The sequence below is a fragment of the Medicago truncatula genome, chromosome 3 (assembly GCF_003473485.1).
Source record: "Medicago truncatula cultivar Jemalong A17 chromosome 3, MtrunA17r5.0-ANR, whole genome shotgun sequence".
NCBI lineage: Eukaryota > Viridiplantae > Streptophyta > Magnoliopsida > Fabales > Fabaceae > Medicago > Medicago truncatula.
This window is the reverse complement of record NC_053044.1, coordinates 11,266,531-11,328,664: the sequence shown is the minus strand read 5'-3', so window position 1 is coordinate 11,328,664 and position 62,134 is coordinate 11,266,531. Positions and strand designations below refer to the sequence as shown.

The 62,134-nt window shown below is 34.1% G+C and overlaps 3 protein-coding genes across 4 annotated transcripts in view; 1 reads left to right on the top strand and 2 right to left on the bottom strand.

Annotated features, from left to right (window-relative positions):
• Positions 1-2,686: 2,686 nt before the first annotated feature.
• Positions 2,687-37,568, bottom strand: LOC11405711 (structural maintenance of chromosomes protein 5). Of its 2 annotated transcripts, XR_003010537.2 has the most exons (32): positions 37,302-37,568; positions 36,349-36,526; positions 36,095-36,248; positions 35,360-35,433; positions 34,387-34,536; positions 34,192-34,296; positions 33,842-33,987; positions 30,795-30,906; positions 29,621-29,776; positions 27,631-27,752; positions 27,400-27,544; positions 27,256-27,321; positions 26,317-26,445; positions 26,142-26,240; positions 25,822-25,987; positions 25,568-25,713; positions 25,288-25,351; positions 25,058-25,182; positions 24,562-24,639; positions 23,030-23,102; positions 22,854-22,957; positions 22,063-22,179; positions 21,915-21,992; positions 21,484-21,583; positions 21,350-21,404; positions 21,115-21,163; positions 20,944-21,031; positions 20,790-20,862; positions 20,336-20,439; positions 20,057-20,241; positions 19,549-19,590; positions 2,687-2,959 (listed from the first exon to the last, which is right to left on the bottom strand). XR_003010537.2 is itself a non-coding variant. In XM_003599397.4 (30 exons), exons 1-30 carry the CDS (start codon positions 37,340-37,342, stop codon positions 20,180-20,182), a joined length of 3,159 nt encoding a protein of 1,052 aa, XP_003599445.2. In that variant the 5' UTR covers positions 37,343-37,568; the 3' UTR covers positions 19,940-20,179. The 2 variants fall into 2 exon arrangements, 1 of the variants encoding a protein (XP_003599445.2); XM_003599397.4 differs by lacking the exons at positions 2,687-2,959; positions 19,549-19,590 and having other exon boundaries at positions 19,940-20,241.
• A 4,275-nt stretch (positions 37,569-41,843) lies between these two features.
• On the top strand, positions 41,844-44,174 carry LOC11409298 (RNA polymerase sigma factor sigD, chloroplastic). Its single transcript, XM_003599391.3, has 5 exons — positions 41,844-42,303; positions 42,789-43,004; positions 43,079-43,219; positions 43,459-43,659; positions 43,750-44,174. Exons 1-5 carry the CDS (start codon positions 41,929-41,931, stop codon positions 44,026-44,028), a joined length of 1,212 nt encoding a protein of 403 aa, XP_003599439.1. The 5' UTR covers positions 41,844-41,928; the 3' UTR covers positions 44,029-44,174.
• A 15,061-nt stretch (positions 44,175-59,235) lies between these two features.
• Positions 59,236-62,134, bottom strand: part of LOC11410833 (putative disease resistance RPP13-like protein 1) — a 5,333-nt gene continuing 2,434 nt past the window's right edge. The window contains exons 1-2 of the mRNA XM_003599388.4: positions 60,489-62,134; positions 59,236-59,524 (exon numbers count right to left, since the gene is read on the bottom strand). The exon at positions 60,489-62,134 is cut by the window's right edge and continues 2,434 nt beyond it. Coding sequence (XP_003599436.1) covers positions 60,514-62,134 — 1,621 coding nt within the window. The 3' untranslated portion in view covers positions 59,236-59,524; positions 60,489-60,513. The remainder of the gene's footprint in view (positions 59,525-60,488) is intronic.

Sequence of the window (62,134 nt, the reverse complement as noted above, 5' to 3'; positions counted from 1 at the left end):
AAAAAAAGTCAATTTTTTATTACCTATTTAAGTCATGATTCCTCAACATATATCATGTCTCTTCAAGTAAATATTAAACAAAAAGTCATCATGATCAAAACTAATGCTAAAGAAGTAAAAATTAATTATATGCAATTTTGAGCCTCACATTCAGAAACAAACAAAATAAATACAAATTGGAAGCTCACATCACCTAAACCTAATAAATGCTTAACCTAGTTCTAGCATCTGTTTCTCTCCTCATGTAACAACTCGTTTTTCGCTAGAACTATTTTATTATTTATTATGTGTTTATATGCGCTTGTATATGATTACTTGACTTTGTATGTATTTTATTCGGATTAGTGGATTTTGGCTCAAGAAGTGTATTCTAATCATTTTAGACACATGGGTATTTTGGTCATTTTGTGAGCAAGGGTAAAATAGTCATTTTATTTAAAAGGTTATTTTTTGTGTTTTAAGTGAGAATGATTATTTTTACTAAGTTACTAGTGAATTTGAGTAATTAATTAGGGACGATAATTATTCGTTATTTTGACAGTTCAAGTGAGTAGTAACCTTGGCAAGAATATTGAGCTCATTAAGACAATTAGAGACCTAGCCCATTTATGTGGTGACTATATAAACACAACCCTTGTGAGAAAATTAGGTCATTACCTTCATTCACTCATTTCACAAACATTTTGAGAGGTAGAGAGACAAATTGAATCAAGAGGAGAAAGGAGGAGTTAGAGAGAGAGAGAGAGAGAGAGAGAGAGAGAGAGAGAGAGGAGAGAGAGAGAGAGAGAGGAGAGAGAGAGGAGAGAGAGAGAGAGAGAGAGAGAGAAGAGAGAGAGAGAGAGAGAGAGAGAGAGAGAGAGAGAGAGAGAGAGAGAGGAGAGAGAGAGAGAGAGAGAGAGAGAGAGAGAGAGAGAGGAGAGAGAGAGAGAGAGAGATTGGGATTGAAGGCTAGGAGCTAAAGTGAAGCTAGGGTTTGGATTCTTGAAGACTAGAGGTAAGGGGGTTGGTTGCTTTTCATGATTAAGTCATAATCTTTTATTTTCAATTATGGTTTTAAGTGTTTTTATGATAATTGTGACTTTTGGTGATTTTGGATGATGAAATTCGTGCTCCTAATTCATGTTAATTTGTAGGTATGATAAATTTCATAAAATTGTTATGTTAAGAGCTTAAACTTCATAGTTGTTGTTGTTGTTAAGTTGTTTTGATGATTTTTTATTAATTGAGTGTAAATCATGAATTGGTGAGTGATTGTTGTTGAAACATGTTTGAATTCACTTCATGAATGTTTGTTATGTTTGTATATTGATTGGGTTTGAATTTGTGTGGTTACTTATGAAGTTTGGATGAAAATTGAGAAAATTGTGGGTTTTGGTGGAAAATGATATAAGTGATGAATTTGAGGTGAATTGATGTTATGATTTGATGCTTGTTGTTGTTTTGAATTTGATGTTTACAAACTAATGTACAAGTTTTGGGGTTGAAATTGGGGTCAAGAGGATAAAAAATGGAATTTTGGGGTGAAAATTGAGGGTTTCTTGAAGGAAAACCCAAGAACAAGGTCACATGTTCTGGTATTGGCTTATGAAACGTATATGTATATGCTACTGCACTCATATGTGAATTGTGTATATACTCGATTGAGGTGTTTGAACTTTGTTACTTTGATTTTAAGGGAACAATCGGAAAATGCTAGTTTTTACAAAAATAGACGAACTTTGTCAAATTAATGCTTTATGGTCGTATAACTTGTAGGAGACTTTGAATTTATATTAGTATGAGTGAATGTGAATTAATTGATAAGGGTTGAGTGATTTATATGATGAATATCATGATAAGGATAAATGCCTGTCTTTGAGGTGAAATATGATTTGGAAACTTTATTGTTTTCTTTGAGATGCTAAATGTTGATGATGGTTCTTTTTGATCGTAAATTGATGAATTAATGATGACTTGTTGATTGTATGGATGGAAGTATTTGATAATGCAAATTGTTGGTGAATAACATAATTGGTGGTGATTTTTATGTTAATGTCTATGGTGGTGAGTTATGCATTGTCGAGTCCTTACTTGAAGTCCATGCATTCATAGTCATAATGAAGTAAGTTTAAGTATGTGAATTCGGGGTGTTTATCTGCAGAACATAATTGGTGGTGTTTATTATGTTAGTGGATTCGTTAACGAAGAAATTATCTTTGAAATCCTATGGTATCAAATGCATCTAGATGAGTCTAGAATATTGCATGAATTTATCTATTGGTGAGTCGAGTCGTACTTGATTACGTGAATCTGTGTATATGTGCATTGGTGAATTTTGGTGATTGTTGCGAATACTTGAAAAAGGTGAATCGTATGCATTACTCGATTGTGTTTGTATACTTGTGGACTTATGATGATGTTGAAATTATTAATCATATGGAATTGAATTATGTTGATTATTTCATTTGATTATGTTTAATTGTGAACTAACCCCAGTGGTAGTTTGGTTGACCGCCTACCTTATTCTTATGAATGTGTGGATGGCGTGCATGACTAGTCGCTTTGCTTGGTGAGTTTCTCTAGGATAGCTTGGATTCTACCTCGTTTACTGCTTTTAGAGTCTTAGTCTCTAGGGCTCTGATTAGGGGTCGGTCTTTGGATGTTTACCTTTATTTTGTCTATAAAGATAGAAGTATCGCTACAGAAAAAAGATCAACACCACTAAATTTGCAATTTATGCATATTATTTTTTTCATACATGAAAATTTCATAACAACATTCAATACTTGCAATATAGGGTATTAAACTAGCTATGTATGTTTATTAGCGGAAGATGGTGGCAAAAAACACCAACACTTCCCATCAATACAATGTGATTGTTCTCCCTTATGAATATCACAATCAGAGACAGACTGGCAATATGCATCATTATTACATTTTATCCCAAAAAGTTCTCTTCTTTCCAATGCCAAGCACGTCTCTACATATTCAACCAATACATGTAGACATGAGATTAGTATTGAATGTAAAAAAAAAAATGAAAGATTTGAAGTGTAAACTAACATGTTTGAAGTTAACCATCACAACATGATGATAGACCATGTACTCAATTAACTCAATAGTTTCAAACCTGATGCACAAATGAAGAAAGCAAATAAAAGAACCATTGTGACAACATAACTCCTTGTAGTATTCATCTTGTCCATACAACATATTGTATCCTTGATGTGTTTATCTACTTATATATGCATATTGTGAGATTGCACCTTGACCATATTAACTATTTTAAGTTGATGCATTAAATTCTGTCAAAAAAAGGTGATTCAATAAATGTAATGGAAACATTTTCTTCAACTAAGAAAAACACATATTAGTTTGGTCAAAATAAAACACAGTAATACATTAAGGCTTTGTTTGGTTGAAGAATGAAAGTATAAGGAAAGAAAGAAAAATGAAAGATTGTATGAGGAAAGAAAGAGAGGAGAAAGTGAGGGGATTATTTTAGTTGTTTGGTATAATAGAAAGTGGAATAGAAAGTTGAAGGAAAGAAAGATCTATATATAGTAATTGACATAAATACCCTTGACTCCTTGAATATATATATATAGTGTATGGAAAAATTTGTGGCCATTGCGTGAGTAGTTTAATTGCATGTGTCATACCCCAAATTTGGACCATTTGAAATCTTTTTTGTCCACTTTTTTTTAATAGTTCAGATTCCCTTTTATTCGTTTTTTTTTACCTTTTAAAACTCGTGTTTTTCGTCATTAATCATTTAAAAACTTTCATCTTGCATTTAAGTCCTCGCTTGCATTTTTTACAACATTTAAAATCACTCCATTTGCATTTTTATAAACGCATTTTATAATCCTTTTAGTCATAGCAGGCAAGTCATTTTAAAATGGCTAATCGCATTTTCAAAGGCGTGTCTTTTTAATCATTTTAACCAAAATTTCGGCAGGGAGGATACTTTGAAGTACCTCATGTCAGATTCCGAAGGGACTTTTTATTTTCTTTTTTAGGCTAAGTTGTTTATTATTATTATTCTTTTTTATTTTTTATTTTTATTTTTTTAGAAAAAAAAAAACAAACAAACAGAAGTCACTCACGTGACCTCTTTCTTTCTCTTTTCTTTTTATTCTTTTTTATTTTTTTTATTTGTTTTATTCATTTTGTTTTTTTTATTTATTTATTTATTTATCTTTTTGGTCAAATCTTTTTCTCCAAGTCTCAGCTGCAGGGGCATTTTGGTCATTGGTTTGTACCAGAGCCAACCCTAGTTTGTCACTATAAAAACACAGTCAATCATTGGGAAATGGGTCAGAGAAAAAAAACACTATTCACGTCAGAAAAAGTCAGTCAACAGCAATCACACTCACAAACAATCTCCAAACTTCTCTCTCCAAAATTTTGGATCAAAAACCCAAAATTTCATGAACTCACATGAACCATATCAAGAACACATGAACCTCAATCATTTTCAGAAACACACAATAACAACATAAACACCTCAAACCATTCATACAACCACAAATCATCATCATTCCAAACAAACCAAAACCGAACCGGAACGGAAAGAAACCGAACCGGACCGAACCGTAACAAGAGAGGGAGGAGAGAACCGGATCTGAAAAAAGCTAGGAAAGGAGGCGAACCGGAAAAGAAGCAGTACCGAACCGGAGAAGAGGGAAGGCCGGACCGGATTCAAGCTAGGAAAGGAGGAGACCGGAAAAAGAGGTAAAAATTTCACATTTTCATTTGTAGATCTAGGATTTTTGGTGTATGTTTTCGAAATTTTGAGCTTGGATTCGAGTAGAGGAAGGGAAGAGGAGTATTTTGATGTAAAAAAATTTCAAAAAAAAAAAAAGCAAAAAAAAAAAACTCCGGCGCGGCGGCGCTCCGGCCGACCACCGCGCCGGAGCAGCTCCGGCCGCCCCTCTTCTTCTTCTCCGGCCGCGTGTGTTCTTTGTGGGAGGGGAGAGCTTCTCTCTCTAAGTTTAACTTAGAGAGAGAAGTGTTTTAATTTTATGTTATTTTTTTGTTAAATTTGCTTTTATAATGTTTTCTTTTTGCCGGATCACACGCGCGCGTACTCATAACCATACAATGCTCCATCGCGTTAGTAGCCATCAGATCTGGATCGTTCCATGATCTGACGGCCACTGTTTGATCTGTTTTAAATTCTGTATGTGTTCTGCTGTGTGGACTGTGGTATGCTTTCTGTTTGAACCGTCAGATCGTTGATCTGACGGTCATTGTGCTTTCTCTTGTTATCTTCTCTATTTTTGTGGTTTTTTTAAACCCTTGGATCTTTGATCCAATGGCTGTGATGAGATTTTGGGATTCAGATCTGGACCTCTGGATTCATCCAATGGTCCAGAATTAATCCTGCTGAGCCAATGTTTTATTATTTTTTATTCTTATTTATCTTTATTTTTTTTAAATGCTGTTTTTACACTTTTTGACATTTTTGTGTTTAGAAAAATTCCAAAAAAATATATTCTCTCACTATTTTAATTTTCCCTAATTTTAAAAATCCTTTCTATTTGTTTTCTTTTTATGTTTTTTTATTTATTTCTTATATGATGACCTTAATTTTTATTTGTCTTAATTCTTGCTTATTATTTCTTATGTCTCATTCACTATAATATTTCTTGTGATTACTAACCATTTAATTTTTATCCTAAATCATAGCATGCATATTTAATTTTCTCATCATTTTATTTTGTCATTGACTTAGTATGTATAAATAGGGAATTGATGTAATTTTATTTCTTGCATTTTATTTTGGCATAAAGGCCTTAGGGTTGTATTTAGGAATTGATGTAATAATGTAGGTAACACAAGCACCGACACATGCACCGACACTACCACATTTTATTTACCGCTTTCCGTTAATTTTTTACGACGTTACGTTAGTTTTCACCGTTAGTTTAGAAAAAATCATTTTCAAAAAAAAATCAAATATGTCAAATTCAAAAAAAACTTTTTTCTTAGCAATATTTTCTCTTTATTTTCTTAATCAAATTTTTAATCAATTTTAATTCAACTTCAATCATTTTCAAAATTTAAAATCAATCAACCTCACTCATTTCTTTTATCTCATGCCTTGAGGCCTCTTTCTCTTCTTAAAACCATTTTCAAAAATCTTAAAATCAATCTAAACCACCAAAGAAATTTTTGAGGTGAACTACATTGGTTTTGATCCCTTTTCTTAAAGGGTATGTAGGCATAGGATTTTTATCCTTCCAAATCAAATAAAAATAAACCAAAAACATACTTCTTCTCCCTCCATTCTTTCACTTAGACATTAGGCAATAATTTTTCAAATGAACAAGTATTTTAGCACAAGATAATCTAGGTAAGAGGTTCCTACGGAATACCGTAGATGCTTAGGGTGCTAGCACCTTCCCTTCGCATAACCAACCCCCGAATCCAAAGTCTCGATAAGGGTTTTTACTCATTTTTTCCCTTCCCAAGAATAAAAATCGAGAGTTCAAAGATTGACGATTCAAATCAATTAATGGTTTGATATCCAAAAATCGCGAGCACAGAAATGGCGACTTCACTGGGGATTTAGATCCTACGCGGGTTAAACCATAGTCCTTACCAAATGGCGTTGTTACCATTGACTCCAACGTTGTGGAACTTACCCTCACCATGTATTCTATCCACTTAGCATAACCATGCATACATGCATTCATTCATAAACAACCTTTTCCATCAAAAAATTTTTTTTGAAGGACTTAGACAAGTTTTTGTAAACATCACGGATATGGACCTTGTAAGAATGAACACCGAGAAATACAACTTCCAAAATCTTAACTAAGCTTTTAGCTTATGTTAAAGAACTTCTTCCTTGGTTTCGTTCTTACCTTTTGAAAAAGAAACCTATTGTAAATATCTTGACAATTTTCAAATGAAACCATGTTCCTCTGCCATGTTTACATTTCACTTTAACAAGTCCTTCAAAAAAAAAAAAAAAAAAAATCTATTTTTGCATAAGCATATCATGCATCATTTTGCATTCATAGTTTCTAGTCTGTATCTCACACTGTGTCTTCTCCATAAAAGGGTCAATTCATTAGTAAAGTGGTCAGATGTCTTCATCCAAGTTCGGCTCACATATGCAGACACTCGTGCAAACACAAAAGATGGATCAACTTGAGCAAGAGGTCCACGAGCTTCGTGGAGAAGTAACAACACTTAGGGCTGAGGTAGAGAAGTTAACTAGCCTTGTATCTTCATTGATGGCTACAAACGATCCACCGCTTGTCCAACAAAGGCCTCAATCACCATATCAGCCAATGTGCCCTCAAAAGCCTCGACAACAGGCTCCTCGGCAGTCTATCCCTCAGAATCAGGTTCCTCAGAAGTTCATTCCGCAAAATCAGGTCCAAAAAGCATCTCAGTGTGATCCGATTCCTGTGAAATATGCGGATTTGCTTCCCATTTTGCTTAAGAAGAACCTTATTCAAACCCTACCACTTCCTCGGGTGCCGAATTCGCTGCCACCTTGGTATCGCCCTGACCTCAACTGTGTATTCCATCAAGGGGCACCAGGTCATGACACTGAGCAGTGCTACCCTTTGAAAGAAGAAGTTCAGAAGTTGATTGAAAATAACGTCTGGTCCTTCGATGACCAAGATATAAAAGTGCTACTTCAACAACAACATCTGGCTCCTCACTCTGTTGCCGCTGTTAGACCCATCACCAATGTTGTTCAAGATCCGGGTTATCAGCCCCAGTTTCAGCAATATCAACAACAGCCTCGACAGCAGGCTCCAAGAATTAAATTTGATCCGATTCCAATGAAATATGGGTAGTTGTTTCCCTATTTGCTTGAGAGGAACCTTGTCCAGACTAGGCCACCTCCTCCAATACCGAAGAAATTGCCGGCTCGATGGAGACCTGATCTCTTTTGTGTTTTCCATCAAGGGGCACAAGGTCATGATGTTGAGCGCTGTTTTTCTTTAAAGATTGAAGTCCAGAAACTGATCGAAGACGATCTCATACCTTTCGAAGAATTTGGATCTGAATGTGCAAGTTAACCTGCTATCGGATTTTTGGACCTTGTGTTGACATGTGGAGTGTTTAGCTACAATTGGGCCTTTGCTGATGTTTATTTCTACTACTCTTTTGTTCAATTAATATGTTTGTTTGTGGCTTTATGTTTTTTTAAAAATATAAAAAAAAAAAAAAAAAAAATCCTTTCGTCCCACCCGAGACGGAAGTGAACTTGTTTAGGGCTTTTTGCTGTATCTATTTTCATCATTAATGAAAAGGTCGTCTTGGTCCCGACCTTCTTTTATTTTGTGCTTTTTCTGGAAAAATGGTAATACAAAAAAAACCAAAAATTTCTTTTTCTTTAATCATTTCCACATATCTGCATAATCATAATATTTGTATCAATAATCAAATCATGCATTAATAAACCCATTGAACACTTAAACCCTGTACTCTCGCTCGACTTTGAGTTCCTTGTATATGAGGCTGAAGAAGAGGATGATGAAGAAACTTCCACTAAGATTTCTCTCCTACTAGGGCATCTTGGCCATAGAAGCAGCAAATATCAAGAAAGATTGCCCAAAAGTGGACTTTCATGTACAAAGACTGGCACGAGATGCTACCATTTGTCTTGCAAGGATATTATACTTCAAGTGCACACTTCAACAGGGGCAACCCCCCCTCCATCCCTCAGTCTACCACATAAAGGCAGTGCCTCACATGAAGGTCAAAGTCCTGTCAACGGGAGTTCCAATGAAAGCTAAGCTTGATTGAATTTAAAAGTGTTATTGCCGTATGGCGTGAACAATTGTATCAAAAGCATGTTTTCAACAAGAGAAGGCTCGTCCCCATGAATGTCAAGAGAGTGGCCTTGTGCTCAAAAGTTATGCTATCTGATTTAAACAAACTCCAAGAGCAATGAATGCCTAATACAAAGCATGAGGTTAAACTTGTATGTCCTGTGTATACCGATGCAGTCAAGAAATACTTTGTTAAAATGAAAAAGCTCGATAAGTCGCAAACCGGAAAAGGCGGCTTAGGCAAAAAAAAGAGCGTCTCGATGGACTGAAAACCCGAAAGGGCGGTCCATGCAAAAGTTAGAGACATATAAAAAAAAAAAAATGATTATCCTGATAGGTTGAAACCCGCAAGGGCGATCTATGCAAAAGTTAAGGATCATGACAAAGTAACTGCATCTGGTCGGACATGACTCATATGGGGCATTTCAGCCGTCAAAAGACCTCCGACTCATGGCAAGGTAATTGCATCAAATCAGATATGATTCATCTGGGGCATCTTAGCTGTTAAAGGGCTTCCGATCTGAAGCGTCTGCAAATCAAAGACTCAAAACAGTGGAATTCAAAGTTGGTAGAGGAAACAGTGGTTATTGTGTTCAACGTACCTTTTCCATATAATTACCATTTTTCCAAACTTTTAAAATCTGTGGAGCCACGCCTTGGCAGGCCACCATTCCATTTACATTAACTTGAGCTTGTGCCCATTTATTTAAAATTCTCATTTATTCTGTTTGCAAATTTTTCTTCTATTTTTGATGTTAATACCTAAAGCAAAAAAATTCAAAAAAAAAAATCTTTTAAAAAAAAAAAAAAAAATTTTTTATCATGTCTTCTGAAAAGCATAAACAACAAGTACATCTTCTTTGAACTTATGAGCAGGTGAAACATACATCAACATCCGTCTCAAGGACAGTTAAACTCTGCAAGGTTGGCATGACTAAAAGCTGTGAGATGACCTTTGTCAAAAAAAAAAAGTAAAAAGCTTGCTAAGTCGAAAACCCGAAAGGGCGGCTTAAGCCAAAAATGAGCGTCCCGGTGGACTGAAAACCCGAAAGGACGGTCCAGGCAAAAATTAGGGGCATACAAACAAAAAGAATATGTTCCCGGTGGATTGAAAACCCGAAAGGGCGGTCCAGGCAAAAGTTAGGGATTCAAAAAATATAAAAAAAAAAAAAATGAAATGAAAAAAAAAACAAAGACAGAGACATCACAGTGCAAGAGGGTCAAATGGAAGAATGCACTCGGTATTGGTTTACAAATGGCAACTTCTGCCTATGGTTTGATGAATGGCGACTTCTGCCAAAACATGGGTTGGTAGCTCTCTTGTGGGTTGATTAATGGCAACTTCTGCTTGTGGTTTGATTATGGGGCATTCTCCCTTCAAGTGGTTTGATTATGGGGCATTCTCCTTTCAGGGGCCTGATTAATGGTTTGTTTCCCCTACTTGTGGTTTGATATCGTGCTTTACCCCAACTTTAAGTTGATTCATCTCCGGTGATATTATTTCCAATGAAGATTGCTGAGTGTTTGTACTGCGATGTCGTTCAACCTCCTATCTTACCTATCCAGTCTTGTTTGTCAGTTTCACCTGTTATATACAGTCATACGGTCCTACAAGTTTCATGCGTATATTCATACATTCATTCATATACATATACATGCATATAACATTCATGCACATCTAACATGCATACAAATATCATTTATAAATTGCATTACCATCCAGTGTCTTATTTCAATGGTATCTCATTAAAAGTGTCATCACTAGTGTGGCTGATCCAGAGATGTCACCAATCCACAATATTTCAAATGGCACGTTCTTCATTGAACAGTTTGGAAATCCATTTTACCTCGCTTCCTCAGTATTTCAAACGACACGTTCTCCATCGAACAGTTTGAAAATACAGAAGTATGTGTCAACAGTTGGTCCGAAACTAGCAGGTTCAACGAAGGAGCAGTAGTCATTGCAAAAAAAAAAAAAAAAAAAAAAAAAAAAACCTCCCCGGTGGATCCAAAATCCGAAAGGACGGTCCAGGCAAAAGTTAGGGATTTCAAAAATATATACAAAAAGCAATGACTATTCAGACAGGACAGTACGACGTTGTGTTTGTGGAATGGCGACTTCTACCCCAGCTTTTGACCATTGGGTCTTACCCCAGCAGTGGCTTGATTGCATCTCCAGTGACTTTATCCCCAATGAAAGTTTCGAGTGTTCGCACAGTGATGCCGGACTATTCTCCTTGTGGACATGCCCAATCTGGTCTCAACCAATCTTACCATTACATTGTTATACAAATCTCATACATGTTTATTCATTCATGCATACATAGCACGCATATAAATATCATTCATACATAGTTGCATTTTTTACCCAATATTATGCTTCACTATCCTCAGATATCATCCCCAACGTGTCTAACTCCAAAATGTCATCAAATCAAACATGTTCCAAAGGGGCAGGTCTCACCAGTAATCAGTCTATACAATTCCCCATTGTCTTCAGACGAATTCCTTGTTCCCCTCAACTTTATCTTTATCAAGTCGCTCCCCTGGTACCAAGCTTTACATTGTCTTTACTTTCACCGGAGGCTTTGCTTTTAGAAAATGCTAATGGTCTGTCTTACCTTTATTTTTTACCGTGTGTTTGCTATCCCATAATGTTAGCAAATCCTATCGGTCTGTCTTGTCTTTACTTTCGCCACTTGTCGGCTAAATCATGTCTTTACTTTCGCCACTTGTCGGCTAATCATGTCTTTACTTTCGCCACTGGTCGGCTAATCATGTCTTTACTTTCGCCACTCGTCGGCTAAATCATGTCTTTACTTTCGCCACTCGTCGGCTAAATCATGTCTTTACTTTCGCCACTTGTCGGCGAATCATGTCTTTACTTTCGCCACTTGTCGGCCAATCATGTCTTTACTTTCGCCACTTGTCGGCCAATCATGTCTTTACTTTCGCCACTTGTCGGCTAATCATGTCTTTACTTTCGCCACTTGTCGGCTAATCATGTCTTTACTTTCGCCACTTGTCGGCTAAATCATGTCTTTACTTTCGCCACTTGTCGGCTAATCATGTCTTTACTTTCGCCACTTGTCGGCTAATCATGTCTTTACTTTCGCCACTCGTCGGCTAAATCATGTCTTTACTTTCGCCACTCGTCGGCTAAATCATGTCCTTACTTTCGCCACTCGTCGGCTAAATCATGTCTTTACATTCGCCACTCGTCGGCAAATCACGCCTTTACTTTCGCCACTCGTCGGCCAATCATGTCTTTACTTTCGCCTTGAAACAATGTCATTTATACTTACCTATCATTTCCTTCCCCAGTGTTACCTATCCATTTGTCTCCCAGTCAGTCTTTGCATCATCTTTACCTTCATGCTTACATCATATTCAGTCATATTATCACATTCATCAGCATCACATCCCTGGCATTTCAAACGGTCCAAAATTGGCGTTTTTTTATATATTTAAGTCTCCTCGACCCTTTGGTTTAAAAGGTTCCCTTTTAAACCCTTCGTGACGAAGAAACTTAAATAGGGGCATCTGTCATACCCCAAATTTGGACCATTTGAAATCTTTTTTGTCCACTTTTTTTTAATAGTTCAGATTCCCTTTTATTCGTTTTTTTTACCTTTTAAAACTCGTGTTTTTCGTCATTAATCATTTAAAAACTTTCATCTTGCATTTAAGTCCTCGCTTGCATTTTTTACAACATTTAAAATCACTCCATTTGCATTTTTATAAACGCATTTTATAATCCTTTTAGTCATAGCAGGCAAGTCATTTTAAAATGGCTAATCGCATTTTCAAAGGCGTGTCTTTTTAATCATTTTAACCAAAATTTCGGCAGGGAGGATACTTTGAAGTACCTCATGTCAGATTCCGAAGGGACTTTTTATTTTCTTTTTTAGGCTAAGTTGTTTATTATTATTATTCTTTTTTATTTTTTATTTTTATTTTTTTAGAAAAAAAAAAACAAACAAACAGAAGTCACTCACGTGACCTCTTTCTTTCTCTTTTCTTTTTATTCTTTTTTATTTTTTTTATTTGTTTTATTCATTTTGTTTTTTTTATTTATTTATTTATTTATCTTTTTGGTCAAATCTTTTTCTCCAAGTCTCAGCTGCAGGGGCATTTTGGTCATTGGTTTGTACCAGAGCCAACCCTAGTTTGTCACTATAAAAACACAGTCAATCATTGGGAAATGGGTCAGAGAAAAAAAACACTATTCACGTCAGAAAAAGTCAGTCAACAGCAATCACACTCACAAACAATCTCCAAACTTCTCTCTCCAAAATTTTGGATCAAAAACCCAAAATTTCATGAACTCACATGAACCATATCAAGAACACATGAACCTCAATCATTTTCAGAAACACACAATAACAACATAAACACCTCAAACCATTCATACAACCACAAATCATCATCATTCCAAACAAACCAAAACCGAACCGGAACGGAAAGAAACCGAACCGGACCGAACCGTAACAAGAGAGGGAGGAGAGAACCGGATCTGAAAAAAGCTAGGAAAGGAGGCGAACCGGAAAAGAAGCAGTACCGAACCGGAGAAGAGGGAAGGCCGGACCGGATTCAAGCTAGGAAAGGAGGAGACCGGAAAAAGAGGTAAAAATTTCACATTTTCATTTGTAGATCTAGGATTTTTGGTGTATGTTTTCGAAATTTTGAGCTTGGATTCGAGTAGAGGAAGGGAAGAGGAGTATTTTGATGTAAAAAAATTTCAAAAAACAAGTATTTTTCAAATGAACAAGTATTTTAGGCAATAATTTTTCAAATGAACAAGTATTTTAGCACAAGATAATCTAGGTAAGAGGTTCCTACGGAATACCGTAGATGCTTAGGGTGCTAGCACCTTCCCTTCGCATAACCAACCCCCGAATCCAAAGTCTCGATAAGGGTTTTTACTCATTTTTTCCCTTCCCAAGAATAAAAATCGAGAGTTCAAAGATTGACGATTCAAATCAATTAATGGTTTGATATCCAAAAATCGCGAGCACAGCATGCCATTGACACAGAGACAGAACAAAAAATATTAGGCAATGAATTGAGAAAATAAAAAGAGAGAGATTACAAATGAATATTGAAATAAATAAGTTAGTAAAAAAAAAAAGTGAAATAAAGAAAAGTAACAAGAGTTGGGGATGTTTTGGACTTTTCATGCAACATAGGGTGTTTCTCAACCTTTCCACAATCTTTCCGTGCATACATGAGGGGAAAGGTTTTTAATGTGGGTCCCACAAAATTCTTTCTTTCCTTAGTCTTTTAAGTAAGTTCCAAACTAAGGAAAGTGCTTCTTTCCCTTAACTTTCTTTCCCTATTACAATCTTTCTATAGAAACAAACACTCCCTAAATGTAAAGACAAAGATTTCTTTAAATAAGAAAAAACACATTAATCTCATAATCTGGTCAAAAGAAAACACACTAATATATCTAAATCTTATTAAAAAATACATCTAAATCTTCATAATAAATATATTCAAGATTTTAAGTTGATCATTAAATGTAAGGCAACATTTTCTTTAAATAATAAAAATCACATTAGTCTGGTCAAAACAAAACACTTCAATACATTAAATCATTAATATAAATATCTACTAATGTAGTCAATTATTTAAATTGATGCATTGAATGAAAGACAACAATGTTTTTAAGGGTTTGTATAACATATGCAATATTTATTGTATATGTTAAAACAACTTTGTATTAAAAATCAATAATTATTTATTTAAAAGTTATATATTTTATTACAAAATGCACAAGTGCCAATACATATATACTATTTTAAATTTCTTAGCATGTTCAAATTTGCAAATAATAGAAAAAAATTCTTTAATTAAGAAAAAAGACCTTAATCTAGTCAAAACAAAACACTAATAAATATAAATTACCAGAATAAGTATATTTAAAATTTTAAGTTGAAGCGTTGAATGTAATGAAAATATTTTATTTGAATAAGAAAAAGCACATTAGTCTGGACAAAGCAAAACATTGTAATACATCTAGATCATGAGAATGAGTATATTCAAATATAGTCAATTAAAAGTTGATTTATTTTTTTTAGTATAAAGTGTAAGACCATAAACCCCTTAATGCAACAAATCATGGAAATAATTCAAAAGAGTTTAGATGCTACTTCTTCAATTATCTCAAAACATACAAAACTATGTTTATAAAAGTTCGCACCGGAAAAACATCATACAAAATATCTCAACAACAAAATGAAATCTCAATAACCATGTCTCAATATACATCACCAAATAAAATCTCAAATCTCAAACATGAATGAGCAACAAGTCTCAGCAAGACATAAAATAAATAGCATAAGTCTGACACCCTAATCAGAGCCCTAAACTAGACCCCGAGCATAAGAAAAAGAGATAGCTCCAAAGCTAGTCCTCAAGCAACTCACAAGCAATAAGAGAAAATCAGTCATGCACGTCGTCTATCCATTTACACAAATAGGAAGGCGGTCAACCAAACAACCACTGAGGTTTAGATTATATTCCATAAAATAATCATATAATCAAATAGACGCATAACAACATATTCATTTTCCAATGTTCAAGAAATAACTCTTAATCATACCACACAACAATGAATCTTCACATCAACATTATTATTCAACTATATAAGCGATAATCAAGCAACATATACAAATTCACATATCAACATAGTCACAACATTCACCAAATTTCACCAATGCACATATTCACCAAATCATATAGTCAAGTATGACACATTTCATAAATCTCAAGTGCAAGCAATGTTGTAGGCTCTTCTACCAGCATGTGATACCAAGATTTGGATTCGAAGATAATTTTATCGAGATTCCACTAATGTCATTTCTTACGATAGCGTTCTTCGCCATTTCTAACAGCATTCCTTACAAAAGTGTTCTTGACCATTGACTCGATATGACAATGAATGCATGGACTTTCAAGTAAAGACTCGACAATGCACATATCACCAATTATATATTATACAATTCACACCATCATATAATATCTTCACCATATTCACCACTTGCATTATCAAGTATTTAGATCCACACAATCAACAAGTCATAATCGACAAAAGAGTCATCACAAAAGTCATCATCAACATATATCATCACAAGGAAACGGTCATCGTTTCATCATGATAACCAACATAGTACACACCAATCATGATAACCAACATAGTACACACCAATCAAACATTGATTCCTTCTTATTTCATCATGTTATCATGAATATAAAACCAATTGCAAGTTATTAAATCATAAACCCTCATTTTACCTAAGCTCGTCTATTTTCACAAAATCTCCTATTTCCAATTTTCCTAAACATAAGTAGGATCTCAAGTTCTTACATGTCATTAAACATCCCTACATAACATCTAACATGTAAGTTAAACAACCATAGCATTTTCGTTTCACAAAATTCCTTCATTTTCTCAAAATCTCAAGGTTCGTGTTTTTTTCATCACATTTCAAAATCAATCCTTTTTCAAAGAAAATCCATGTTAAAACAATCATAGAAGTTCAATTACGCTTCATTCCGATAAGGTTAGGTGTTTGGGACTCATAGGGATGCATTTGAATCCTTACAAATGAAAAAAATCGAGTTTTTGGGCACAGGTGGCACGGTTGTGCCTACTGGCCTCACGGTCGTGTAGACCATGTGTGAACCAGGCGCTTGGCTCGTGCCAAGGACACGCACGGTCGTGCGGCCTTGACAACAAAAATTTTCTGATTTTTCAAGTCATATTATAAAACAAAGTTTTCCTATAACAAAACAACTTTATCCAATTCACCAAAAAGACTTATTTTTCAAAAGTGCTTAAAACCACTTTTTACTCTAAAACCCAATTTTCACCAAAACGATTTCACACCCAAAGCTTTGATTTCAAAATAGAAATTCTAAACACTCAAACTTAACCTAATAACTTCATCAATCCATTCAAATTCATAAAATTCAAACTTCACCTATTTTAACTCATTTCCACAAAAATCACCAAAACACAACAACTTAACCAAACCTCACAATTATCATCATCAAATTCATGAATTCTCATCAACAAAATATACCCAACAATATTCATAGCACATAATTCATCAATTCATCAATTAATAACAACAACATCATCATTTTCACTAAGTTAAGCCAAATTCTCAAAGTAATCACTTCAACACATATCAACAATGAAAATTAAGCATCAACAAGTTTTCAACAATTTTCATATACCTAATTTTACCACATAATTACGAGCACAAAAATTAACATAAAAAATCATCAAATTCATAATTCAACAAAAGAAATCAGGACCCATTAATGAAAAACTAGATTATAGCTTCTCCAAAGAATCCTAACTCCTCTTCACTTTTCTCCAAAAGGGTCTTCCTCTTCTCTTCTATTATTCTCTTCTCTCTCAATTTTCTCTAGTCTCTCTTTCTAATTGTGAAATGCGTGAATGAATGAGTGTAACCCTAATTTCCTCTCATGAGTTATCTATATATACTCTAATAATGGGTTAGGGTAACTCTATTCTTATTGGGCCTCAAAACTCTTACTTCTTAATTATAAATAGTTACTACACACTTTACTCTTAAAACATCTCATAATTACCGTCTCAAAATATTTACCACTAGTTACTTCTAACTTGGTAAAAACAACCATTCACGCTAAAACACTAAAATAATCCTTATTCTAAAATGAATAAATTACTCTTACTCAACAAATGACCGAAATACTTAGTCCTGAAAATGACCAAAATACCTTTCGCATCTCAAAATCCACTAATCCTAAGTCAAACACACAAACAAGCAATTAAACACATATAAAACATAATAATTAAATAAAATAATCCTAACGAAAATGGACTGTTACATAGAGTGTTTATGTTATTTAATTCATATATTGGTTTGGATACAAATTTTGAAATTATTATTGAATTAATTGAAAAATAAATAATTTTTACTTGAGAAGAACCATATTTGATAATCTCGCAGTCGTAAGGAGAAGATCAGTTCATATTGGGTAAACCACAATAAATACTTAAGAAAGAACCATATGGGAAAATCTATCAATCAATTTTACTATACTTTTTACTTTAGGTATATGATAAGTCAATAATTATAGGTTTTTAAGTGTTTATTTTCATAGAATTTCTCCTACAATTTTAAATCATACTTCAATCAATTTTAATCGTACTTAGACTTTTATTTTCAAACTTTAAAATCAATCAAATCGCATATTATTCTTCTATGCCATTTCGGCCTCTTATCCTCTCAAAAAAAACATTTTCAAAATCAATTGAATCACATTTTATTCTTCTATGCCATTTCGGCCTCTAATCCTCTCAAAAACATTTTTTCAAACTTTAAAATCAACCAAAACAAATCACTCGAATTTTTATCCCGAACTACGTGATTTTGACCTCGCTCGGATACGTAGGCAAAAGACTTTGTCTTTCCAAATCAACAAAATAACAAAAACATTTTCTTTCTTCCTTCATTTACACTTAGACTTTTATTCACACTTAGGCCTTACTTACAAGCAAGTAATTAATTTAGCCCAAAATAAATAAAAACAAGAGGTTCCTATAGAGTACTATAGACGTTTAAGGTGTTAATACCTTCTCTTAACGTAAGCAACCCCCGAACCTTTGATCTCTTAATTTTTAGGGTTATTCGAACTTTTTCTCTTTTCCTTAGAAAAATAAAAGCTCGGTGCTGGACTAAAAATATGCGAGTCAACGCAAAACCAATAGCTTGCTATCCGAAAATCATCATAACAGAAATGACGACTTTACTGAGAATTACACTTTCTATATGGGACTAAGACCATTCTTTTAATACTGAAACCACTTTAATATGTGATATTGTTAACACTCTGTTATGGTGCTGAGACCACTCAAATATGGTGTTACCACCATTCTAACTTTAAGTTCTCCGAACTATCAATATGGTACTACGAGCACTCAAATATGGTGATACCACCATTTCGACTTATTAATTTCTCCTCAAATAGAAAAATATTGAAAGAATATTTATTATTTCAAAAGGGACTATGATCTTAATAATACTTTTTATTCCGAATGGACATATATTATCGAAGGGGCTATGTTTTTAAAACCTTTTTTAATTCCAAAGGGACATTATACCGAACAGAAACTAAGGTCTTAAAAACACTCTTATTTCCGAAAGGACATAAAAAGGAGATGAGAAGAAGAATAGTTCGTCAAGACAAGATGGAGGGAGAAGAGAGAAAGAGTTCTCTACAACTCAATAGAATAAGAGTGTCATGTGCATCATACCAATGTTCCAACACAATATACATATGATTGTGTCATGTGCATATGAATGGGAAAAAAGGGTAAAAAAAAAGTCTAGTTACTGTCAAGAATCTTGTTCAGCTTTTCTTTATATGGTAAATGAAAATTTCAATGGTCAACCTCGTGCTCTTTTGACAATAATAGTTATGTAATTTAACTAATCTATTCAGTATTTTCGGATTGAAATTTGCATAGAGAAGTTGTGCAGTTGTCTATTCAGTTCCAATACTAAGTGTAAATGACAAGGAGAAATGATTTTAATTAAAAGTGAGTTGAATAAATATTAATTTATGTTTGGATACAATAATGTAAAAGTATTTCATATTTAACTCATGTTGTTTGGATAGTTGGATCAAAATATCTTTTAAATGTGTAATTAAAAAAAGTGATGGGAAAATGAAATAAAACATCAATTAACCATCATACCTGAGAAAGTGGTGTCTTTTAAACTTGCATTTCTGGAGACTCCTAAAAAAATAAGCAATATTAATTTATTTAAATGGTTTGAGAGTATATTGCATGAAAACTCGAGAGTAGAAATAGTTTCAAATCTAAAAACTCGAGTGTAATTAAGAGTTTCAAATCTAAAAGCTTGAGTATAATTAAGGGAACAGATTTTAAAAATACAAAATTTAGAAACTTCAAAATATTAAGGGAACAGATTTTAAAAATACTAAATTTAGCAACCTCAAAATTTTTTCATTTTTTAGCCAAACCTCAAAATTACCTATTGCAATTTTTTTGACTTTTCATTGCATTAATCTGCTTGTGTGTTGGTTTGTTTGTTTACAAATGTAAAGGGTAAGAATACGGATCCTAGACAGCCAAGTTTGTCTACAACACCTCTACCGCATTAATTACAACCAAAAAGGATCAATTCAACGTCTTAGACATTAAATTAAAACGTAAAAACAGATAGGAAAGATATTTTTACTTGTTAGGTATATATCCAATCCCATCAATGAAACAAAAGCAAGTTCACTCAATCACAAACTTCGATTTCTTTCTCCATAAAACTATACAAAATGCAAATTAACTCCATAGTGTTTGTTTTACTTTAACAAACTGCCTCTCCAACATGTCCAGTGATAATACTCCATCGATCACCAGCGGTCCAGACTGATTATCAAAAAGAAAATGTATGGTAATCAATATCAACAATGAAGGGGAAAAAACGAAGAGGATAAATGTAGTTTTTGGTATGAGAAATTACCCTTTGAGGGTTGCTCAATCCAAGGACCATTCATTACATTCAATATACTGCATGCCTCACTATATTGCAGATCTGGTAACAACTTTGGGGTAAGTAAGAAACACCTGTATAAGATTAACATTAACTTACACGTTAGAAACAATCAAATGTGGGCTGGTAAACCTGCAAAGATCAACCTTAATTTCCTAATGACAAGCAAAGCTATAGGCTTATTTGCCTCGCATATATTGCTAGCATTTCGTATAAATACTATGCATGCATTAACTGAGTGTTTCTCTTCCAGCTAATGTGACACCGGCCAGTTTATATAAATAGCCCTTGTTTATCAAAAATCTTAAAAGAAGAAGGAAGACAGTCTTCGACTCGCTGAATTAGGTATGTAACATGCATTCATCAAATTCTATTATTAAATTTTAAACGAAGAAATTGAAAAGTAATATTAATTAGCACTCACTGTGGTGTATTTGGCTTGCTTGCTGCTCTCACTAGTTGCTGAAACATCTTCCTTTCATTTATTGGATCCATTCCTGATACAAAGTGTCAATGAAGATCTCTTGAGTGCTCTCTGCGGTTAAACCAGAAAGAATTTATTCTAAAGACTAACCAACCTTGATTGATCTCATCAACAACTCTAAATGGGCAGTTTGTAAGATCTTGAAGTGAAACAAGATAAACAATAGTTGAAACTGATCGTTCCTGGAAAACCAAATTTAAAGGTTAATTAGCATGTGGGACGGGGGCAAGGATCAATGCATTAAGAAAATAATCCTCTGTAGTACCCCTCCAGATTGATGATGGGCGCTGAGAACTTCAAGCTGTCCACTTTCTCTGATAGAACAAAAAACATACCGTAAGAAACAAATAAAAAGTGAAGCTGGAGTGTACGGTATGGGAGAATATATATATAAGGAAAATCCTTAGGCATCCTTTGCTTTTATTAGGATTTTCGTACCCTGTGAAATCCCATTCTTAAAAACAGAATAAACAAAATAACTGGTTCAGAACAACTCCCACCTGAATTTGACTTTTATATGTATTCCGAATTGATCAAAGTCCATATCATGCTCATCTGAGAAGTGGAGACACATTGGTGAGGATGGAAGCATAAGAAACCAAATAAAATTAATTTCAATTACAGTCTGCCAAACCTAGTGAAACTTCTCCAGCAACAGCCATCTGTTGAAAATTTTGACTAAAAGTTTCATTTATCTGGGCCACGAGGTTTCTCAATGTAGGGAGCCATTTTCCCTGCAGAAAAAACACAAAGATTTGAGCTTTTTTCCACAACCAGAAACACAAAAGAGGTCATGAAGATCAGGCAATATAAATCACATATTATTTATGCATGGAAAAAGGGTGATTTTTAAAATAGCACGAACTACTTTAGCTACATGCTAAAAACTCAGGACTTGAATACTGGCTCCTCCCATCTTCATCAAGTTCTAAAGATTATATCACAAAACTGGCAAGTTTATTTCATAGGATGGATCCATTTTTTTTCCAATAGTCAATCCATCAACCGCGTAGGTTCACCAATCTATTGTAGTATTCAGGTTATATAAAGAAACACTTATCTGACCTTAATGTTATCCAATTCAGCTAGACACCTTGTAGATTCCTTCTTGTCAGCATCAAGTTTTTTTGCAAGATCTTCTATCTGCAAAGTCACAGTAAATATAGATGGCACATGGAAATAACCCAACAAAAATTACAACATTGAAGAATACCTGTCTCTGACGAGCCTCATATTGTTCCAATATGTTATTATTGACAAAAAGGATTGAATTGGCTTGAGAAGTTGTATCTTGGATAGCTGCTTCCAACTCCTCAATTGTAGTAGGCATCTAAACGAAAAACCCAAATGTTGTTAGAGCTCCCATTGACTTACAAGTTACATTTATAATATATATATATATAGAAACCATGGTAGACAATCACGATCTTAAAGATCACACTATTCTATGATTTTGGGAGCCCTAGTCGGTCCCAACCATATGGAATGTGGTCTAGTTGCTCTTCATTGGCTTTGCTAGGTTTTGGTTGGGTAGGATTTGCTGCTTGACTGCTTGATGCTCTTCTCCCTCAGTTCTGTTTTGGTGTTCTTATAGATGGTGAACTAAGTTTTAATTAAGTGCTTATGGTGATTTAGAGCCTGTTTGGATAAACAGCTTATTTGCAGCTTAATGCATAAGCTTACATAAGCTACTTTTATAGCAAAAGATAAAATGATGTTAAATTGTTTTTGTATTTGCTATAATACATGTACAATTACCCCCATCATAGTGTTTTTATTTTACTTTTGTCACGGTCCTCTTAGGTGTTTTGATAATAGAAGATGAAGAATGTGGAGAAACATGCTATTAGTGTTCATATAGTCATTCCACTTATCAAGTTCAAAGTCATAAAGCAAACAACAGAATATGATCTCACCTAGAAGCAGCCTTCTAGACGAGATTGGTGATTGCAACATTAATATTAAAAACAAGAAAAGGAATGTTTATGAATATCTAATACAAACCTCAAGAAACTCCTTCTCTAGGTCGGGTGTAAGCCGGGCAATTGACTTAGCATAGTTTAATAAATCTGTAAGCTTCTGTCTACATTCTTCAGCCTCTTTCTTAGCTGCAAAACAAGAGTTAGGAACATAGTTGCATCTTACAAAATCTACAAATAAACATTTAAATAGCTTCTCACAGTTATTAAAGTGTGATGATGCCTGCAGAGCAATATTTTCATGCTGCTTCAGACTGGCCTCCGCTTCTCCAATCTACAGAAAATTCAAAACATATAAATGAGAGAGAGAGAGTAAGCATAGAAACCAAACACAGGCACAAGATTCAACATAATAGAAGCCAAAGCCAGGATTGACTGCAGAACTTCCTACAACATTTTACTATACTCTAGGGAGCGAGAAAACTCTAGTGTGTATCTATTTTGAATCATCTCGAATTCTGGTTCACTGAGGAATACCGACTAATTCTAATGAATCACTATTAAAACTTAGTCAGGTACATGTTTTGTCAATTTTGTATATTCAGACACTTTTCTTGTGTCATTTGGTTCAGCACTTGAATCTTGAATAATTGAGGTTTGTAGATCATATAATAGCTTATAATTTTGTTTATGTAACTTGTTTTTACTTTAAATGTCATTTTATTGGTAATATGATTCATAATAAGATTTGATTCACGATTTCGAAAGTAGGTCATCTCATTCAGTTTCAATCTTGACTTGATAATAATGTAATGACTTCCAGTCACATGAACAACTAAACACTTATACCAAAATTTGATATTAAATTGTATAGAAGCTTAGCCTATCACATATTTAGAACTATTAAACAAGATCATGATCCGCTGACACCAGGCGTGAGTCTAATGACTTACACCAAATCTCATCCGTTAAATTAATTTCTTTTAATTTGACATATGTAAGCCGTTAGATTATTTAATCTAACGGCTTACATATGCCAAATTAAAAGAAATCAAAAGCGAGACACATACAATTCCCTCTCAGTTGTCTTCTATCGGCTCTTCCCAAATTTGCAGAAAACATTTTCTTGTTTGGATGTTCATAGAATGTTTTCCTTTCGTTTGATGGTTTCCTTTCTTCTTCCGTGATCATAGAATGTTTTCTTGCTTGAAGTTCTTCATATCACAATGTCCATGCCCATTTGAAATCTTATATTAGACACGACTTTGATATAAAGTTCGATGCATAGAGTAAATCACATCATTAAGATCGAATTAGACAATCGTGGGTGAATATTATTCCTAAAGATGAATAAATTCAAAGTACCGGCCGTAGCAAAGGATTGAATATGAACAGATCTGCACTTTGATAAATTATGTTTTTTTGTTGAAACAATTAGGTTTTAACTGACGGAAAAATCATTGAAGGAGTTGTATGTGCCTCATTGAATATGACAAATGGGATCCGTTGGATTAATTTATTTTAACGGCTGAGATTTGGTGTAAGTCATTAGAATTACACCTGGTGTCAACGGATCCTTACTCATTAAGGAAATCCAAACGATCCATAATGTAGAATGGCATTTCATTGCTTTACTTCAATTTCTAGGAGGAAAAGTGGTAGCCTATAAATTAGAACGTAGAAGCTCAAAAATAGTTTATAAAACTAGCTGCAAAAAGGTGACGATTTGACGAATAATAGTCAGTTGCATGTATTATGTGTCAGCATGAGCAGTATAACTATTATTTGATTACCTTTGCATCAAATTCAATGAAAGCCATGCGTTGTTCAGCAAAACTTCGTCTGTAACCCGCGGCTTCAACAAGAAGATCCTGTCAATTGGCAAAAAATCAACAAAAAAAAAAACCATATTCCTCTTGGAACAAAAACAAATAAAGAAAAAATAAATTCTGAAAAAAATAAATTAACATATTAATGTGAGTGCATTTGAATATTGAACCATAATCATGCCAACCAAATGCCAATAATGTAAAATTTAAACCTGCAATTAACATGATTTATTTTATTAATGAAAATTTAGGATGAAGAGACGGTGCCTTGATCCAATGTAAGGAACACATCTGAGTTCAGTGAATACATATGAAGGAAATTATACATTTTCCTCCCTCCAAGAGGACTCGAACCCACAACAAGCTATTTACAAGCTCTGTTATGATCATCTTAGCCAGCCCCTTCGAGCTTCAAATAACATGATATTAAGAAGCAGTAAAAAGAATGGAGATAAATCACCTTAATTTTAATTGCATTATGTAATCGTTGAATGTTACACTTTGTTGCCTGATCAACAAGCTTTGCTAACTCAGTATCCAAATCATCTTGCTCCTCCATCGATTTCAGTTTGCTTTTCTTTTGTTCTAGAGGTCAAAACAAGGTATATGCTTTATAGTATTATAGTATGAAAACAAAAAGGTAATCTAACTATTTCAAATCTTTCAATTTAGTATATCACTTATACTTACCAGTACGCCTAACAATTGCTTGTCGCTCTTTTTGCTTATTTTGTGCTTCTAAACGAATGTTCTCCTAAAAGAAATCAGAAAGAATAACAAAATTTCAAACTTTAGTAGGAACATATTTCTTAAAACAAAGATTAGGTTAAAATTAAAGCCTTTTTACACAATACATGAATCCTTGGGAAAAAAATAAAACCTCAAGGACAGATATATAGCGTAGTGAAATTAAAATACAAAATTTTCTGTAACCCACTGAAATTAAAATACAAAATTTTCTGTAACCTACCAACTGCTTACGAAGATTAGCAGCCTGATTCACAAAGCTTCTTTCCTCGTCTTGAAACTTTTTAAGACTTTCCTCCAAGGAAGCAATATGTTCATGAAGCTCCCTTTCCTCGGAGCTCAGATCCTCAATGTCCCTCACATTTAAATCTAAATAGTACAACAAAAAGTAGAGAGAGAGAGAGAGTAAGGAACCAGCATTTAAAACTAAATCATATGATCAAAATGTTGGTTGACCAAGCTTTTAGAGTGACATACTATTCAGTAGAAGTTGAGGGCGTTGCACTTGTTCAACAACTGCTGAGACATGATTTCCATATCTAGACTTAGACCAGTGATAGTGATTTTCTGGTGTCCATAAGCTAGTAATTCCCAATTTTGGTACCCCATCAGCTTTCTGATCAGTTTCTTTCGATCCAATAAACTGAATTGCAAACATGTAGAAAAGGATTGAATAAGATTGTATAACAAATAACATCAATCCTCATCCATACACATAAACATAGAAGCTTGAACCATTTTTCAAAAAACCTATACATTTAAATAACAAATCTACAGAGAAAGCACGAGAGGCATACCGAATGATCAAGATTAGATTGGCTAATCAACACCTCCTTGACAGCAACAGGAGCATCAAAAATTTGGTCCAAACGAGAGTTGATACCAAGAGCACGCATCTGGCAAGAATTATACAACAATGATGAAATGTTTGATGCTGATGAAAGTTAAACAAAATTGTTGCCCCAAACTTACATCGGCAGATATTTCAGGAGGCGGCTCTCTTCGGCTATCATGACCAGTATAATTTAAAACTGGTACATCGTAGTTCCGTAGGTTGTTCACCAAGAAGTCCCGATCGCGGGGATCCTGTGTTATGAAAGACTGCATTTGAACAAAACGAATAAATCAGTATGGATAAGGTGATACTGATATCCATGCAGGAAATGGTGAAGGGCGAGAAGTGACTCCTCTTCAATAAGGCCTGTATAATTACTATATTCTACCCTCACACCAAAATAAAGTGGAGTTATAAAAATACAGCATTATACCGACCAATTTTTGTCGATATGACTGGAAATACATAGTTTTTGCATAGGAAAAAGGATACAGTCAAAGGAAGAGAGAAAAAAAATAAAACATTAACATAGTGACGGGTTGGGGGAAATTGACAGGGAGTTGAAGGATTGTTTTAAACTTTGCTTGTTTTGTTCAATTTTATGGTGAGGATGGGAGTGAATTCCCTCATGACATGACTAAATTTTGGCTCCCCTCAACAGGGGGATTAGGAGGGGTTGATAAAGTTTAAACACATTGACTAAAATATTCTTGCATAAAATGAAATATAAAAAAATAAGGCCATAAACAGAAAATTAGACCTTCCCCTCAAATAAAATATCTCCCCTTCACACCTCCCAACCATGTAAAAAAAAAAAGTCTAATTAAATCTCTCACCTCCCTTCCCCCTCCCCTCCCCACCATTAAAGTCCCTCTCCCTTTGATTGAACCAAGCAGACCCAAAGGTCTCCACAAAAAAGAAAGCAAGTTTAAGAGATGCATGGGCTAAAAAAAACTCCAAAATATCAAAAACTACAAAAATGTAGACAGAATTTTCATGGTATTAGATGGAGAAAATTTCAGCAAAAATTGCTTTTGCGAAAACAAAAGAGACCATAATAAAATATCTAGGACTACCTTCCAAGTGTACCAAGCAACTTGACCCTCTAGATATCCAGCATGAGATTGATCTGAGACATTCACCTGTAAATTCACTCAACAATTTAACAGACCAAGTAAGAAGACCAAAAGGCTATAAAAACATGCTTTTGACATATATACCTCAACTAAAACTGGGCCATAAACCTCCTTGTGGAATTCATCGCGATGCTCTTGGACCCATTTATAAGCATCGAAAATTCTTTCAACCCCAGATTTCCGCAGTGCATGCAAACACTTGGTACTTTTATTATTCATTTCCATCAACCTGCAAATTTTACAATAGAGAATTAAACAATATATTCACACAAGTAAGCAATCTGAAGAAAACCTCTTATTTTGCCCAACTTCTACCTCTCTTTACACTTAATTAAGGAGAACTTTTTATGCTTTATTTCGCTTTCTGCTTGTGACTTATTCTGTCTCGCTTGGTTAGCAGAATAATCCAACTCCACAATTCCCTCTCTCAGTCTATGCTGGTAAGAAAAAAAATCATATAAACAATTTTTGCTGAGTATAATATTGGCTACAGTTAGTAACAAACATATCACAGATATATCGAGTGAGAATAATGGGAATTAAGTATACTTGGCTTTACAATAATTGAATCTAGTCTCTATTATACCTGATCAATTTTTCCTAGTCAGTCAATGCACCTGGAACTTACTGATCAGTGTTCAGGAGAAGGTATTTCAAGAGATCCACTGAAGGCCAAATGAATGGAAGAGTGGCCAATTCCAAAAGACATCAAGGGGCTAAAATGGTTCTTGGGATTGACAGGTTATTACCTAAAGTTCGTCAAAGATTATAAAATCACTGCTAGGCCTCTCACTTAGTTATTAAAGATGAATAGCTTTCATTAGGGAGACGAAGCTATGAAAGCTTTCAAAGAATTAAAAAAGGTCATGATGGAACTACCTATGTTGAGCATGCCAAATTTCCAAGTGCCATTTGAGATAGAACTGACACAACAGCAGTTGGCATTGGAGCTGTTCTCATGAGACCATATATTTGCTGCTTCCAGTGCTTGAAGTTCTTATCATGAAACTTAACATGCAATACGAAGAGGGAAAATTTCCCTCAGACTTGAGAAATGGATTCGAAGTGGCCATTGAATCAGGCACCGGATCGAAATAGAAGCTCTCTAGATACCATGTTTTAAATGCAAAGCGCAAGAAAGTAAACAAAACTGAGACAAAATTGAATATTCAGAATTCATAATAATTGGTTGAATGATTACAATGATCTGTATTTATAAAAGATACAGAGCGTAACAGATTCTAACTAGAAGATTGTGGCACAAGTTACTAAATCTTAACTAACTAGAAGCTTCTTACAGGAGCTACCAACAACAGAAGAAGCCAGCTGTCATAAGACTGAAGCAACCGCTAAGCTAATAGAAGCTAGGCTCATGCCCAGTCCATAGACTATCTCTAACACTAATGATTCAGCGATGGTGACAAAGGCTGTCAGGTTGTGGTGGTGGCAAAGGTGGAAGGCGGTGAGGGCATTGTGGGGAGCTGTAGAGACGGCAACAATGGTGGTGGACAGAATACGATGACGAAAAGCAATAATAAAAATTAAAATTGCAAGTTATTCTTGTTTTGTTGTTCTAAAAATAGAAAATACAAACAAATTTGGAGGATAAACATTCATAAAACTACTCAAACAAGTTTATGTTTTTATTTTTTTTTTAAAAACTCAAATCAAGCATGCCCTTAATTGCACTAGCAAAAAAAACTCTAATCTTTTTCATTTAAAAAAACAAAACCAAACCTTTTTTTATCAAACCAAACCATCAAATTATCGGTTGAAACATAAATCTAAGGGTTATTAGTTAGACACCACCTAAGACCTAACCTTTCTTCAATCTCAAAATTAACAACTATTGTATAATTCAAATGTTGGATCATTTTGAATCTTGGCAAAAAAATAATAAATTAACGTAGTGGATTGTTCAATTAAACCCCAAAATTTGAATCAATTTCCAGTTCTGTTTTGGCACTGAAACAAATTTTCAAGAGTTGTTAGTTATCCATCAGATTGAAAAAGCTATGAAAAATATTGGGAGGTTATTCATAAGATACAGCCAATTGGGTGAGTCAAGAAAAATGGAATACTTGAGCTGAGACACTGGGCCGCTAAAAAAGGAAGAATACGTGTATTGTGCGAGAAAAATTTAAGACGCACACAGTTACATATTTAATCGGAACCGTTGATGTGAATCTAATGGTAATTATTTATCCCACTCATCTCTCACAATAAAAAGCATTCTCATTTGATACATCCCCTATATATACATGTGTGTGTAAATAATATAACCAGTGACTAAAAGCACACTTACAATCTCATCCTTGGGAGGTTCATAAGGGTTTAGATTCTCAAGTTCAAGTTCAGCAGCTGCAAGTTCCTCCCTAGCTTGTTTTAATTTCTGTTGCCGATTTTCTTCCTGCTTCCTCAACTCGTCCATCTCTTTGTACTTCCCTTGTAATTCCACCTCCTATAAATTGATACAAAGAACTAAAATCACATCAGAAAGCTACAAGAAAAACGCACAACTACAATAACATGAATAGTTATTAATTTACTTTGATGATCTCGTTGCCAAAATACAACTTTTTGTCAAGAAAATGCTTGATTGATAATGAAGGCGCTGGTTTCGGAGTTTGGGTATGCTCCATTTAATCCATTTAGGGGTTTGGATGCAAGACATGTGGCAAAAAAACATCCGAAGGCTGAGATTTTAAATTAAAATAAATATTTATTTAATTAAAAAAAAAGTCTGGTACGTTTTTTTCCTTAAACATGTCGTTTTCTTTTCACTACGTTTCACCACCGCCATCTTTCCTTCTGCCGCTACCCTTTTCACCACCGTCCTCTTTCCCTCTCCGTCGCCGCCGCCCTCTTCATCTCTCTGACGCAGCTGCCTTCCACCACCGCCGTCAATTTTGCCATTCTTACATCTGTTGTAATATTTCAGCAGGTTCAATCTCAAATCAATCAAACAGTTTGTAACACCAATTTAATCCTCAACCTTTATTTGATTTTCACCTCCATTAGAGTAGTGTTTGGATTTTGTATTTGCTCAATGGTTCTTCAATTACCTTCTTTGTTTGCTCGACATTTTATGTTCCGGCGGCCAGAGGAGTGAGTGTCGCAGCAATGACGAGAGTAAGATGCAAACACGAAGAAGAAAAGGTTTGCGATGATGATGATACATGTGGTTTCAACAGAGGCGTCGGAGAAGGGGAAGAGGGGTGGTGGTGTAGTGGAAAAAGCAGGGATCTAACACTGTTTGTGAGGAAGAGAAACAGAACGGTTTTTATTTTATTAAATTAAATAAATAATTATTTTTAATTTAAAATCTCAGCCTTTGAATGTTTTTTTGCCACATGTCTTGCATCCAAACCCCTAAATGGACTAAATTGAGCATTACCTAAATGGAGCATACCTGGTTTCGGGTCTCACTAAAAAATTATAAAAATAAAGTATGTCAAGTAATGGATGAGAAAAATTACCAATTGATTCTCTTTCTCCATAAGTTCCATTCTCTTCTTGGCATTGTCACTTATTCGGTTGTTAGCCTTTTTGCATTTTGCATCTAATGCAGCTTTCTCCTCTTTTTGTTTCCTGTTTAAAGCATGACAAATTATAAATTTATCAAATCATATATACCAAAAGGGTGGGACCCCTTCCCAGACCCTGCGTCTACGGGAGCATTAGTGCACTAGGCTGCCCTTTTTTTTATATATACCAAAAGGGAGGTGTTTGCCACACAGACATATTCATAAGAAACCAACAATAATACAGTAAAGGACAACAAGGATGCCAACTCCATCAAGGGAATAAGCTTAGGCTGATGTTCTTGTAGTAATATAGATATGGATCTGATAGGACATCACCATCCTTGCTGAATATCAGAACAATAATACCATGCCCATACCCAGGGCCGGCCCATAGCCCGTCGAGGCTGGGCGACGACACCGGGCCTCCAATTTTTTGGGGCCCAAAATATTTTTTTTTAATATGTAAGACACGAAAATAATGATTATATATCTATTAAAAGCGAATTAATTTAATTTGTCAGCTTGCTTTAGTGGCGTGGCCACTTTTTGTTGAGTGTGAGGTCATGTGTTCAAGACCCACCAAAGTGTGATTTTTAATATATTTTTTTAAATAACTTATTTATTTTTTTGGGGCCCAGATTTTTTTTTTTTTTACATCCCTTATAAAATTAAAACCGGGCCTATGAATTTGTTAAGACGGCCCTGCCCATACCTGAATTAATTTGATTATAATTCAATAGACCAGCATTAAATAAATCCATTTCAAATGATAAAAAAAAAAAATTACTATTCTACTGACTACTGTATTGTAAAATCTCGCTAGAACACTAAAACTGATTTTTCGTTGGTAGTGTAGTATAGTATTAAAATATAAAATAAACACTATTTTAGTAGTGTTGGAAAAATCACAGTAATCAACCAATCTATTTTAGAGCAATAAAAAAGCACTAGCGCAGTATTGTTGACATCCTTGTTATCCATCCACATAGTGCACATTTCAGATGTTTGGTCCTAGGGTTGAGGTGATGTGTTGAAAATCTCATATTAATTAGAGATATGACCAAGATAATGCTTGTAAGTGTTAATCCTACAAGTCGGTTTTGTGTGGTTAAGTTAAACTGAATATCTTAAGTTGCTGTCACAGCCTAATGTCTGAGTTGATCAATTAAAGAGCCATCCGTATTACCACACACAAATCCCAATAGTGTTAGGCATTATGGACTATGTACGAACTTGGTGCTCAAGTTTTTATTGAGTCAATCATGACAGTGTTTTCAAAATTAAACAAATCAATTCTACCATCAGTCTTTCTCTACCTCAATTCCTTCAATAATCATTTTTATACAAAAAAATATATGGGGTTTATGAAGGATTTAAAAAAAAAAAAAAAAAAATTGAAGATTTAATCTTAGAATTTGGATTGAACCTAACTCAATCCTACAAAACCGACATGCAAAGGGAGCGATAGCCACCACTTATAAACACTATTCAGATCATATCACTATCTAATGTGGGACTCTCAACAGACCACCCTCCCACCTAAACATAACTAGAGTAGACTATGATACAATTTGGAATTTGAGTTTGTCCATAAACCAATTTAGGTTTCTACACCCTACCTCCCATTCCCGTCCTGTATCCCTCACAACCTTTTCTGATGCATATTAGATTGCTGATCCACAGGATAGAAAGTATACTTCAGGTTATTGGGTTTAACTTGGTTCCAACATGGTTTCGCGGTGATCTGTTTAACAAATCCTAGTTAATAGATCTAGCACTGCAGTTCAATACAGAAGATTGGTCAACTCTGCATCTGAAGTATTGTGGATTCAGCCTTTGTTGAAAGAGCTACTAATTCCATTTCAAACTGCAGTACAATATTGTGATAATCTTAGTGCAGTCTCCCTCTCATAATTGAGTTTTGCATTCTACAACCAAGCACATGGAGCTTGAAATTTTCTTCCTCAGAGAAAATTGTAACAAAAGTATAATTATCCAGCATATTCCAGTCACCGATCAAACTGTTGAAGTACTCACCAAGCCACCTTCTCCTCCCAGACTTCTCACACTCGCAGGAAAACTCAAGGTGGTAGACACTAGACAGGGATTCACTGAACCAACCACCCTACGTTTGAAGGGGTAATAATACAATAATAGAAATAGCAATATTTTCTATTGAAAATAAATAGAAAGTAATAGAACTCAGCATATGATTCTGTGACTGATTAAACTAACTGAGAAAGCCAATTAGATACTTCTCCAATGAAATACCTTAATGTTGGATTAATATTATTTTTTTTTTTATGAATTCTTTTGAATATTCTTTCATTTCCCTCGGTTTTTATCAGATAAGATAAGACATAAAAAAAACAATAGAAAGGAGATAAAAGATGAACGAGGAATGAAAAAAAAAATGTGGAGTGATGGATGACTGACCCATGTAGTATTAGGACATGCAATTCACCTTTAAATCAGTGGCATATGTTCATGCAAAAACTGCTCATGAAATATAATTGTTAGTGCATCTCCACAATTTATGTGGTTACTAATGAGAGTGGCAAGGGAAGATTTTCCGTTCAAGGTATGACCAGTGTGTTGTTAAATGACGGTCATCGCGGATGGCAGTGGCAGAAATTTGACAAGCTAACATACAATGGTGGTGGTGTTGCAGGTTATAAATTCCTTATCGGATTATGAATTCATTTTATTCAAATCCTGCATTTTAAGGCTTATATTAAGCCTCTTCCTGGATATAGAGTGAGACATATTTTTGTTCCTTGACTTCGCTAAAATATAAACGGTAAAATATAAAACAGCTGAAAACTCTACAATTATTAATCGAACAACCTATTATGAATTTGATCAAAAGTCAAGTGCCCTTCCCAAACTTCTACCCCAGCTAAAATATAAGCAACTTTCTCATATAGCAATTCAAATTCTAAGAGGATCAAAATGCAAACAATTATAAACATGTAACAAAGTAAGAAAGGATAGCATACTTAATAGGTTCTTTAAGTTCATTTAATAATTTTGCCACCTTCTCAAGCTCCTTTGCTGCAGCCTTCTCACGCTCCTTAGCTTCACGATATTCAGCCTGCTTCATATCATACCTCAGCCATGGCAATTTCTTTTTCATTGATTCGGCCTACAAAACAGATACAAGCATATTTTTTATATTTTCCTTTTAAAAAATGCATTAAAGACAGTGAACTTTCAATGGAGGAGAATCAGAAAGGCATATCAGAAAGGAAAAAAATAGACATCACCACAGAGGAGTCTACATTGCTCGGCATATACAAAACATTCAGACAACGCATGTGATTATGATCAACAAAACCCAATAGTTAACCTTGGCCAGAAGTTCATCTCTTTGACGAACACGTTCAACATCCTTCTCTAACTCAGCATTACGTTCCTTCAACTGGTTTAAAGTTCCTTCATTTTTCTCCAGAGACTGAGACAGAATTAGCTCATTGATCATGAAGTTTACAAGCAGCTAAGATTTAGAAGATTTCTATCATTCCTTAGTAAAGGGTGAACTTACCAGCTCAACATGCTTCAGTGCACGACTTTTGTCAATAAGTGCACGATGTTGCTCTGGAAGTTGTGGATCACCAACAGCTTTTTCTGTCTCTTCCAGAAGTTGCACAGGAGTTAACTTTGCAAACTCACAGACCCTGTCTTGCGGTAAAAACTACCAAAAAGAGAAGGATCCAAAAGAAGTAGTTGAGAAGGATAGAAAGAAAAACAAAGTATTAGCCCATCATAGATTTGAACATCACAATCAACATAATACCTATACCAATCAATATTCCTCAAAACTAATAAATAAAACAACTAAATCACAGGAAGCTGTGAAGGCCAAAACATAATGTGACGTGGATATGAGGATGTGGCAAATTCATAAAAATTAAAGATACCATTCGGTCTAGGTATGTCAACACAGAATTATAAAAAAAAATAAAAAATATACACATTTATAAAAGAAAAAGATTTGTTTAGGGACATGGATATTTTACACCTGATTAGAATGGAAGGCTTGGCACTGAAGTTTATATGTGGAGAACAAAAGGAAGTGGGGCCAATATGGGTAATGATGGTGGAAGTTGGCAGTGGAGAAAGTGGACGAGAAAAAATTCCACAGGTCGTTTATGAAAATGAATGGTCAACCTTGTTTAAGTCTGACAAGTTGGTGTAGTGAATTCAAGAACTCTGACAGAAAAGAAACTGAATGAAATTTCATTGATGAAAATGAATGTTCAACCTCATTTAACTGAACCAAGCTAGAGCCATTTATAGAGCTTTACTGATTTTCAAACTGATGTGACTTAATAACTGTTTCTAACTGAAGGTGGTTCATTGAGTTACTGAAGCAGAAAGTTCTAGAATACAACGCGATAAATAAATAAATAAAGAAATAAATAAAATAATAGTACAGAGTTAAACTAAGCAAATTAAAACTGTGTAACACTATAGTCTAATACCATGAAGTATATGATTGCAGGTCATAAACTTACTTGAGTCAAATTATTTACTTGGATGTTAAACCTCTGAATGGTTTCAGCCACATCCTTTTTGGGCACAATATTTCCTGAAATTAACACATTGGCAGATCACATAACTGATCATACTGTTTTAAATTTGTCAGTAGTATTATTTTACTTTATTTGCAGTTAGCACATGCAACTTTTTTCTCTTGGTCATATACAATACTATACATACATACATATAAATGTTCAGTATATAAAATTGACATATAAGGGGGAAATCAAAATTTAATGTATTACAAAGAAATTTTTTGAAGAATATTAAGGGCAAGAGAAAACTCCTAAAGATGTTCATGCTCCACTCAATCATAGCTATATTCACCAAATGATAGAAAAAATTGCTAACTGTTCCAGAATTTCATATCCTTAATTTTTTACCAAAACCTTCATAAACCATAAACCCTAGCATACAAGAACTCGTTTGTGGTAGAAAGACACTTCCAACGCTCATGATAAGAGCCCAGAATGATTGTTCTAATGAAAGATGTTTGTCTATGTTGTAATGCAGATATATTATACTTACACCAAAATAAGTGACACCAACCTGATTAAATACAATATCAATATCAAAAGCAGAAACTACATTTTGTAGTTTACCTTTTAAACATTTCTAATACAGTTAAAATCAACCAAAAGACTTAACAATTGCTATCAAAGTGAACGTAGCATTCAATAAAAGAGTATATCTTGTGTCAAAAAACCCACCATTTAAAACCCATTCCGACTTGTTGCTAGTGTTTATTTTACGCATAATTGTAATTTGCTCCTCTTTATGGTCCCCCCTCAAGGTAATCTTAATGTGCCCAGAATCTTCTCCCCGCTTCACAAATGCCTGAATACTTGTGGCTCGCCCAAGCAACTGCAGAAAGTCATATGAAATGGTTCAAAAATAAATTCTTCAGAAGCTTCTTAGCAAAAATAAAACAAAACCTGTTCTAGTGTGGGAAACAAAAACCAACCTGGGGCTCTCCGCAGAGGCCAAGAGCAATAGCACATACAAGAGAACTCTTTCCAGAACCATTTGGCCCAATTACGAGATTCAACCGAGGCCCGGGTTTACATTTTAAGTAATCAAATGTCATGAAATTATGAAGTTCGATCTCTAAAATGTTTCCAGGCATATAATCATCCTCCCCCCTGAAACAAAACTCAACTCATCAACTCCATAGTCACAACCTTTTCGCCGTTTTCAAACAAAAATAATATGGGGTTAGAGAATAGAGAGTATTCCTCATTTCAAATATTAAGCATGAAATATGAATTACAGAAACGTAAAGCACAACACCAAAGATGGAAAGGAAAACTCACTTATACATTAATAAAAATATAAACCATTAATAAAAATAAATGAAGCATAATTTTTAAGGATACCCAAATAAATTCACATTTTCCTCTAATTTTTGAATTTCTCAAATGTGGGATACTATATATGTGTCAGTGTTAGTGTTGTATCTCGTGTCTGTAACTATAACTATGAAGCACGAATATGACGAACAATGACAGTGGCACTTACACTCGGACACCGCTAATAATCTGAGAAAATCACATAATTCAGTGTAATTATATTTGTCGGTATTGTTTAGTGTCGGACACAACACGTGTCTGACACGGCGACACACCTAATCCGAGGAATGTATGTGCTTCATACCTCTATAACATAAACATCGACACTTAGAAGGTGTGTTCGGACACGTATCAGTTTCCAGATAAGTGATTACATTTAATTATATCGTTTTCTAAAATCATTACCAATCTCAACATGTCAGTGTCGTATACAGTGTCTGCTTCATATAAAATTACAACAAACGACATAACCCAACCCAACCCCGAAACACACAAATTGCAAGGAACAAAACTAAATCTTACGAGTGAAACAGTTAAAAAAAATGGATGAGATAGAACGTTGACGAACCTGTTAATTTTGTGGCGCTTAGAAGGGCGAGAATTCGCCATTGAAAGTAACGGAGATCGATGTCGAGTTAGCGGGTCTTGAAGTTTGAGAATTTGGAAGTTGAAAAAATGTTGTGTATGAAAACCCTAGGATTTGGGAATTGGAGCGATTGAAAAAGAGAAATTTTGGCGCCAATTAATGTTTTACCGAATGTTTGCAGTAATCTCGGGTTTTGTGTTGTGATTGGTTGGAGAGAGTTAGCGAAGAGAGAGTGCCGAGCGAGAGAAGAAATAAGACAGTATTTGAAGTTTGGTTGACGATTAAAATAGCGAAGAGAGAAAGAATTGAGTGGGGCCGGGCGAGGCATAGACTAGGTAATATAATTATGTCCAACAAAAATCGACAAAAGTAACGTTAAATTACACTCTCCTTCCCTCAAAGATGATTGAATTACACTTCCCTCCTATGTTAAAATATACATTCTCCTCCCCTCTTATTCAAAACATATTAGAAAATATTACATTCCCCTCCCTTGAGAGAAGCTTGAATTACAATCCCCTCCTCTCTTAAGTTAAAATCTACGTTTTAGTCCCTCAATAGTTTTTTTATTTTTTATTTCTAAAATCTAGCAAAAAACATAATCTAACACACTTCAAAGAAAAATAGCATTGCGGGTTCTTTTTAATATAATCAAATTTTGAATACATATCTTTCTCTATTTTTTATTCACAATTTCATTAATATATAGTTTTAAAGCCTATTATAAAATATGAAAAACCAAAAATAAAATTAAAATATTTATAAAATTACTAAAGACGATTAAGTATGGTTATTTAAAAGTGAATTTTATACTCTAAATTATAAAATTAATAACAAAAGATTTAAATTTAATTGTCGTTGACATTTAGATTATAAATAAATGAATTTATATTTTTTAAATGGTATTTCAAAATTAAAATATATTAAAAAATATTTATTTATGTTAAAATATATTAAAGTGTAGTCCGTATTTAATTATTAAGCGACGGGGATGTAATTCAAGCATCTTATCGAGGAAGGGAGTATAAATTTTACTTTTGAAGGAAGGGAAATGTATATTTTAACATAAGAGGGGAGAGGAATGTAAGTCAAGCATCTTTGAGGGGAGGGGAGTGTAATTTACTCTTAAAAAACAATATATATCGTCTCCTTGACGATAACGGGCATACTTGGGTGCTATAGTTTTTTGGTATCATTGATGACATAAGTTCATTTTAGATGAGAGAGAATGATGAATGAATGATTAAAATAAATTATTTAGATGAGAGAGAATGAGTTGTTAAGAGAGAGATAGACACAAAGGTACCAATGGCACCAAAAGCCAATGACACCCAAGTGCCGGTTGGCAAGAACAATGTCGGAGTTTGAACCCTAGACAACCCCACTTGCTCGTTTTAAAAAATAAATTTTAGCAACTAGGTTACTCGACCAAAAAAACAATATATATCTTGTCACATGAAATAGAACAATCACCCGATCATAAGTTACTAGAAATAGATGTTTGGAGTCCTCACTAGCATAGCTGAATTAAAGGGAAAAGCATGGATAATATACAGAGGTTGAAATTCGAACTTCAGATTTATCATTTATTCACTAATAAGATTGAATTTTTAGCCACTAAAATACTTGATAAAAAAATTATATGTATGCTTCATTTAAATTACAGTATGTCACACACAAAGGAGCTGCTAAATTATGTATGTACTTCTCTACGAATCAGGTTGTCTTTGGCAGAAAGTTCATCGTTAAATAGTCTCCAAACAAACAACGATATTTTTAATGGTGTTTTGATTCTTATACTAAGTTTTTAATTCTTTGTTTTAAAAATCTCTAATCACCATCGACCATCACTTTGATCGCCATTATGGCCACTACCAACCACTACCATTATATTAAAGTCAATCACCATTCTAGCAACCGTCTCCCGCCACCTCCAACAATCAACACTTTGAACTACTATTATTAAAGTTAGACAAAATTACACAATTCGTCTCTTAACTTAATTTTAGGTAACACTTTCATCCTTTATCTTTTTTTTACCTGATTTAGTGTTTTATGTTATAAAATGACAATATCGTGTAATTTATTTTGAGATTTTTTCATTGAAATCTAAGTTTCTTGGTTTGTTTATAAGTTTGATGAATTTTTTTTGGAGTTTTCTATTTTACTTTTTTTTTATAAAAAAAATGATAACTTTTGTTTTGGTATGTTGACATTTTATAAAATTAAGAATTAAATCGGAACAAAAAAAGATAAACGACGAAAGTGTAACCTATTACTAAGATGACATAATTGAAAACGTAAAAAAAACAAAATATGTGTAAATAGGCATACATAATACAAATTTTCATTTTATTAATTGATCAATACATTACATTAACAAAATGGTTATTACAACAAATTACATTAGCAAAATGCTTATTGCAAGAAATTATTAAATATTTAAAGCTAAATCTCTAGTGAAAGAAGATGGGAGGGGGAATAAGACTAGGGTAAGGTTTGTTTTCTCTAACTCCTAAGAAGGCAGGAGAGGAGGGGTAAAGTGAAATCAGGTGAGAGAAAGAGACTCTGATAGAGCACCTTCCACCCACACATAGCAAGCTTACACCCAGACAGAGCAACCTTAACCATTCATATTATCCTTCGACAAAAATAAAGGAAATCTTGTATGAAAAGCCAACAGTCGAACATTGTAGAAGAAATTATAAAAGAGAAGGCGAAAATGTGAGATGAAATGAGAATTTGTGAAGGATGGGTAGATATTTATCTGGGAAATTTTTGAAGAATGGATGCACATAGTGTAACAGTTATTAAGTTTGGGTCATAAAATGTCGTCATGGTGACTTTTGTTGAACCAAAATGCGTTTTGTACAAGCCCTGAAGTTTTGATGAAAACAAGGTATGGAAGAACGATTGGATATATTGATGTGTGTTCAAGTGTGCAGGACCATATAATTAAATTATAATTCGTAAATCAAGTTTTGGTTATGAAACATCAAGACTCTAAACACATAAGGAAGCATCTGAAGCAAAAGAGAAGCTTATAAGACTTGGAATAAGATCCAAAAAAAAAAGTCAGCCAGAAATTCAATATCCTAATCAGAAGAGAGGTTTCAGAAGGATCTGAGGACTGAAGTATTGAAGACTCTGAAGGATGAAGCATATGAAGGCGACGTCAAAGGTTAAGGACTATGAACGAGTTTACGGTGGCTTCTGAAGGAATGTCACTATCAGACTAAGACTAGTACAATTTGTATTCTTCTGACCACGTGTAGAAACAAACAAAGAAATTCAAGGGCAAAGAGAATGCAATGAATCATTCAATTAGAAGCAAAAGAATTTCGAATGACTACTCAATGACATTATCCAATTTAAGCAATATATAGACGTCTCTGATCAAGCTTCTCAAAGACTAATTTGATGTGTTGGAACCTTTTCAACAACAACTCTAAAATTTTCTCCTATACAAGGACCAAAGTAGTTGAACAAAAATAACAAGATTTCTATTTTTTTACAAGTGTCCTTACCCTGTCAAATTATACAGCGCACAAACATTTAGAGAAATTCATACAATCTTTCATATCAAGCCAGCCTCAATTCACTAAAGTATGGGGAAACCCAATCTGTCCAAGGTTAGCTCAATAAAATCAATCGTGACGCGACCACAGAGACACGAGTATGACTTAACTACAGAGACTTGGAGGAGCACACTTTAAAGTCCCAAATAAATACCACCAGACCAACCCAAATGAGATTCCTAAAATAGATTTTATTTACGAGAATGTGTGATTATACTTTTTTTTTTTTTTTTTTAAAATTTAAAAAATACAAAATTGGTTATTGATTTTTAAGGGTTAGATTCTTATGGTAGTTTGTTTACGGGGAGAATGGGGAATCCATTTTTTTTCTTTTAAATTTTAATAGTAAAAACAAAATTCTTATCTATTTTTATGGCATAAATTCCTCATTTATTTATAATTAAAAGTAATTTGGTTGTAATTAATTATTATATACACAAAATTATAAAGATTAAGTTTAACAGAGGCTAACTAAGAAAATTTGTGGAGCATACAAAATGAATTCTTCCGTTCCAATTGAAATTTTCTATTTTCCATACGCAAGAGTAAAAACTCAAACTTAATAACAAGTTTAAAAAGTACTAATCCTTTACCACTTGAACCAACATGTTGTTGGTAAAAAAACATTAGTCTAACAAGTTATTGCTAACATTTTTATTAAAAAAATATAAAACAACTATAGGTGATGAATCCCTAGCAAGTTTATACATATTTGAGTAAATGATCATAAACCAAAAATCACAGTCAACTAAAATCATAGACAAAGAGTTACAACCTTTTAGATCAAAAGATCAAATTTTATTGTGTCATTGATATCCACACATGTAAGAGTCATCATCTTACCTTTTATTCTGTCTAATACACGTGTCACTAAAAGATATTTCTCACTCTTTCAATAAGGAAAAATTATATCTACATATCCAAATAAATTTGGGGCCAAAATATAAGCACCAAATTAACCTGTTACTCTTTTATTTTAAAGCCATAGCTAGATATCCATCCACAAAAACCACACTTCAAAATTCCCTACCATGTCTCTTACATCACTTCCAACTTTTCCATCTCTAAAGACACACCATTCACTTCAACAAAATTTACCTACTATTACACCTTCAAAATTTGGTACAAATTTGGTTTATGGTGATGCATTAGTCATTGTGGCAGCAACAGAAGCAGTTGCATTAGCCAATGATGCTGTGAATGCAGCTAGAAATGCTGCAGCTGCTGGAATAGGAATTGATGATATGAGGAGGAAGAGAAGGAGAAAAAGAAGAAAAAATTTGGGTTGTATGGTAGAAGAAGAGAATATTCAGAACAATTTTTTGAGGCAGAAGGTGGTTGTAGGGTCTGTGACATCAGGGTTTTTGAGTTCAACAGATGAGGCTGAGCTTTGTTTATGTCTCAAGGTATATGTGGTAAATAAGTATGATCTTATCTTATATCTTATATTATAAAAGAGATAAGATAAGCTCAAAATGTTAATTAAGAATACACTGAACCATCATTTCAGTCCCTAACATTGTAGACATTAATAGGACAATTTCAGAAACTATTTTGATTTATTCAAAATAAGTATTTTAAAATACTAATAATTTCAGAGACTGATTTAAGAGTGTCCTAGAATTGTAATCTTAAGGACTGAATTAGTGACTGTTACAAATGATATGAAAAGTGGTTACTGATGTTTAAAATCGTGGTTAATTGTGTTCCATGGATGATAAATAAATTATGAACCTTGTTATATTCATTAACTATTCATTGAACACAATTAACATATATGGAACTACGTTAACCATTTAAATTGATTTCGAAGTTTGATGTCAAATTTGGATGTCAAAATACCATTTCTCTTAACGAACACGATTATGCATTGTGTGTTGAATAACAACAGGAGGGGGCAAAGATTGAAGTTGCTAAGCAAAGAATGACAGAACAAGAAGGGAATTCTGCTATTTCAAGGTTCACTCTTGAGAATACAAGTGTAGATAAAGTGTTGATTAATACGAGAAAGTCAAAAGAAAGATTAGCTCGCGATTATCGCGGTTTAGTTGCATCAATCGCAGCGCATTATCAAGGCAAAGGCTTAAGCATTCAAGATCTCATTCAGGTGCATACTAACACATTTCAGTATTTTGATATTTGTTAAAGTTTCTCATTAGGCATTTTAATTCATTTAACCAGGAAGGAACCATTGGACTTCTTCATGGAGCAGAGAAATTTGATCCAAATAGAGGATGTAAGTTGTCTACATATGTTTACTGGTGGATCAAACAAGGAATCATTAAAGCTTTGGCGAAGAAGTCTAGATTAATCAGATTACCGGTGAGACACTTTTTTAAAACTTTTTTTTTTGGGGCGGGGGGAAGCAAATGAAAATTTTATTAGAAAGTAAACAGTTTCTTACTTACCACTATTTTCATACTCTCTTTGGATTTACTATTATTGAAAGTGTTTTGATTGATACACTAGCTTATTATGCAATATTTCTATATGGTAGTCTACTACAAGATTTAAGAAGTAGACTGTTTATTATGAATGTTTGGTTAGTTTGTTATTTATAGGGAGAAAAGTATGGAATGGTTGCAAAAATCGCAGAGGCTAACAATGTCTTAAGACGAAGACTAAGGCGGAAGCCGACATATAATGAAATTGCTGAGGTTCTCAATGTGAATGTTTCAACTGTAAAACTTGTTTCTGAAAGGAGCAGACAACCAATTTCATTGGACAGATCTATAACCGATCAGAGCAACTTAATACTGAAGGTTCGACAATTTAATTCGTATTTTAGGCGATTAACTATAAACTACAAACTCTGAGCTATTAGTCATAATGTTTACTATGATATAATGCAGGAGATTATACCAGGACCAGTCGAAATGATTCCAGAGAAGATGGTTGAGAGGCAGCTAATGAAGCAAGGGGTTGTGAAGCTTCTTAACACACTTGACAAAAGAGAAGAAGAGATTGTAAGATTATACTTTGGACTCAATGGAGAGACCCCTTTGTCTTTTGAGGAGATAGGAAAGCTGTTGAAACTATCAAGAGAGAGGATCAGACAGATTCATGGTATTGCATTGTCAAAATTGGAACAAAATACCCTTGTAGATAGTCTAAAGTTTTATGTTGTATAGAAAAAATGTTTTTCTGATTAAGATTTATGAATAGGAACATAAAGCAAAATATAGGATATGTCCATAATGTATCAATCAGTGGTAAGAGCAAATCTCAAATGACACAGTTGTAAAATGACAATCAGTACTACAGTTATTAATAGTAATTTCTCTTTTCTCAATCTAAAAAAAATTGAAATTATCCCACTTGGGTTGATCTAGTGGTATTGGCTTGAGACCTTGGAGTGTGCTTCTCTCAAAGTCTCAGGTTCAATTCTCCTTGGTCCCAATTTCAGCGGGCTAGTCCATACAAAGCTTTGCGCTAGCTTTAAATGGGACCTACACAAGTGGACAGTGGGATTGGACCCCTCAAATTAGTCGGTCTTAGGCTGGATACCGAGTTTTTAAAAAAATTGGGCCAAATATCTCTGGGATCGTTTAAGAGATTTGGATGGAAAAGGATAACGTTGCGAACCTTATACGACTTAAAGAACCAATTTGAAACTTAAAAAATTTAAAAGACTAATCCAGCATAAACGTTAAACTTAATTACCCCTGGAGGTATTTGCCCAAAATATTGTATTGAAATCAAGATATAATGAAGGTGCTTTGAACAATAATGGTACCTTTTCTTTTTGGTTTCCAAGGTGATGAGGTGGTTCGGCTGTTCTTTTTTAACTCCGCCTAATTTTTTCATTCATTGGGAGTTTTGGAGTGGTACGGAACGTAATAAGAAAATCCGGAAGGGTCTTTGCGAGTTTGGCATACTACTATTTGGGTTATGTGGAGAGTTAGAAATAATTTTTTTTTCAATAACTTGAATTGGGAGGTAGGGGAAGTTATAGAAGAGATTAAAGTTTTATCTTGGTGTTGGTTGTTGACTCGGATCAAAATTCGGTTTGTATGCTTTACGAATGGAAGTGGAATCCGAAGGCTTGCCTTGAGGTAATTTTTGAGATGCTGTTTTTGGGCTGTGGTGTGCGAAGATGGCGTGACTGGAAGATTTTTTGGTGCTGCTGTTGCTGCTTTCAGCTACTGCAGTATGGCTGTTTTGCGCCTGTTTGCAGTAGTGTTGTGGGTTGCGGCTGTGCAGGTTTCTACCCTTCTTCTGGTTTGTTTCTGCTAGCACGCTGTCTGTCCATTGGGAGCTTTTGTTGATTCCGTTCTGTGCCTGTTTGGGGTTCTGGTTTTTCGGTTGTGACCTTGTCGGTTGAAAGGTTTTGGTCGTGCTGTTATAGGCCATTTGGTTTTTGGGGTGTTTGGGTAAAGGTTCCTCATATATATGGATTTTTGGTGTTCCTACCTTGTTAGGTGTTCCGCATATATACGACACCTTTGTATTTTTCTCTTTTAGGATAAAAGAGAAGTTAAAAAGTATAGTATGTCTATGCGATATGCATCAGGAACACCAATCATTATGTTACACAAACAAGTTTCCAATATTTAGGATCTACTTGGGATCGTTTGGTGGTGTTCGCTTGAGACTTTAGAGTTGTCTCAGATTTGATTCTCCCGGATGTCAATTTTGGTGGGTTAGTTTAACTTAAAAAAAAAGTTTCCAATATTTAGAACCAAGAATAACATGGATTCTTATTTATCAACTTCAACTTGTTCCATTTATCTATTATGCTTCAAGCTGCACATACTAACAAAGCAATGAAACAGAAGATTGCTGAATCATATGAACATTCATTTACATCTATGAATTAAGAAAATTACAAACTGTACTGGCTCAACTAGTTTACACAGAATATACAAAGATGCATGCAAATGATCAGAAAATACAAACTGAAAATTGGTTAATTAAATCCAATCTTGTGGCAATCAACAGCAACCATGCATTTATTAGGCTTTTGTCTTCAATTCATCGACCGAGTCGAATTTTTCCACTTATTAGGTTTCTCCTGCAAAAACCAAATAAACATATTTTCTTTGATTAGATCCGAAGCTTGATTGTCAAATTTTAATTTCTGTAAAAATATGTTCTTCAGACAATTCCATTCATATTGCAGTTTACAGAAACAATTCATTCAAGTTTTATTCACAAGCAAGAACATTTCATAGAAATACATAGTGAGTTATTCCCAGATAGTGAATAACCATGTCTCAAAAAAGATAACCATTTCTATCAAAAAGTAAGTACCTCACTTAAATTTCCCAGATATATTATTCAAAGTATAACTAAAATATTGATTGAACTTTATTCAACAATTGCGCACAAGATTTTATTCACGTTCAATCGTTACTTAGTTTTTTTTTTTTTAACAAAGATAAAGAATATGTTACGAGTTTGGACACCGAAAACATATGTAGCAGAAATTGATTACTGGCTTTGTGTTGAGAATGATATGCAAAATCTTTAGATATGTCTAGATTGTGAACACAAATGGACATGTAGAAAAATTATTTAGGAGTAGAGAGGTAAAAGAAAAACGTACCTGAAACGGAAACACAACTTGACCTCATATTGTGACTTGCTTGTTTATTATTATGACAGGGATGTGAGAAATTTTGGACCGATGTTCATTCCTTTTATACCTTTCTTCTAACAATGGGCAAAACTTGATAGTGAGTAGTTTAAGAGAGGAAGGGAGGCTGTCTTCTGGTAACAACTCAAGTCTTACACAACTCAAAAATTGAAGTGATTTCAGCGAGGAAGGGAGGCAATTTTCTGGAAATGACTCAAGCTCCGAGCAATTAAGAAAGTTAAGATTTTTGAGAGAGGAGAGGTGTCGAAGTCCATTTCCTTCAAGTGACTTTATTTCAGAGAGATGACCAATAGATAGAGACACAAGGGAGATGGGAAGCAATGACTCGTTCAGCACGGTGTTAACTATATCATCAACCGTTCCAACTGTCAATCTTGAGATATACCGATTCATCAAGGTGTTAACTATATTATCTCCCATTTGTATTCTCAACTGTGAAAGATACTCTGTCACGAAAACGTTAAATATACCATCATCGCTTCCAATTCTCAATCTTGAAAGAGCGGTCAGGCCTTGGAGATCCCATTCCATTACAGGCGGCGTTGCTCTTCGGAAAGAGATCACAATTGATTGTAATTTGGGAGGTAGACAAACTCCTTCACAAATAACAACTCTGGACAATCTAGAGTCTATTGTTCAAGAGCAGTGAGCGTGTCCATCCGAAGCTTGACTTTAAGCAGTCCAATTGAATCATGTGATTTGATTTTAAGTGATTGGAGGCTTAACGATTGATGTGATGGACTTTCTGAAATAAAAACTGAATCCATACTCCTACAAAAACAAATGTAAAGTATTCGGAGTGCAGGGAAACCATCAAGTTGGAAGGATGTAAGTGCATCACAGCTACTCCATAAAATAAGACTCACAAGCGATGTATATCTGCTCCACGTTTCAGGAGGCATGAATGCTAACTTCTCACAATTATCAATACAAAGTGACTGCAAGTCTACAATGAAGTGGGTAGACCATTCTTTGGAAATGTAGTGAGGGGAAGACCATAGAGCTCCAAGTGTAGAAGACAAGTGCTTCTCATAATCATTTTAGGAACAAATAAGAACATATTACAATTTTCAGTATCTACAGTTTGCAGCAGACTTTGAGAGTCTCTCACAAGCAACGACGATTGAGTTCTTTCAGAATACCCTTCAGAATCTAAATCTTCTTTGATTTTTATTTTTTTTATTGATGATAGCCAATGCAAGTATGTGGTGTTTCCAATAGACGAGCATAACCTTCTATTTGAATTTCTTCTATGGAAGATAGGTGGCTGGGAAAATGTCGCCTAAGTTCTGGACAATTATATAACTCAAGAGTTTTAAGACATGGAAAAGCAAAGCTGTTTCCTTCAAAAGGGAGCCATTCATTCCAATTTGGCATGATTTGAAATCTTATACACTCAAGGGACGGAAATGGTTGGAAGGAAGAATTTGAACCTTCTCCTTCTTGGACACAATAGAACTCTGAGCCAATTCTCTCCGATATCTTCATATCATATATTTTTAGGTCCTTTAGAGAAGGTAGCTGCCCTAGCGGTGGAAGTGTCATGCAATATTCAGAATTATCGATGCGAAGAGACACCATGTTATAGAACAAAGAGTTTCCTACCCAATTTGGAAAACTTGTCCCGCCATACAAGCCAATACGAAGCCTCTTCAGACTTATTGGTGGTTGCAACATATCTAGAACAACTTTCACTTTTCGCGAGTCTTCACTTTGTTTTCCCCACAACAGCTCTAACTCCTCAATTTGCTCTTTGTCTTCCAGGTTGGCATCTTTTGCATCCGTGGCATCAACGACATTATGAAGGTTCTTGATAGTAAGTTTTCCCTGTAAGTGTGGGAATTTCTCAAGTTCTTTGATACTTAACCCTACTTGATGCTTACCCACTGCAAAAACTGTCAAAGTTTGGAGGTTTTCTAGCCCATCAATTTCCAAGGGAAACTCCTGCATATTTTTTGAACTTATATCAAGGTGACATAAATTGATTAAATTTCCCATATGTACTGGTAATTCAGTGAGATTCCTACAGCTTGATAAAATCAAAGTCTGCAAATTATAAAGGTTACATGATGTATCAGGCAAGCTTTTGATTTCAGTGAAAGAGAGATCTAGATACCGCAACTGCACCAAATTGCCAATTGAATCAGGTAGCTTGGTGATATTTGTATACTTTGACAGCGATAACACACGCAACCTTTTGAGTGTTGGTAGCAAATCATCGACTACCTTGGTGGATAAGTGTTATATATTTTGTTTGTTGGGAAGAGGCTGCTGCACTTGAAACCTGAAATGTTTAATGATCATGCATGTAAAACTCAAAGCGTATGGGGTTGCCACACTAACCTTTAGGTTCGATTCGCCCCCACCAATAAATGTATATTGGATGCAATAGGAATGACCGGCGAATCCCCTTCAGGATACTATGAGTTCCTTGACGTGTATTGCACAACCACACCAAGCGTATCTCCTAACAGTATTTTACAGATTTATGGTTCCAGCAATTCACTCATGCATTAGAGAATTGATGGATGATTTAGAATAATAGAATGGTGAAGAATTATGTTGTTAATGTAACAAAATTCTGTCCAAATTGTGTGTAGTTGTGTGGTTTTTGTATTTTCAACTAATGCCCAAATGTCAAGCATTTATAGTGCATTATATGTGACTCTTCACATGAAAGAAAGCACCTTTTTAACTTGAATCAATGCCATGATTCATTAAGCACCCTTTTGCCAAAGGTTATAACCATATATACTTGAATCAATGTCATGGTTCATTATTAATAATAAATAATAATGTTCCAATGTATATGAATGGTTCCCATGAAGAGTTACAACTTTTGGTTCTAAAGTGATTCCATTATTTTGGAAATCACCAACAATCCCCCACCATTTTCAAAATACTAAATCACATAAATCCGGAAATTCCATGCCTTCAGATAATGGTATCTCGCGATTTGAACCATTACTTAGTAAGTTAAGTTTTCGCTCATTCCCAAATAGTATGGTAGGCAAGCTTTGAACCAACTATCCATTAGAACAAGTGTGCATAGCTTACACATAGAATCTCGGTACCATTGATAAAGAGACTTGTAAGATGACACATTAAGAAGGCCTTGTGTCATATATCCCTTTTCATGAGAATTTAAGAGTCAAGCCCTTGAACTCCGTGAAGCGGCCAAACTTCATTCTCACATAGGTAGATTATATCGGGAATGCCCCATAAGTATGCATTCCAGCAAATATATGCTATATGTCCATTAAGAGGAAAACCTCATCCTACCTTTTTTCTTCTTATGGTCCAAGTACTTTTACCTTTGGGATGTATCTATTGTCAAGTACTACAATTACTCTAATAGTGTACTTTCACCATTGAACCCAAGACTTGATGCTACTCAAGTGTGGGTTGAGTTTCCACTATTGGTAATCAATTAGATATGGGCTTGAGTCCCATCCCCAATGATGTCTTCAACACCATATCCTTTGTCAGACCTTTCGTCAAAGGATCTGCAAGATTCTTCTCTGTTCTTACGAACATGATGGAAATTATTCCATTAGAAATCAAGTCTCTTACATAGCTATGTCTTAAACCAATATGCCTTGATTTCCCATTATAAACTTGGCTATAAGCTTTTGATAGTGTGGATTGACTATCACAATGTATGGATACTGGCGCCATTGGCTTTTGCCAAACTGGTATGTCATACAATAAATTTCTTAGCCATTCTACCTCTTTACTCCCTGCAGCCAATGCAATAAATTCTGCAGCCATGGTGTAGTCGGCAATGCATGTTTGTTTCTTTGAACCCCAAGAAACTGCACCTCCACCAAGGTTGAAGATCCATCCACTTGTGGAAGCATGATCTTCAACATACGTTACCCAACTAGTATCTGTGTATCCTTCCAAAACAGAAGGGTCTCCACTATATGTTAAACAATAATTCATTGTTCCCTTTAAGTATTTTAATACTCTTTTCACAGCGTGCCAGTGTTCTTTACTTGGATTGTTAGTATACCGACTTAACCTTCCAACAACATATGCTATGTCAGGTCTAGTACAAGTCATAGCATACATCAAGCATCCGATTACTTTAGAATATTCAAGTTGTGCCACAGGACAACCTTTGTTTGGTTGCAAACTGACAGTTTGGTCAAATGGGGTAGAGATCGGTTTACAATCTAAATGATTGAATTTCTGAAGCACCTTTTCTATGTAATGAGATTGGGATAAACCAATATGGTTACCATCTCTTATGATTTTAATTCCTAAAATCACATCAGTTTCTCCTAAATCTTTCATATCAAAATTGTTGGATAAGAAAGCTTTAGTTTCTTCAACCTCATTTATACTTGTACCAAAGATCAACATGTCATCTACATATAAGCAAATCATGACACCTTTTCCATTTTGGAATTTACTGTAAATACACTTGTCAAATTCATTTATGATATATCCGTTGGCTAACACAACTTGGTCAAACTTTTGGTGCCATTGTTTGGGTGCTTGTTTCAACCCATATAAAGACTTAGTTAATTTACACACTTTATCTTCTTGACCTTTGATCACAAACCCTTCCGGTTGTTTCATATATACCTCTTCATCCAACTCTCCATTTAGGAAAGCAGTTTTAACATCCATTTGATGGATTACAAACTTATGGATGGATGCCAGTGCAATTGGCATTCTGATTGATGCAATTCTTGCAACAGGTGCATATGTATCAAAATAATCAATGCCTTCTTTTTGCGTAAACCCTTTAGCAACTAGTCTAGCCTTGAATTTATCAATGGTACCATCCACTTTCATTTTCCTTTTAAAGATCCATTTACAGCCTATCGGTTTGGATCCGGGTGGGAGATCTACCACTTTTCAAGTTTTATTACCCATAATTGAATCTATTTCTTCTTGAATAGCTTCTTTCCAAAAAGCTGAATCTTGAGATTTTATAGCCTCTTCATATGTTACCGGATCACTCTCAAGGTTAAAGCAAATTGGTCCATAACTATTTATGGATTTACCTGTTCCTTCTACAAGAAACATGAAGAAATCAGATCCAAAATCTTTCTCTTTCCGGATCCTCTTACTTCTTCTAAGTTCTGAACCATCCAATGTATCTATATCAGATTCATTGTTTTCTAAATTTTGAACATTAGAATGAACAATATCCTTGGGATAAGAAATTGAGTTAAATCCATCTTCTTGAAAAATTGCATCTCTTGACTCAATTACTGTATTAACAGAATATGAGTCATTCGATTCAATAGTCAAGAATCTGTATGTTTTGCTATTTTCTGCATAGCCTAAAAATACACATTCAATTCCTCTTTCACCCAATTTCTTTCTTTTTGGTTCAGGCACTTTCACAATTGCTCTACAACCCCAAACTTTTAAATAATTAAGAGTAAGCTTTCTTTGTTTCCAAAGTTCATATGGGGTTATTTTGTTCCTTTTGTTTGGAACCCTATTGAGGATGTAACATGTTGTTAGCATTGCTTCACCCCAATATCCTTTAGATAATCCAGAATAGGACAACATGGCATTAACCATTTCTACCAAAGTTCTATTCTTCCTTTCTGCTATTCCATTTTGTTGTGGGGTGTATGGTGCAGTTACTTGATGCACAATACCAGTGGATTCAAAATAACTCGGATGATAGAACTCTCCTCCCCTATCACTTCTAAAGCATTTAATGAAAGTTTCATGTTGAAGTTCTACTTGTGCTTTAAATATTTTGAATTTATCTAAAACTTCATCTTTTGAATGCATTAAATAAACATAACAAAATCGAGTGCAATCATCAATGAAAGTAACAAAATACTTTTTACCACCAATGGTGGGCCAACCATGTAAATCACATACATCTGAATGAATTAAATCTAGCACCCTAGAACTTCTTTTAACACTTTTAAAAGGTTGTCTTGTAATTTTAGTCAACATGCAAGTAGTACATGAATCAAAAATTTTATCAAAATTAGGAATTAGATTTGATTTCATCATATCCTCCAATTTTCTAAAATTAACATGTCCCAATCGCATATGCCATAAATCACAAGACTCAACAATATAAGCAGAAATCATATTATTATTATTATTAATATTTGCAACATTACATTTGAACATATTCTCACACAAATATCCCTTTCCTACAAACACACCCCCCTTTGAGAGGATAAATTTATCCCCCTCAAATACAGATTTGAACCCATTCTTATTAAGTAATGGTACAGAAATCAAGTTCTTCCTAACTTCAGGAACATAAAATACATCTTTAAGAGTAAGTGTTTTTCCATAAGTGAATTCAATATCTATGGTCCCTTTTCCTTGGACTTGCACAGTTGAATCATTTCCCATGTACAAAACACTCACATCTTTATTGATGGTCTTGAACATTTTCTTGTTTTTGCACACATGGCGAGTAGCACCAGAGTCTATCCACCATGAATCAACATCTTCAATCATGTTGATTTCAGAAATGACCGCAACAAAATCATCATTTGTTGCCCTTGAATTCTTTTCTTTGTTCTTCTTTTTAAAGAACCTGCATTCATTCTTGAAGTGTCCTTCTTTCCCACAAAAGTAACATTTACCTTTCCTTTTCTTTTTGTTGTTATTACCATTGTGGTTATGATGAGACTTATCATTTTCATGATTTCTCTTTTTGGAAGATTTGCTTGAATTTCCTTCTTCCATAACATGAACCTTCTCTTGAGTAACATGATTCTTAATACCTTCTTGTTTTCGGTATTCTTCTTCTAAACGAAGGTGATTGCCAAGTTGCTCAAGAGAAATGTCTTCCTTCTTATGTTTCATGGTTCGTTTGAAATCTTTCCAAGAAGGAGGAAGTTTGTCAATTATGGATGATACAATAATTGTTTCATCCATATTCATGTTATGTTGTTTGTAGTTGTTAAGAATACGTTCAATCTCATATAATTGTTCCATAACAGACTTATTATCTACCATTTTGTAATTATTAAAATGAGAGACAAGGAATTTCTTACTTGTTGCATCTTCACGCATGTATCTGGTTTCCAATTTGTCCCATAAGTCTTTTGCAGAAGGGCTGCTCTGGTAGATATCGAACAAAGAGTCAGACATACCATTCAGGATGTGTCCTAAGCAGATGTAATCATCATTGTCCCATTTCTGTCTGTCTCTTGTCTCAGCAACGGTTTCATCATCCTTCTCCTCAGGCCTTGCCATGTTCAGAACGTATGCCACTTTCAATGTTGTAAGAAGAAACTTCATCTTCTTTTGCCAGCGGATGAAATTTCCCCCATCAAACTTTTCAAACTTAACAAAGTCAGAAGTCATTTCTTTCAATGAAGCAGCCATAGAAATCGAACCTAAAGATTGTTATATATTTTGTTTGTTGGGAAGAGGCTGCTGCACTTGAAACCTGAAATGTTTAATGATCATGCATGTAAAACTCAAAGCGTATGGGGTTGCCACACTAACCTTTAGGTTCGATTCGCCCCCACCAATAAATGTATATTGGATGCAATAGGAATGACCGGCGAATCCCCTTCAGGATACTATGAGTTCCTTGACGTGTATTGCACAACCACACCAAGCGTATCTCCTAACAGTATTTTACAGATTTATGGTTCCAGCAATTCACTCATGCATTAGAGAATTGATGGATGATTTAGAATAATAGAATGGTGAAGAATTATGTTGTTAATGTAACAAAATTCTGTCCAAATTGTGTGTAGTTGTGTGGTTTTTGTATTTTCAACTAATGCCCAAATGTCAAGCATTTATAGTGCATTATATGACTCTTCACATGAGAGAAAGCACCTCTTTAACTTGAATCAATGCCATGATTCATTAAGCACCCTTTTGCCAAAGGTTATAACCATATATACTTGAATCAATGTCATGGTTCATTATTAATAATAAATAATAATGTTCCAATGTATATGAATGGTTCCCATGAAGAGTTACAACTTTTGGTTCTAAAGTGATTCCATTATTTTGGAAATCACCAACAATAAGTAATTTTGTTCTCTCCATAAGCAAATGGGCATGAAGCTTCACAAGCATTTAAAATTGTTGAAACTTTTAAACTTCATGAAAATGTCATACACTTCTTGGGTATATGACAAATGGAGGACATTTTTAGAGACATTACCACATTCAAGCCTGGAACAACTTTTTCCAGATACGACTGTAGTTAAATCGTTGATAAGGTCATGTATGAAAAACTTTTTTCCACGACCAACATCATTTGATTGCTGAATTAAGGATCTGGACAACAATTCAGCAAAGCAGTCATCACCTACTTCCTCTGCCATTTTTCCCTCTTGAGAACAATCGAGGAAGCCTTCTGCCATCCACAACAAAACCAATGTCTTCTTATCAAGTGGGAAATCCTTTGGAAAAATTGAACAATATGCAAAACATCTTTTCAAATGAGAGGGAAGATATTGATAACTCAAATGCAAAGCAGGAAGAATATTATCATTTCGCAAGTTTCATATGTTGCTGTTCAAAATTGAAGTCCACTCAGTTATGTCTACCTTTGAACGTAGAAGTCCTCCTATTGTTTTAGCAGCTATTGGCAATCCTCCACACTTTCTTGCAATCTTCCTGCCTATTTCTTGATAAAATTTGTAGAAAAAATACAATTTAGCTTATACTTGTGTGGCGTGATTTTGTACTTATGGTATCATTTTCGGCTACCAATATCTTTTCAACCACATATGCTGACCCTTCTCCAACATCCTCTATTATCTCTTGCACCAGTTGCTTTCTCGGAGTAGCATGAATCTTGTCAGACTTTTACATGAAAGAAAGAAAATGTTAGCGAATAGCAAAAAGTATACATAAAAATAAAGGCCAATTAGAAAGATGTATAATTAACATTGAAGTACATTTTCATCAACAAACAACATATTCATATAGGTAACTTCTGAAGGATTTTTCTCCAAGTTACATCCCACATACGAAGTACGCGAACCTTCAATTCCATATTTGCTTTCCGCGCAACTATAACAGAAATTGGAGTAAATGACATGATTGAATTATAATTTAAATGTTTATATCAAAGTAGAAGAATTTAATTTCTGTAAGAACAGTATCAGTGTTTAAATAATCTATTATAATGTGACTTAGGCGTAAGAATTTTGCAACTTTTGAAGGACTTTGTGCGCTAGATTATTGTAAGAATTCATAAGCCATTATTATTATTATTTTTAGTGCGCTTCATTTTAACATCAGTCATTATTAATTTTTTTGTGTGTTTCATATTAATTTTTATTGTATGTTTTTTTTATTACATTTCCATCACTAACCTGTATTTCATGCGTCGTTTCAGTTTTAACGGTGAATTAATAGGAGTATAAATTATTGAAAGCAATCATCATCCTTTACCAATGCATTTCATTTTAATTTTGATTGTGATGAGGTATATATTTTTTTTAAAGTAATGCCAACAACAATTTAAATTTTATGCGCCGTTTTAATTTGAAAGGTGAGTTAGGCATTTCATTTACACCAATAATAATAGAAGCATCAAATTATTGAAAGAAATCATTAACCATCATCAACTTATTTGATACATTTCTTTCAACATAAATAGTTGTGATCTATGGCAAAAGCTGTGAAGTATTGTCATGTGATTCCTAGTTCAATTCCCTAGAGACCTTTTATTTTTTTTTAGAAGCAACAATATTTTAACAAAAGATAAGGGCAATATAGTCATTTTTGCAAGAAGGGTTGAGAATTTGCACACTATTCTCCAATTATCTATCTATCTATTATAATAATCTATCTATCTATCCATCTATCTTTTTTTTTGGTCAATATCTATCCTTCTATCTATCGGCTCGGTCTAGTGTGGGAGACCTTAATAGGTCTCCTACCGTGAGCAAGTAAAAGTAAAAAAATTCTAATCATTAGATTGTGAAGCTATATGATTTTTAGCATGCACCGTCGGTACTCAATACTTTTTTTAATTTTATTGTCACTTTTCTCATTCTCTTTCCTCTTCATCCCCATCCTTCTTTCCATGACAGATCTCCAGAAACACTCACATTTGCCATCTCCTTCCCGTTGTGGTAATTTATATAGATGTGTTTTCCTTTTTAAATTTCCTTTAAATCATTGAATTGAAAATCATGATTGCAAAAGATTCAAAGAGTATGCTATCTTCAATTTCAATTTACAACAAAAAAAAACCTTTAATTTCAATTTTCAACATGTTGATTGTACCATACATATAATTTCATTAACGTACAGTCAATCAGATCTTTAGGTTATTCCATATATTCGAAGAACTATTATAGTCAAGCCACATGTCCAACTATAATAAACGACAAGAACCGTTCCTATGGCCATATATGTATTACAGTCCATTTTCTATTCCCTTATCAGCGAGATTCGATGGAGAAAATTAGTGGGTTTGTTGCTTTTTTCAGCATAAGGTTTGATTTTGGGTCTTGTTGAATCTCTGTTGGGATTGTTAATTTTGTGTTTCTCAATTTCAAATTGGTCTCATTTCACTCTCTGTATTTGAGTTTGTTTCAACTTTCCCGTGTTTTAAAACCAAATTCAAAAATATAATAATAATGACAATAATAAATGGGTAAAACTGAGTGCAGCAAAGTATGTAGGATAAGGAGGGAGACTATATCCATCGCCAATCGAACTAACAAAAATAAACAAGGAAGAAGATGCGAGAGAGGAGTAAGAGTATAGATTGATACGGTGTGGTTAGGTGTATCATGGACTAGCAACTTTTTCACTCACTCACGGTAGGAGACCTATTAAAGTCTCCCACCCTAGAAGGCGCCCTATCTATCTATTTATAATTAAATGAAAGATATTGGTGCAAACCCTACTCCCCAACCCTAATTCCGATTTGACTTTTTTGCCCTTCATTTTTGCCCTCCTTAAATTCCCACTTAGTAAAATTTCTTGAATGTCCAACCAATCAGTTATAAATCTGCATTAAAATTGTAACCGACAATAAAAAATATCCTTCATGTTTCTACTAATGGGTGTTAGATCTATATCCCTCTTCAACTCCTATAGTTTCGTAATGCTTGCAGGTTGTCTTTATTCACATCCAAACCATTTGAGTTTTTTAGATTTGTATTGTCTTCAGTTTTGTTACTTTCCTTTTATTCTACCTACTTATAGTTGTTCTAAATTTTCAATATCTTCTATGAAATCGTGAGTTGAATAAGTGTATGCTTTCAAAATGTAAAATCTTTGTGAAATTTACCACTTTGTTTTTTGTTTCACGATTTTTCTTTTGAAACAAAATAGACTGATTTTTGTTTCTTGCAATGGTTTAGAATAATGGAGGGGAAACCGAATGCAACAAAACCATGTGTACAAGGGAGAACCGATGTTGGTTTCTTTATATTTGTAAGGTATGTGGTTTTCAATTTGTATTGTGATTAAGGGAGACTGATTAATGTTAGTTTTCTTTATGTAAGCCATTTGGTTGTTCTTGGCTGATAAAAGAACAACAGAACCCTTAAAAAAAATTAACAGAACCATTTACAAATAATCAACATTAACTATAGTATATAATAACACATAATATGTAAGCTATTTGGGTTTACCTTGATTTTTTTTTTTCTTTCATAAAAAAATAATCAACATTAACTTTTCAACGGGTATGGCACTATATATGCCTTAGGCTTTAGAAAACCGTAACATGTGTGTTTAATTATGAGCTATTTTAATTTTATCATAATACAACTTCCATCCAAAATTAATGATGGACATGATCATGGAACTATTCCATAACAACAATTATGTAAACAATCATTTTCATATGGATATCTTAAAATTTACTATAATATATAATAACACATAAGTTCTGGGCGTTGCACGGGTCGGCCATCTAGTCTGATAATAGATAGATAGATTGACATTCATATGTTCCTCTGTGACAACTCAATCCTTTGTCAGCATGGATAATGAGATATGAACACTTGAATATGATATAAAAGATGAACATAAGGAGTAATCGACATGCCACCGTCTAGATTTTGATTGAATTTAAGTTGCTAATAAGTATCTATCGCTTATGTTGTATAGAAAAAACATTTTGCTGATTAAAATATATGAATAGGAACATAAAATGAAATATACGATGTCCATGAGATACAAGTTTGAATTTGTAACCGTATTTTAAATTCCATATGACACAGTTGTGCAATTTCAAAAAAATTAAATAAAGATGTGTTAAAACAATTTGTTTAAAGATGTGAAGGAAGAACTAGACCGTTTAACCTTTGAAACCAAAAAGAAAATGTACCATTATTTTGGGCTAAGTTAAAAGATTAAGTTTTAAAACAAGTTGTGACAGAAACAAACTACTATTCCTAGTTTGCAAACCGCATAATCACAAGTCACAACAACTTACTTGGGAAAATATTTTCTCCAAAAAATAAACTTTCATTCATACACAACATAACCTTGGCAAAGGAAGACTTGCTTGACAATCATAACAATATTTGTTATTTATCCTTTAATCATATCTTCCACATGTAAGTATATACCCTTTCTGATCATATCCATCAACCATAAGATAGTTGATCATTATTTAACAAAGGGGTTAATAGGTTTTTACCTCTTGTAAGGTCATTTCCTCCCTGTAATTTTTTTTTTATTTACCCCCTAATAGGCCAAACAAGAACCAATTTTAATTTTTTTTTTTTTCAAGAAATTTTCGTTTTTGTTTGGTCTATTAGGGGGGTAAATCGAAACAATTTTTTTACAGAGGGGTAAATCAATTTTTTTTTTTACAGGGTGTAAAACCGAAAATGACTTATATTACAAACCCTGTGTGCATAGTATTGAAAAATATTCAAAGGTGAAGTCAAATGATAAGAAAATACATAATTAATACTAGCTAAGCAAATCCAATCTTGATGCAATCAATGGCAACCATGCATTTGGCTCCTCTAAAACAAGCTTACAAGAGGAATCATGAACTCAAAATCTTGTTTCACTTTTGTCTTCATTTCATCAAGTGAGCTGATTTTCATCCATTTATTATGCCTATTCTGAAAAGAAGACACAAAATATCAAATATTGAGTAACACCTCAATTAATATTATGTTAATTGGCAAACACTAACAGTTTCAACAGAATGATTCTGGAAGTGAATTTCTTGGCAAATAATATAATAGCAAGTGACTAGGGGCCCGTTTGGATTGATTTATTTATAAGTTTATGCAAATAAACAAGCTTTTACGATAATATATAAGTTTTCACTAACAAAAGTTATATCTTCATAAAATGTTGTTTCATAAACTACATTGACAAGCTTATGAATAATACATATAAGCTTATTTATTTGCGTAAGTTATTTTATATAAACTTCAAAATAAGTCTATTCCAAATGGATCCTAGGTAGGAGTTTATTGATAAACAAACTTATAAAATACAGAAAACTGAAATTTCTTCACCTATATGTTTCAAGAAATTTGGTGAAAGGAGGGAAGTTAAGAAAATAATGATCAAATTTCCATTTAGAATCTAAAATCTCATACAGAGAATACACGTCTATAACAATATATGAACCATCCGCAAAAATAGAAAAAATATTGAACAACATTATAAAAAATCTTATTTTGACCTTAAATAAAAAATATTGTGGTATTTTTTCTTCTAGTTTTACCCCTAATTTAATTATTTCTTACAATTTTATTTTCATTAAATCTCATACAGAGAGGATTTAATAATAAAATATAATAAGTTATTGTAATTTGTACCTCACACTGGAAGTTCCCAGTTAGTGAAAGTCTCAAACTAACCCAAAGTACATCAAGTAACTTTGGATTAATTTTGCAGAAAAAAGTATACCATAATTTGAATTTTGAGAAATCACCAAATCTCACACAGAGAACACAAGATAAAAAATTAACCACTAACAATTTGCCATTGGATTGATTATTGGCTTTGTGTTGAGATTATTTGAAAATCTATAGAGATGAATTGGAGTTTAGAGGTAATAGAAAAACGTACCTGAAACAGGAACACAACTCGTCTATCATATTGTGACTTTGTAATTTATTGATATGACAGGGATGTGAGCAATTTTGGACCAATGTTCCTTCCTTTTATACCTTTCTTCTAACAATGGACATTCCTCAATGTGCAGTTCCTTAAGAGAGTCAGGGAGGCTGTCTTCTGGTAATGACTCAAGCTTTTCACATTCAAACAATTCAAGTGATTTCAGCGAGGAAGGGAGGCTGTCTTCTGGTAATGACTTAAGCTGCTTACAATCACGAATTGTAAGTTCTTTCAGAGATGAAGGGAGGTAGTTTTCTGGTAATGACTCCAGCTGTTGACAATACTCAAATTCAAGACGTTTGAGAGAGGAGAGGTGTAGAAGCCCATTTCCATTAAAGGACTTCAAATTGCAGAGAGCTCTGAACGTTAGAGACACAAGGGATATGGGTAGCAACGACTCCTTCATCAAGGTGTTAAATATATCATCACCCTTTTCAATACTCAAGTAGGAAAGTGCTGTCAAATATTGGAGACCCCATTCCGTAACCGGCGGAGTTATTCTTTGAGATGAAATCACAATTGTTTGTAATTTGGGAGGTAGACAAACTCCTTCACAAAATGACAACTGTGCACATCTTAGAATCAACTTTTCAAGAGCAGTGAGCATGTCCATCTTAAGCTTGACTTCAAATAATTCAATTGAATCATGGGATCTGATCACAAGTTCTTCGAGTCTCGACGACTGACATGAAGGACTTTCTAAAATACAAATGGAAACCAGACTCCTACAATTCTGTATCCAAAGTGTTTGGAGCGCAGGGAAACCATCAAGTGGAAAGGATGTAAGTGCATCACAACTTTGACATAAATCTAGACGCACAAGTGATGTGTAATTGCTCCACGTTTCAGGAGGTAGGAAGGATAAATTCTCACACCACAAAATATTAAGTGATTGCAATGAAGTGGGTAGACCACTTGAGGGAAATGCAGTGAGAGAAGAAAGTGAATAGAGTGCCAAGTGTGTAAGACAAGTGCTTCTCATAATCAATTTTGGCATGGATGACAGCATAACACACTTTTCAAGCATTGCACGAAGCCCATTGATTTTAACTTTTTTTATTGACGACAACCAATGCAAAGTGGGACCTGTTTCTAATAGACGACCTTCAATTTCAATTTCTTCTATACAAGGAAGATGGCTAGGCAAATGTCCCTTTAGTTTTGGACAATTACGTAACTCCATGGCTCTAAGTCGAGGAAAAGCAAATTTTATGCCTTCAAAGGGAATCCATTCATTCCAATTTGGTATGTTGTCGAATTTTATACACTCAAGGGATGGAAATGGTTGGAAGGAAGAACTTGAGCCTTCCTCAATCTGGACATAATAGAACTCCGGGCCAATTGTCTCCAACATCTCCATGTCGCATATTTCTAGGTTCTTGAGAGAAGGTAACTTCCCAAGGGGTGGAAGTATCACACAATATTCACAATTACTGATACAGAGGGATACCATGTTAGAAAACGAAGAATTTCCCAACCAACTTGGAAAGCTTGTTCCACCATACAAGAAAATATTCAGGCTCTTCAAATTTATTGGTGGTTGCAACATATCGAGTACAACTTTCACTTTTTGCGAATCTTCACTTTGTTTTCCCCAT

What these genes read in the sequence shown, in the direction of transcription:
- LOC11409298 (XM_003599391.3), top strand. Translation starts at nt 41,929, where the DNA reads ATGTCTCTTACATCACTTCCAACTTTTCCATCTCTAAAGACACACCAT. An exon ending in GCATTCAAGATCTCATTCAG is followed by an intron (nt 43,005 to 43,078) that starts GTGCATACTAAC and finishes TCATTTAACCAG; the next exon opens with GAAGGAACCATTGGACTTCT. An exon ending in AGAGCAACTTAATACTGAAG is followed by an intron (nt 43,660 to 43,749) that starts GTTCGACAATTT and finishes GATATAATGCAG; the next exon opens with GAGATTATACCAGGACCAGT.
- LOC11405711 (XM_003599397.4), bottom strand. Translation starts at nt 37,342, where the DNA reads ATGGCGAATTCTCGCCCTTCTAAGCGCCACAAAATTAACAG. An exon ending in AACCTCCCAAGGATGAGATT is followed by an intron (nt 27,753 to 29,620) that starts GTAAGTGTGCTT and finishes TTTTCTTACCAG; the next exon opens with CATAGACTGAGAGAGGGAAT. An exon ending in CATATAAAAGTCAAATTCAG is followed by an intron (nt 21,164 to 21,349) that starts GTGGGAGTTGTT and finishes TTGTTCTATCAG; the next exon opens with AGAAAGTGGACAGCTTGAAG.